This window comes from Lycium barbarum, chromosome 3 (genome assembly GCF_019175385.1).
Source record: "Lycium barbarum isolate Lr01 chromosome 3, ASM1917538v2, whole genome shotgun sequence".
Taxonomy (NCBI): domain Eukaryota; kingdom Viridiplantae; phylum Streptophyta; class Magnoliopsida; order Solanales; family Solanaceae; genus Lycium; species Lycium barbarum.
In genome coordinates this window covers 20,153,101-20,225,189 of record NC_083339.1, presented here as the reverse complement: position 1 = coordinate 20,225,189, position 72,089 = coordinate 20,153,101, and the positions used below count along the sequence as shown (strand labels likewise).

Genomic DNA, 72,089 nt, shown 5'->3' with positions numbered 1-72,089 from the left:
CGGGTGTTTATTGTCTTTTGTACTTCTACTACTTATGTATAGATATATCGTGAGACTTATGTATTTGTTCTATTCCGCTGTTTAAAATTTATTCCTTCGTGTATTTATTCATTGTTGGGTTGAGGGTTCGCTTACCGAGGTGGGAAGTAAGTGCCCGCAAGGCCTAAGCAAAATGGGTCGTGACAATGAAAGTCAAAATTCGTGCTATTTCCTTTTTTTATCTTTAAATTTTATTACTTTTTTATTTATATAAGACAAGAAATGTAGACAACGATGTAGAGAGGAGGAGAAGATTTTTCTTCTTATTTTAAGTGCGTAATCCATGAGCCAAAAGTATTCTATTTATAGTTACAAAGTACATCGTCAGAGGCAAGAATGAAATTACATATTAAATAGATACATATGAATTCAAGTGATTCATTTAAGTGATGTATAAGAATTAAATGGACATCCACTTTAGTTCATTGTTTTCATAACACTCCCCCTTGGATGTCCATAGTAACTGTGCCTCGTTAAAACCTTACTAGGAAAATCCAGTGAGAAAAATCCTTAGTGAAGGAAAAATATTACACACATCTTGTAATACGCATTGAGTGCTAGCTGCCTCATTAAAAACCTTAACAGGAAAACTCAATTGGGACAAAATCTTGGTTAAGGAAAAAAAGTACAACGCGTATTTTGCTCCCCTTAATGGAAACTTCACTTGATACCTCAGAGTATACATATTCTAATCTTGTATCTCAGTTTCTCAAAGGTTGATGTTGTTTTGTATCTTTTGATGTATCCTCCTTTCAATTGAGCTATGCAAACAACATTATCTTCATGCAATATTGTTGGAATCTTTGTTTGCAATGAAAGACGACACAACTGTTAAAATTTATTGAGTCATGATTACAACCATACACACTCTCGGCTTGCTTCATGAATGGCTACTATCTCAGCATGGTTTAAAGATGTAGATGATAGAGTTTGTTTCATTGAACTCCATGATATAGTTGTATCCCCACAAGTAGCTTGTTTGAGACTAGACTTTATATGGCTCAGACAAATAACCTGCACATGCATAACCAATCATCTCTGATTTGGATTCATTAGAATAAAATAATTCCATATCAATGGTTCCTCAGAGGTATCTAAAAATATGCTTAGCACCAATCCAGTGTCTTTTTGTAGGTGAGGAACTGAACCTTGCTAATAAGATTACTGCAAAAGTTATATCTGGTCGAGTATTATTAGAAAGATACATTAGTGCCCCAATCGCACTATTTACGGAGTTTTATTTCCAAGGAGCTCTTCGTCATCTGCTTGAAGTTGGAATGGATCTTTATTTATCAAGTGATTTTACAACCATCGGGGTGCTCAATGGATGTGCTATATCCATGTAAAATCGCTTTAGTATCTTTTCAGTGTAAGTAGACTGATGGACAAATATTCCATTCTTTAAATGCTCAATCTGCAAGCTAAGAATTTTTTTCCCAAGATCTTTTATTTCAAACTCTTTCTTCAAGTAATCTAATGCCTTTGAAATTTCTCCAGGAGTTCCAATTATATTCAAACCATCGACATAGACGGCTATAATAATAAATCCAGTGTAAGCCCTTCTTACAAAAACACAAGGGCAAATAGGATCATTTCTGTACCCTTCCTTTTGCAAATACTTGCTAAGACAATTGTACCACATTATTCCTGATTGTTTCAATCCATATAAGGATTTCTGAAGCTTTATTGAACAAGTTTCTCGAGAGCCTTTATATTCTTTTGGCAACTTGAACCCTTCAGGAATCTTTATAAAAATTTCATTGTCTAGTGAGCCATATAAATAGGCTGTGACAACACCCATTAGGCACATATCAATTTTTTCATGCATTGCCAGGCTTATCAGATATCTCAGAGTGATTGCATCGACCACAAGAGAATATGTTTCCACATAATCAATGCTCGGCCTTTGTGAAAATCCTTGTGCAACAAGTCGTGCTTTATATCTGATGACTTCACCTTTTTCATTTCGTTCTCTCACAAACACCCATTTGTACCCCACTGGCTTGATATCTTTAGATATTCGGACTATTGGTCCGAAACTTCACATTTTTCAAGTGAAGTCAATTCCGCTTGAATTGCATCCTTTCATTTTGGTCAATCACTTCTCTGTCTATATTCCTCAACAGATTATTTCTCAAGATACTTATCTTGTTGCATTATTTCAATAACAATATTATAAGCAAAAATATTATCGACCACGATATCATTTCCGTTCCACTTTTTTCCTGTCGAGACATAACTTATTGAAAATCTCATTATTCTCAATATTTTGAGGTACCTGGACCTCGTCTGTGGTATTATCACATGTTATGTCTCGGGGATCTTTTTGAGCAATTGCCTCCATACTATGATCATTTACTCCTTTTCTTTTTTCAGCATTTTTATCCTTGAAACCGATTGGCCTACCACGTTTAAGACGTGGCCTAGAGTTATTTGCATTAGCAGTTTGTCCTACCGGGATATCAACTCAAACTATAGCATTTACAACTAAAATATGAGAATTAGTAACCCTTGAAAGGTTAGTAAATGCATATGGCAGTTGATTTGCAGCATTTTGCAAATAAATCATCTTTTGGACCTCTTGCTCACATTGATTCATTCGAGCGTCTAAATGAGATAGTGATAATGCATTTCAATCTATCTTTTTTTTTTCAACTGCTTATTTTCTCCCCGTAATGTTGGTTCTATTGATTCATCAAAATGACAATCAGCAAATCTTGCCGTAAATAAATTTCCAGTCATAGGTTCCAAATATTTAATAATAGAAGGAGATTCATACCCAACATATACCCCCAACCTTCTTTGGGGACCCATCTTTATGCGTTGTGGTTGAGCAATTGGAACATATACCACATACCTAAAAATCCTAAGATGGGAAATATTTGGCTCCTGGCTAAAAACAACTGTAACGGGGACAATTCATGATAACTAGTTGGCCTTATGCGCGCGAGTGCTGCTGCATGCAAAATAGCATGCCCCTCATACCGAAACAGGAAGTTTTGTCCTTATTAGCAATGGTCTAGCTATCAATTGGAGGCGTTTAATCAAAGATTCGGCTAGACCATTTTGAGTATGAACATGAGCAACCGGATGTTCAACTATTATTCCAGTGGACATACAATAATCATTAAAGGCCTGGGATGTATGTTCAACTATTATTCCAGTGGACATACAATAATCATTAAAGACCTGAGATGTAAACTCACTAGCATTATCAAGACGTTTATTTTTATTGCATAATCTGGAAAGTGTGCTCTTAACCTTATTATTTGTGCCAACAATCTTGCAAAAGCCATATTGCAAGTTGATAATGAGTACACATGTGACCATCTTGTAGATGCATCTATCAAGACCATATAATATTTGAATGATCCACATGGGGGGTGAATTGGCCTACATATATCACCCTGTATACATTCCAGAGATGCAGGGGATCCAATCCCAACCTTAACTGTTGATGGTCTAATAACCAATTTTCCTTGATAACAAGCGGTGCAAGAGAATTCCTTTGATTGAAGAATCTTTTGGTTCTTCAAATTATGGCCATGTGAATTCTCAATTATTTTACACATCATATTAGAATCGGGTTGGCCCCACGGTCATTCCAAATGATAAATTATTGGAACCATTAAACCTTTTGTTTACCTCAGTGTGTGTTTCAACGAAACTAATACTTGTATGTGCGAGTAATTTTCATGCACAAACTCTCCCCCCCCCCCCCCCCCCCCCCCCCACTTTTATTGTAGTAATATGAATGTATTTCAACCTTACCTTCATTCGCAGTCTCAACGTGATAGCCATTTGGATGAATAACCTTTAAACTTAGTAAGTTTCTTTGATACTTACTACAATACAATGCATTATTAATGACCAATATGGTTCCTCTAGGTAGTAATAAGGTCGTTATTCTAGAGCCCTCAATTAATTTTGTAATACCAGATATTGTATTAACATAAGCCTTTCTCATAACCAAATAAGAGAAATATTTCTTTTTCTCTTAGTATAGTGTGAGTTGTAGCATTATCCACAAGGTATATATCTCTATTACTCATCTTGGATCCAATTGAAGGCTGGGGAATTTTATTTATCTTCATAAAAATAAAAATATATAAGGAATACTGAAACTAGCAATAGAAAACTTAAGTACTTCTTGAAGAAGAACATAATAATTAAAAACAACAACATAACTGATTTCCTCAGTAAAATAATTAAATTTCAATTTTTATCTCCTGCGAAGTCTTCAAATTCCAAATGAGTAATATCTTTTAGGCCATCAAAATCATCATCTTTCAAAGCCAAAATTGCTTCAGCATTATCATCATATTTTTGTGAAGTCCCCGCCTCATCATCATTTTTAAAAGTCAAGTGTGACTCCACCCAGGCGTTAGCATAACAGGTGCCACATCTATTTCCCTTTCTTTTAAAGGAATTTTGATAAAGTCTAACAAATGCTCAACATTTCTTTTTTCAATGACCTTTCATACCACAATGATGATAGTTTCTATCTGAAGGACTACTTTGAGAACCCATGTTGTTCTCCCTTTTATGGTGACCACCACCACGACAATTATTATATCGTCCCTTGCCCTTGCCACACCCACGCACATTATTATGGTCTTTGATTATTACTTTATCCGCTTTTAGATTTTTGATCTTTCGCTACCACATCCGTTTTAGGGAATGAAGCAGATCTAGTGGAACAGGCTTCATGATTTATCATTAAAAGGGCATTATGTTCCTCAGTCACCAAAAGGCATGAGATCAACTCAGAATATTTCTGAAAACATTTCTCATGATATTGTTGCTGTAACACAATATTTGAGGCGTGGAGAGTAGTAAGTGTCTTTCCAACCTATCCTCATCGTTTATATTTTCCCCACATAATTCCAATTGGGAAGTGACCCTGAATACAACAGAATTATAATCAAGTACGGTCTTAAAATCTTGAAACCGTAAGTGTAACTACTCATAACGAGCTCTTCGCAATACTGTGGCCTTTAGATGGTCATACCGTCCCTCCAAACTAGTCCATAATTCAAATGAATTTTTCCAGGTTAAATATTTACATTTTAACCCTTCATCAAGATGATGATGAAGAAAAAGCATAGCTTTTGTTTTATCCTGACTTGATGCTTCATATCCTTCATTATAGTATCACCAAGACCCTTAGTGGCAAGGTATATTCAGCATCAAATACCCATGACAAATATTTTTTTTCAGAGATATCAAGTCACATTCAAATTTTGATAAATTTGACATAATGAAAACTATCATAAAAATATTGAGTTATAAATAATATAATAACATGATCTCAAAACAATAGCTTCTTTTCCACAAAACACTACCTTTTTTTCCACAAAGTGGTACCTTTTCTTCTTTCGCAAGACAGTTTTTTTTTTTTTTTTTTTTCTCTTCACAAAATAGACTGTTATCTCAAAGTCTTAATGCAATTAATAACCCCATTGAATCATGGATTCATGTTAACACAGATCTGAAGTCTTATTAAAAAATAACTTATCCACAACCATAAATCAGTGTAAAATTTAAATCAGTATGGTAATACTAACAGATTAACGTTTGCCTTGTTACTACTATTGCACATAAGTTACTGTCCTGTTTGAAAGTTAAAGTTAAGGCAAATGATGCATACTGATTTAGACACACGGTATTGAAACATTTGCACTAAAGTTAAAATTGACAAACAACTTCAAAGTAACATTCTGTTTAACATTTTGGCATATTGCTATTATAAAGGGAAAAAGTAGTAAACATACCTCACGTAAAACAGATAAAAATATAACTCGGATTTAATGACTAGAGCTTCGTGGAGTAAGCAAAATGACTCTTATTTGAGCAATTCGTGTTGATAACGTGTTGTAAAATAAGAGCAATATAAGACAAGAAATGTAGACAAAGATATAGAGAGGAGGAGAAGACTTTTCTTCTTAATTCAAGTGCATAATCCATGAGCCAAAAATGTTCTATTTATAGTTACAAAGCACATCGTCAGAGGCAAGAATGAAGTTACATACTAAATAGATACATATGAATTCAAGTGACTCATGTATGTGATGTATAAGAATTAAATGGACAACCACTTTAGTTCATTGCATTCATAACATTATGCAATATATAGGAAAATCTTAAATGTCTGACCATTCTCTTACCACTGATTAATTATTTATATGTTCATAACATAGTAATTAGTACATCTAATTGCCGAAATAAAATAAGAAATGAAGTTTCTTTATTACCTTTTCGATTTTACTCTATGAGTTTTACTACAGGCGAGATATTTCAAAATTTATTGAGATTTAGTGCATTTTTTAAAATAAATTTGTATTGAACAATTAAACCAAAACAAATATCGAAGAATAATTAAGGTTTTTGGTTTGATGAGGATAAGTTTTCATTCCGATAAATTACATTAGTTTGGTGTAACCACCTGATACGGTTAAGTGTTTACCGTTGCTGCAATTAGAACATGAGAAAAGGAGAGAAACAAAGATTAGGCAAAGAAAGAAATGTCTAACAGACCGGGATTGATCTTTTATTTTATTTTTTCTATTTCTGTTCTTTTCCTAATTCTTTTTATTTTGTTTCCTTTCCTTTTAAATTTCCATTTGAGACAAATAATAAGCCGTCAACCTTGGGAAACATAAGTTTCAACAATAAGTAGAAAAATGTGGGTGACATCTCAAATTTATATCACTAAGTGTGTTTGTTTTAGATATATAACAAATTATTAATTTTATTAGATGCTATCCACTAAAATATTTCAACAAAGATGCCAATAGGTTTTGAATATGCGATCATATATATGTAGGATTAACTTCAAAATGAAATAAAATTAAGAAACAAATAAGTTTAAAAATAAAAAATCAATTCTTGGTCGCGCATGTGAATCCGGATTAGGCGGCCAATAATTTCAAATAGCGAATGATTATATTAAAAACACCTCAATATATGTAGGATTATAATCCTCTACTAGGAGAATCTTAGTAATTCAATTAGTTGGCTACCAGAATTTTCACCTTGTTAATGAAGGTTTGATTTCACACCTTGTAATCGCCTCCTCCGATTCCCTTTCCCCTAACCCAATAAAGAAAAGTTAAAAAAAGTTGACCCACTACTAAAAAATAAAACTAAGAAGAAAAAAAAAAGACAAAATTAAAGCAAAGAAATTAAATTACTTATACTTTGATTACCATACATCTAAATGATATTTTTCTCTTTTTTTTTTTCAAAAGATATTTTTTAAAATATTTTTAGTTACATATATCAGAATGATTTGTTGGTTAGATTCTGAAGATGATCTTTTGAAATTTGAAAGTTTCAAGTAATATTTTTTTTCCAGTCACAAAATTTTAAAAAAAAAATTCAAGTGAATGCAATGCCCAAAACACAACTTCAACTTTCAAATACTACAATATTTTTCTTTTAACTTCAAGTACTACCTTTTCAAACATTACTCAATCCGTGTCCAAAAGCCTACTAAATTGTACAAAGAAAGTTGCATTAATAGTACAAATCGCAAAATACCTGCTTTATGAATGAACTTACAATAAAACGGGAGAAGAGAAGAAAATAATAAAACCAATATCCATTGTTGGTGTTGTTATGGGCTCTCCTTTGAAATTATACCATTGTTGGGCATTGCATGTTTAAGACTATTCTCGACAGTGGCGTGTAAAACAAAAAAATGAAAATTAATTTGAGATGGAGGGAGTATACAACATTCAATTTTAAGTTTGAATCTACGAATAAAATTTTGAAGCTTATATTGAATGTAAAATACTACTTCCGTACAACAATATTAACCATTTAGCGAGGTACGAAAATGGAAGAGTGTTGTCTATTGGTACAGAAATATTTACTTTTAACGTCTTCCAAAAATCAAATAGAAAATTAAAAAAAAAAAAAAAATTCAAAATAGTTCTTTAAGTATGCATCGAACAATTTTAGTCCTTTAAATTTATCAAAAGTTAATACTTTTATTCTCCAAATAGATGAGGAAAGACCCGTTTACGGCCCAGTTGTATACTTTTAAGTTTGTTGGTAAGTGTTTAATTATGGTTTTGAAACATAAATTAATCATCAATATTTTCAATTAAGTATGATAGAGAATGATAAGGGGAATCATACTTTACAATAAATGATCTTTTTTACTTTATAAAATTATATAATAATTTATTACCTGCTAAAGTTGCCCAAATTACTGTTAAAAGATCAGGCGTTCTAATACTTATTTAAACATCATTTTAAATATATACGTTGAATTAAACAACTAATATTAAAGGTAGTCTTTTCACATGGCATTTGAAAATTCTACAAGAAATTAGACTAAAACTACAAGTGCTAAATATACAAATATTTTTTCTAGAACTAGTATTTGGACACGTGCGTTGCACGTGTGTCTCAATTCAATAAGTAATTTTTTTTAAAAAAATATAAATAATATTAAAACATGTGTATGATGAATAATGGCGAAAAATAAAGTACAAGCTGAATTTGATAAACAATTAGCCTACTCAAATGACTTGATTGTTCAACGCAAAATATTATGGATCATTCAAACCTGCAAAGTTGAATAATTAAATTTAGTTAGATAGGTGCGATGTGAATGAGATCAATTTTGATGTAATTAGATGCTGACATATAAAATGCTTGTATTTAACCTAGTACTTTCTTATAGACAACATTTTTGATGTATGGTCCATCACAGTGTTTTGTGCTCAATCATGGCTATAACTCTTTTAATGAACATTATATTTGATATTTTCAGTTATGACCGCATCTCAAAATCTTCTTGTTGTTTCGTTATGACATAAAAGCTATTAAAGTTTACAAGATTATATAACAAATAGTTTAGCAACAAAAAAGTAGATTTTGGATAGGGCGACGGAGGAATATAGCAGATTCTATCGAAATTAATTCCTTACAATCATACTCAAACCAAAGCACACGTGGAGTCCTTTCTTTAGTGTATTTTTTTTTTTTTAACAAAAATAGTTATTATTGAACAATCCTGCTATATTTGATCTATTAAAAAGATAATAAGTTATACATATATAATGAAGATCATATTGCTAACTGACCAACAACAAATTAAAAATAGGAAGAGTTGTTTGTCTTTTGCACCCCTAATATATATATGTGACGGCAAAATAGGAAACATCCAATTCAAATATTTCTATAATTTTGTTCGGACATGCAATTTTGAATTTCAAAAATTGTATTTTTTTTTTCACAGACATGAAAGCTCCACAATTTGTGAAAACTTTCCCAACTGTTATAGAACCTTATTAAATGAGTAAATCATAGTTCAATACCTTTTGATTTATTTAATTAACATTTTTAATTATTAACCTTAAAAGATGATAAGTTAATCATGAATTGCTTTATGCTACTTTTTATTTTTATTTTTTATAAACAATAAAATCTAGCAGATCATAGTTGAGTCAAGACAAACCTATAGTAGGCAGCAGCAACATCTTTGATTTAGAAAAAATCTCAATACTTGATCTGCAAAGGGTTATTCCAACAGCAAAAGTTCAAAAAAGTTTATCACATTTTCTCGATTATTGAACATTAAAGCAGAAGAACAAAAATATCATTTATCAAATTCCAAAAAGAATTTACAGGAAATTATGAGAACTATTTACTGACAGAAACATACAAAGAAAAGAATGACAAAGAAGCACAACAAAATTTGTTTCTGACACCATATAGGGATAGTGGGCAAAATGGTTTAAGTGATTTAACTTTTATAAAGTAGGAACAAATGCTATGAATAAATACATAACTCGCTAGAAGCTGAGTCCACAACCAAAATGTCCCAAAAAAATCATTTTGAACCAAAATACCTCAACAAAAAAATGTTATAAAAGTACCTTTAGCGCAGTAAAATACTGCGCTATAGCACTTCACGGAGACGGAGCCGTTAAGTACTATAGCGCAGTATTTTGCTGCGCTATACAAATGCTTCTCTCACCTATAGCGCAGTAAAATACTGCGCTATACAAAAGTTTCTCTATCCTATAGCGGAGTAAAATACTGCGCTATATGATTTCCACCACTAGTCCCTCCAGTGGCAAAAAAAATTGAAAAACACCATTGGAGGCAATACCAAGGTGGTCCCCACATCCAAAAACGTCATTTTCTATTAAATTTCGTCCGGAAAGTTTAGATTCTCGGTATATTCAAGTCAAGGAGCAAGATTCTAAGTTCGAATTTTGAGAAAAAGCGGCGTACAACTCGATTAAAATAACTGTACAAAAAATCTTCGATTAAGGTTTTCTACTATGAACTTTTGTTATTATTTTGTTATATACATTATATTCTAAGCATGCTTAACATTTAATCCTTGCTATTTTCCAAAAAAAAAGTTCAATTTTTTTTTGTTCTTGTTCGGACTGGGCAGTGGCTTTTGCCACTGTTCCCTTTTTTTTTTTTTTTTTTTGTTTAATTCATTATTTGTTAAATGTTTATGAATTGTTAATTTGTTAAATGTTTATGAATTGTTAATTTGTTATATGTTTATGAGTTGTTAATTTGTTAATTATTTATGAATTGTTAATGAATTATTATTTTGTTAATTGATTATTTGTTAAATATTGATTATGAATTTATTAGTTGTTAAATATTGTTTATGAATTGAAAGAAGTTAATTGGTAATGAATTATTATGTTGTTAACACTTTGTTTGGATGATTGTTATGTATTGTTTTGACATTTATCGCATTGTGTTGTATTGTATAGGACCAAATCAGTGGTTACATAAAATAGGACCTTTCGTCGTTACATAACAATAAAATTAAAGTAACAATCAAAGCAAACATTTTATTTAAACTAACAACATAATATAATACAATAGGTAACAACCATCAAAACAAGTTGTAAATGATTATGAAATGTTAATCTATATAATTTTAAAAGCGTGAATATATATGTTAAATAAAAAAAGATTATCTTAAAAAGAATAGTTAAAGTTCTTCTTTTCATAAATACATAAGCTAATGAAAAAAATGTAAAGTTTGTAGGAAAATACGTGGTCGACGAATATACTCTTTTAGTTTAATTTTATCGTAGTTGTGTTGGCTATTTGGTCAACTAAAAATATATCACATATTCAAAATAGAGTTCCAAACAAATATTATTGCTGAATTTCGATTCCCAAACTAATTAACTTAACAAGTCTTTGCCATCACATAATTCAAAAGTAATTAACTTAAAAATCTTTGCCATCACATGTGTCCTTACTATCACATATTAAATTTACTGCATATCCCATGTTAATTATTCACAAGATATAATACTAAATAATTCACATATTCCCTACAAATTATTAATTAGTTAATATAATTTATCTTTCATTTCAAGAATAATGACTAATTTAGTTTGTACAGACCGGACTCTTTCATGGATCCGAATGTTCCCCCTGGGGCTGATGTTCCCCCGGCGCCCGATGCTCACCCGGGGCCCGATGATCACCCGGGACCCGCTGTTCACCCGGGGTCCGCTGATAGATCAGTATTGTCTTTGCAAGATAATCATAGGTTAGAGTTATTATGGGCCGGTACTATATGGATATCTACTAGGCTCCGTTCCCGTAGGCTGCAGAGAGCGTGGGCTCTTTTACGTATGCACCCCCCACGCCCTCGCGTATTGGAGATATTTTTTCGGGGCGGCATCTATCGTTGCGTGGCCGTTGGTCGGATACAGCATGATTGGGCGCTCATCACGGCCATGGTTGAACGGTGGAGGCCAGAGACACATACCTTCCATCTTCGCACTGGTGAGGCCACGATTACAATACAGGATGTGAAGGTCCTCTTTGGATTGCGCGTAGATGGAGAGCCACTATGCACTCGGTACGAGCCTCCTCCTGGTCAGACGTGGGTGACAGAGTTGACTAGGCTCACCCACTTCGTGCCTGATGCCGCGGCCCAGATATCGGGACAGAGTCGGGTTCAGCTTAGTGCACTCTGCACTTATTTGGAGGGTCTGGATCCGGTTGTGGACGGCACCCCGCAGGACGATGTTAATCGTCATGCCCGTTTGTACCTGCTTATTATATTCGGGGGCATCTTGTTCCCGAACTCATCTGGTGCCTTTGTCAATTTATGTTATTTGGTTTTCTTGGAGCATCTGGACCGGGTCTTCATCACAGCCGAGCCAGAATGCATACATGGAGGAGCGTGATAACGTTGATTGGGCGGCGTTACGCGCTTCATTAGCTAATGAGCGGCCTGTGAGGAATTTAGAGGGAGCCAGGATTCTTGACTTCGATGAGTTTTTGATCCCGGTTAGTATTTAAAATACTTATTTGTTCCTTTAAAATTATTTATTTTAAATATATATATATGTTACTCATTGTTTAGTAATATTTTATATTTTAGGATTCGGCGCCAGCGGGTCCACCAGAGCCACCCACTCATGCGTTTTCTCATGGGTCTGCCGAGCCAGCGGTGTTTTCCCATATGACTACCGAGCCAGAGATAAGCTTTTTATTAAAATTTGTTTTATTCAATATAAGGTCAATATTTAATATACATATTTGATTATTTAAAGTACTTATTTTAAATATGTGTGTTACTTATTATTTCCTTTTTTACATATTTTAGGATTCGGCGCCAGTGGGTCCACAGGAGCTACCCATTCAGGAGCATTCTCATCAGCCTTCCGAGGCAGAGGTGTCTTCTCATGAGACTACCGAGGTGCATGCAAGTTTTTTACTTAAAACTAATTGCATTCAATATAAGGTAGATATTTATTTAATTTTTATAACTTTTACTTGGACTTCGAACAGCATCTCGTCCAGGAGACTACCTCATATTCACCACCACACCCATCTCAGAAGCCTACAGACCCATCTCAAGAGCCTACTCAGGCGCCCATTGACACACAGGTTTGATTAAATAAATAACGTTAATGTATTCAATATAAATAAGAAATGGTACTAATTATTATATATTTTTGGGAAAATACATTAAACCCCCCCCCCCCCAACGTATGGCCAGATTAATTATGACGCACCCAACCTTTGCGGGCGACCTATTACCCCCCCAGTCTTAATTTTTCAGTATTTTAGTGACCTTTTACCGCTGATTTTTAGTGACCCCCAATTTTTTATCTTACGTGTTGTACACGCGCCTTTTAATTTTCCAAAACAACATTATTTTTAACTCCCTTTTCATTTCACCCGCTTAAACGTAAACAAAATTCATTTCCACTCCCCCCTCTCTCTGTCATCGATTTTCACAGCATTTGCACTGTTTACCTTGATAATTTTCAACCGATCTTCCACCACATACATTAATTCGCATAATACTTAGTGATTTCTAGGGTCGTTTTTGCATTCTCAAGTTTGGTGAAGTTTGTTTTGTTGAAGAAGGCTATCATTCGTGAGGTAAATGTAGGGTTTTGACACATTTAATGATTTGCTTGCATTCTAGGGTTTTGAATCGGGTGTTTGTTAATGTAGGGTTTTTTTTAGTAGAATGAGGTAAATGAACGAGTAACTTTTGCTGCTGATTTTGTTAAAAATCATATGTTTCCCTTTGATGTTGCTTGTTGGTGAGAAGTTTTGTTGTTTTGTAATTTAAGGGTTTTGTTAAGTACTGTTGCTTTGCAACTTTCAGGTCTGGCTGATTTTATTTATGTTACGTTGAGATGGTTTTATGGTGGGGTATTTGATTTAAGTAGTGGTGTGCCAAGATATGAGGGTGGTAATTGTACAGAATTCTTAGATGTTGATGTTGATACGTTGTCATATTTTGAGCTTAGGGACTACATAAAGGAATTAGGATATAGTCCAAGTTGTGGTTTTAAGGTGAAGCCCCCTAATAGTGACATTCTTGTAGATGTACTTACTGACAAGGATATTTTTGACCTTTCCCTAAGTTTGAAAGATGGGGACATTGTGGAGATTTATGTCTGCCACATGGTAGATGAACCAGATGTGCCCCCATTGCCTTTGGAATATATTTTTCCCAACAACCAAACAAAAAGTGATGCTTTTAATAAAGTTGGTAAGGGTATCCAATGTGAACCAAATGTTTCTCAAAGCAACCCTAATGAGAATCCAGCCACTGAAAATACACCACTTGAAACTGCAGCAACTACTACTTCACCCTCTCAATTTCCCACTAATTCTTCAACCCCACAAACAGAAGCTGCTGAAAATTCACCCAAACAAACTGAACCTGAAGATGGTGAAAATGCAAAGAAAGTAAGTAGTGACCATGTTGACTCTCAATCAACAGATTCTGATGTTGAATCAGATGTTGAATGTGATGTAGAATCAGACCATGTGGCAATATTTGATGGTCCAGATGGTGATGATGGATCTGATGTACATGAGGAAGTTAGAACATTTAGGGATGAAAGGAGGGCTTATAAGAGAAGGACTAGAAGAGAGAAAAAGGGGCAACCTAACATTGATGATGTACCTTTAGGTGAAGTTGAACAAGACATAGGATTTGATGAAACAGAACCTAATGAAAGAGGTTTGGAAGGAAGGGTAGGTGGTGATGAACCCTTTTACTTCAGTTATGATGCATATAGTTGTACATCTGATGAGGATGATGCTGAGGAGGGGGTAACCTTCAAATCTAGAAGGGAAAGTAAATACATAAGGTTTGACCCTACATGTAAAAAGGTAGTATGGTAGCTTAGTATGATTTGTCAGAGTGTTAATGAGTTTAGAGATGTTGTGACTAGATATTCACTTCAGAAGCATATTCAGTTAGATAAGTTTGTCAATGAGCCTTCAAGGGTGAGGGTCACATGTAGGGATGGTTGTCCTTGGTTAATTTATGCTAAACTGGACAATTCAACCAAGAATTTTGAAATCAAAACATGCTATCCTAAACATAGATGTGTTTAGACCACAAGGAACTATATGTGCAATTCTAAGTACCTAGCCACCCATTACAAAGATAGAATTACAGAAAAACCAAACATCAGAATTTGCAAACTCAAAGAGGCAATTAGGAAGGAACTTGGTGTACATGTTGGCAGGTCCACTGTTAGGAGAGCTAGATCTAAGATTTTACTAGAGATCATGGGTGATCAAGAAAAAGAGTTTGGAAGAATACTTGATTACAGAGATGAAGTGTTGAAAACAAATCCAGGAAGTACTTGTGTAGTGAAAGTGTCTACTACAAAATTTGCTAAAGATGGTAGGCCTTGCTTCTTAGGTTTCTACATCTGTTTTGATGCCTTGAAAAGGTCATTTTTGAGTGGTTGTAGAAGATGCATTGGGTTAGATGGCTGTTTCTTAAAGGGTTATAGCAAGGGTCAACTGCTAGTTGTTGTGGCTAAGGATGGCAACAACCAGATGTTGCTAATTGCTTGGGCTGTTGTGGAGTGTGAGAACAAAACCACATGGACTTGGTTTTTGAAAATATTGATTGAAGACTTGAACTTAGGCGATGGGACTGGTTACACAGCCATTTCAGATATGCAGAAGGTACTAAACTGTTGATTTTATATTGTTTATGTTGTTACACTTTGCTGATTTTATATACAGAAGGTACTAAACTGTTCCTTTTCAGGGGCTTCTTGCCACTATAAAAGAGCTCCTACCAGAAGTGAAGAAAAGGCAATGTGCTAGACACATCCTTGCAAACTGGTCAAAAAATTGGGGAGGCCTTGAAAGGAGGCTGATTTTTTGGAAATGTGCTAGAAGCACATTTGAGGCAGATTTGAGGAGAAATTTGGACAAATTAGAGCTGCTTGGTGGTGAGAAGATTATTGAGGATTTACTATACTACAAGGAACACACTTTTTGTAAGGTATACTTTAATACTGAAACTAAGTGTGACATCATTGACAATAAGATGACTAAGAGCTTTAATGCTTGGATCTTGCCTGCAAGACACAAGACCATCATAACCATGCTAGAAGAGATTAGGATGAAGGTAATGAATAGGATAAGCGTGATGAGGTCTTTTGCAAATACTTGGGTCACAAGAATATCTCCAATGGCATTAAGGACATTAGAAGAAAACATGGGGAAGTCAATACAACAACAACAAACCCAGTATAATCCCACTATGTGGGGTCTGGGGAGGGTAGAGTGTACGCAGACCTAACCCCCACCTTGAAAGGTAGGGCGGCTGTTTCCGAAAGACTCTCGGCTCAAGAGAGGAGACAAAGAGAGGAAAAGACAAAAGGTTAGATATGATCAAGCGTATCGAAAACAATATGAAAGCAAGGAATAACAAAGCAAGAAAGTCATGGTAAAAGGAGAATTAACTGCTATAGATAATTATGAAAATGAAAACAATGAAAGTAAATAAGTCATTATAAACCAACAGATACTCGCAGAAATCAAGAGACAAGAAACTATAGAACAACATAACTACTCTTAAGGGAGGATAGACGCGACTACCTACTATCCTTCTACCCTAATATGAGTCCTCCATACCCTCCTATCTAAGGTCATGTCCTCTGTAAGCAGGAAATGCGCCATGTCCTGTCTAATCACTTCCCCCCAATACTTCTTCGGCCTACCTCTACCTCTTCTGAAACCGTCGTTGGCCAACCTCTCGCACCTCCGCACCGGGGCATTTTCATCTCTCCGCATCACATGCCCAAACTATCTCAGCCTCGTTTCCCGCATCTTGTCTTCCACTGAGGCTATTCCAACCTTATCTCGGATGACTTCATTCCTAATCCTATCACTCCTAGTGTGCCCACACATCCATCGCAGCATTCTCATTTTCGCCACTTTCATCTTCTGAACATGAGATTTCTTGACTGGCCAACACTCCGCCCCATACAACATAGCTGGTCTAACCACCACTTTGTAGAATTTGCCTTTAAGTTTCAGTGGCATCTTCTTGTCACACAACACTCCGGAGGCAAGCCTCCATTTCATCCATCCTGCACCAATACGATGTGTGACGTCATCACCAATCTCCCCATTTCCTTGTATAATAGACCCAAGATACTTGAAACTATCTTTCTTCTGTATGACTTGGGTGCCAAGCTTCACTTCCACGTCAGCCTCATGTACTATATCACTGAACTTGCACTCCAAGTACTCTGTCTTGGTCCTACTTAACTTGAACCCTTTAGACTCCAGAGTTTGTCTCCAAACCTCCAGCTTAGCGTTAACCCCGCTGCGAGACTCGTCAATCAGGACTATGTCATCCGCAAATAACATACACCATGGCACCTCACCTTGAATTTGCCGCGTCAATCCATCGATCACCAAGGAGAATAAAAATGGGCTAAGAGCTGATCCCTGATGCAGCTCCATCACCACTGGGAAGTGCTCTGAGTCTCCTCCCAAAGTCCTTACCCTAGTCTTGGCCCCATCATACATGTCCTTGATCGCCCTAATGTACGCCACAGGTACACCTCTAGCCTTCAAGCATCTCCATAGAACCTCTCTCGGCACTTTGTCGTATGCCTTTTCTAGGTCGATGAATACCATGTGCAAGTCCCTCTTCCTCTCCATATATTGCTTCACCAGTCTCTGTACAAGATGAATAGCTTCTATAGTTGAGCGCCCCGGCATGAATCCGAACTGGTTCTCTGAGATAGACACGTCTTTCCTCACCCTCATCTCCACCACCCTTTCCCACACTTTCATAGTGTGGCTTAGCAGTTTGATCCCTCTGTAGTTGTTGCAACTTTGAATGTCGCCCTTGTTCTTGTACAATGGAATCATTGTACTGCATCGCCATTCTTCGGGCATCTTAGTCGTCTTAAAGATGACATTAAAGAGTCGCGTCAACCATTCTAAACCTGCCCTGCCTGCAGTCTTCCAAAATTCCCCCGGAATATCATCGAGCCCGGTCGCTCTTCCCCTACTCATCCTACGAACAACACCCTTAACTTCTTCAAACTTTATATTCCTACAATATCCAAAATCACGACACCTTTCGGAGTACTCCAAATCTCCCAACACAATATCTCTGTTCCTTTCATCGTTCAAGAGTTTGTGGAAGTATGACTGTCATATCCGTCTAATGAGGGCGTCCTCCACTAGTACTCTACCATCCTCGTCCTTGATGCACTTCACCTGATCCAAGTCACGCGCCTTCCTCTCCCTCGCCTTGGCTAGTCTGTACAACTTCTTATCCCTGACTTTGTCCTCTAGTTCTGCATACAGGCGTTCAAAAGCTGATGTCTTTGCCGCCGTAACCGCTAACTTTGCCTCCCTCCTCGCCATCTTGTACAATTCCCTATTCGTTCGCCTCTCTTCATCATCCGTGCTGTCTACCAACTTCGCATACGCCACCCTTTTTGCTTCTACCTTCTCTTGAACTCCTCCATTCCACCACCAGTCCCCTCGGTGCCGACCACGGCTACCCTTCGAGACCCCCAACACCTCTCTAGCTACTTCCCTAATGCAACTGGCAGTCCTATCCCACATATTGGTCGCCTCCCCACTAATCTCCCAGGCTCCCATAGATCTCAGCTTCTCCCCCATCTCCAGGGCACCCGTCATGGTCAAACTCCCCCATTTGATCCAAGGCCTGTCGTCCACGACCCTCTTTCTCTTCCTCATCTTGATTTCCAAATCCATCACCAAGAGCTTATGCTGGGTCGTTAAATTCTCACTCGGGATCACCTTGAAGTCTTTACAAAGACCTTTATCATCTTTCCTAAGGAGTAAAAAGTCTATCTATAATATTGTGTTTAATGGTGAGCATGGGTTTGAGATTCTTGATGGTCCATATCAGCACACTGTTGATATTGTCAATGAGAAATGTAGTTGTAGGTCATGGCAGCTCAAAGGAATACCATGTCTACATGCCATTTGTGCCATGTTGTACAAGAAGTATGAACCTATTGAATATGTCCATGAATACTATAGCAACAAAAACTGGTTCAAAACCTATTGTCACTACATTCAACCAATGACAAATATGGCAATGTGACATAGGTCTGCTAATCCTGCTATTGCACCACCAATCATCAGAAAAATGCCAGGCAGGCCCTCAAAAGCAAGAAGGAAAGAGGCCAGTAAAGTAAAGAAATATGAAAAAATGCCAAGAACAGGCATGCTGATGACTTGCAGCCAATGTGGAGGTAAAAACCACAATAAAAAAGGTTGTCAGAGGGTATGTCCTTCCTACAATTTTCTTAACTTTGCACTGCACTGTTGATTTTTTATGACTTTGCATTTTACTTGTAAAGGGGAACATGGGCTGCTTTTGCTGCTTCTCAAGCCAGTACTGCTTCTCAAACATTTGATGCTTCTCAAACATTTGCTGCTTCTCAAGCTAGTACTGCCTCTCAAACTAATGATGCCTCTCAAACCTTTGCTGCTTCTCAGACAAATGCTGCTTCTCAAACAACTGCTGCTTCAAACAATGTCCCAAGGTGTCACGACCCAGCCCCGTAGGCCGCGACTGGTGCCCTATTTGGACACCTAAACATACTTACGTACCAGATCGACATATCAAAGGCTTAGTCAAACTTAACTGTTACACCTCGGAAAATTTTCCGTCGGTACGCAAGAGAATGAACTAGTGATGAATATGAGTGCATGATGTCCATGAGCAAGAAACGACGTTTGATGACCTTAGGCGAGATTTCGAAAGTATCCGATGTGAGACGAGGAAGTTGGCAAAGTTAAAGATGAGATACAAGGTGAGCAATGCATGTGCATGGACGTGGGTGATTCAAATGAGAAGTCTAAGAAATATGGGAAGTTGCAGAATTGCAACTGCCCAGTGGTCGTAAATTGCAAAATACGGACCGTAAAGTGAAATACGGTCCGTAAACTGGCAGTCGTAAACAGCCATGCAAGGCTTCAACTTTCTGCCAGCCGAAGAAATGGTTAAATACGACCTGGTGGACGGACCGTAAAGTGATTTACGGCCCGTAAACCATGGTCGTAAACCACCATGAAGGCAGCCCAGCTTCTGGTTCTGGAAATGGTTAAATACACCCATGGAGGACGAGTCGTATAGTGGAATACGGGCTGTAAACCACGATGGACGACCACTGTTCATCTCAGCACAGATTTCACAAGTCATTAAATAAAGGGACCAACACTTGTTTTATTTCATTACAACATTACACCACTTCTCTCTAAAACTTCTCTCTACATTTATTATATGAGTTTTCATGGATTATAAGCCATCAATAACATTAAGACAAGTGAATCAAGGATAAGGGAATCATCAAGGATCATCCAAGTCAAGAAATCCAAATGGAGAAAAACTAGGGTTTTGCTCAAAGAGGAGTATTATCAACCAAAGCTTGTTCCTACAACTTCTAAGGTAAGATTCATGATTTTTACATGATGTTTAAGGTATTGGAAAATTAAAATACATGGATTGTAGAAAATGTGGTCAACTAGGTCATGAATGGTGAATAGTGACATTTTGAGGAATAGTTTGAATTGAATTATGAATGTTGTTGTGTTACGATATGAATGTATTATAAATGGTACTAAGATCATGAACTCGACACTTTAGACGAATGGACGAAGTTGGAGGTCATGACCATAAATATGGGAGAATTAGAAGCAAATTGAGAAATCTAGATAATGTGGATGATGTGAATGACTAATGGCCATTGTTATGATATTAATGAAGGTATAGACGCTAGCATTGGAAGGGAACGTGCAAGTGTAGAATAGTTCGACGAAAAGGTATGTAAGGCTAACCCTTCTTTCATAAGGCATGGTTCTTGGCCAAATTTCTAATTCCTCTATATGAGTATGTTGTATTCAAGTGATTGACACTCCGAGCTCATAAGCTCACAATCCTTAACATGTACTACGATTGTACTACGCCCCTCATATGACGAGTAAGCCTAACATATGGATGTAGCAATAATGACGAAGATAGTGATGACGATAATAATAATAATGATGCCAAAGGTGCCTACGGGCTATTATACTTATATGTGCCTATGAAGGGCTATAATGATACCCCGAGCTTATAACGCCGGGTAGGATATATGTATATGATTATGTATAAAGTATGTATACGATTACGTAACGCGCGCACACCTCTGCAGATGGTACGGATAACCCTGAAGCCTTGGTAGGGCCAGGTAGAAATAACATTGAGCCTTGGTTGGCTAAGTACGTATGAAACACCGAACCTTATGGTCGGGCACGCTATATATGTATATAAGTGTATGGCTATGTATATAATATGAATATGAATGTGAAAAGACTATGTATACGAATACGAATAAGGACATGTATGCGAATATGAGCCCAAGTAGGGTACGAGTAGTATTACGAAATACACATGAGAAATGGAAAGTTCCTATGAAAGGCAGGTAAATGCCATGATGATGATATTATTGTCTTCCCTCCTGTGCAACTTCATATATTGTCTATGATGCTTCTATATTGATGTTAATCACACTTTACATACTCAGTACATTCTTCGTACTGACGTCCTTTTGTTTGTGGACGCTGCGTCATGCCCGCAGGTGCACAGGGAGACAGACTTGATCCATAGCTGCCTATTTGGAGATTACATAGAGAGCTTCATTTCCTTAGGAGCCATATCTTTTGGGTACTCATTCTTTTGTGTATATAATTATGGGCATAGCGGGGTCCTGTCCCGCTAATGTGATATGTTATACTCTTAGAGGCTCATAGATATGTGTCTGTGTGGGTAGATGTGTTTGGCCTTGTTGGCCTATGTTTTGTATATCATTTTGTCGACCACGTGGGCCCATGTACATTGATGTGGCATAAATTCCTACGATGATATAACTGGGTTGTTGTCCAAATGGGACTAGTTGACGAATGAATGGAAATGCATGTATAATTATGTGGCTCACCTAGATGTAAGTATAAGAGTAAGCTAAGAGGGTGCTCGGGTGGGTTAGCACCGGGTGCTCGTCGCGGCCCCGAGTCGGGTCATGACAAAAGTGGTATAAGAGCGATTCAGTCCTAGGATGTGTCTACGAGTCGTGTCTAGTAGAGTCTTGGTTATGGGTGTGTTGCGCGCCACACTTATAAACAAGAAGCTGCGGACATTTTAGGAATATATGACCTTCTTTCTTCATAAGAATCGTGCGATAGAGCTATGATGTAAGAAATTCTTGTTCCTAAATCGTGTGTTGTGTATTTTAGAGATGCCTAAAAAGAAAAAGGCTACAGCAGCCCAAAAGGGCAAGACGGTGGCAGAAAAGCGGGCTGAAAGAGCACCGCCACCGGTAGTAGAGGAAGATGAGTCCCAGAGTGCGGCTCAATCTCAGTCCTCCCAGACAGTGCCTATTACCAAGGAGCACGTGCGAGCCTCAGCCCCAGCTCCGGCTCCTCCACCAAATGCTTCGGGCCAAGATGTAAAAGAGGCCATTACTTTATTGACTCAATTGGTTGCGGCCCAGGCTCAGAGGCACAGTTCAGGGTATGGTGATAGGGCTGTTAGTGCAAGAGCCCGTGATTTCATTACTTTGAACCCTCCGGAATTCTTTGGGTCAAAACCGGAGGAGGATCCCCAGGACTTTGTTGATGGTATGCTAAGGACGCTCCGGTTGATACACGCTCCGGTTGACTCAATTGGTTGCGGCCCAGGCTCAGAGGCACAGTTCAGGGTATGGTGATAGGGCTGTTAGTGCAAGAGCCCGTGATTTCATTACTTTGAACCCTCCGGAATTCTTTGGGTCAAAACCGGAGGAGGATCCCCAGGACTTTGTTGATGGTATGCTAAGGACGCTCCGGTTGATACACGCTTCAGACACCGAGTCGGTAGAGCTAGCATCCTATAGATTGAGAGATGTCTCGATCCAGTGGTATACAGTACGGATGGCTTCGCGGGGAGCCAATGCACCTCCCCCGGTATGGCAAGAGTTTGTTGATGCTTTTCTCCGTCATTATATGCCCCTAGAAGTTCGGCGAGCTAGGGCCGATAAATGCTTAAATTTGAGGCAAGGCAGTATGAGTGCCCTAGAGTATAGCCTCCGTTTTAACTCTTTGGCCAGGTATGCTTCGGCCATGGTAGCAGATATGGGCGACAGGGTACACCGATTTTGTAAGGGGCCTAGGGCCCCATATGATGGACAAATGCTTGACTGCATCCCTTCAGGACGGTATGGATATTGCACGCATTCAGGCACATGCTCAAAACTTAGAGGAAATCCTACAGCAGCGGAGAAGTGAACGTGAACAGGATAGGGGACATAGCAAGAGGGCCAGATCTTCGGGCCCAATAAGTGAGTCCAGAGGCGGACACAGGCAACAATTCCCTAGATATTCGGGCTATTCTATGACCAGTGCACCTCCACGGTTTCCAGACCAGGGCCTTGATATATCTGTTCGTTCAGGGCCGAGTCAGAGTTATCCGGGGTCCCAGTTTAGAGGTGATTCAGGCCAGTCAAGGCCACCTATACCACGATGTTCCCAGTGTGGGAAGTCGCATTGGGGTCAATGCCGATTGGGTTCATATGTTTGCTATTCATGTGGTGGACCGGGCCATTTATGCGTGATTGCCCCTCAGTGCATGATAGAGGTAGGACCCAGCCATCAGGGTCGGTAGCCGGATCTTCGGCATCTGTACGCCCTACGGGGCCAGGTTCACATGCGCCAGTCGGCCATGGTAGAGGTAGAGGTAGAGCTCCCAGTACTAGCGGTCCTCAGCACCGTATTTATGCTTTGGCTGGACGCCAAGATCTTAAGTCTTCTCCTGATGTGGTCACAGGTATATTATTGGTATTCTCTCATGATGCATATGCTTTGATTGATCCGGGCTCTACATTATCATTTGTTACTCCATATATTCCGGGTCGAGTTATAGTCGAGCCGGAGTCGATCAAACCCTTTGAGGTGTCCACGCCCGTTGGCAAATCGGTGATAGCTAGCCGAGTGTATAGAGGTTGTGTAGTCGTGATTTGTGACCGTCGTACCATGATTGATTTGCATGAGCTAGAAATGGTAGATTTTGACGTTATTATGGGCATGGATTGGTTGGCTTCTTGTTATGCCAATGTTGATTGTAGAATGAAGATGGTTCGTTTCCAATTTCCGGGAGAACCAGTCTTAGAATGGAAAGGAAATACGGCATCACCAAAAGGTAGGTTTATTTCCTATCTAAAGGCAAGGAAGATGATCACGAAAGGGTGTATTTATCACCTAGTGCGAGTTCAAGATGTAGAAGCTGAGTCGCCGACTCTTCAGTCAGTTCAGGTAGTGAACGAATTTCCGGATGTGTTCCCGGAAGAGCTTCCAGGCCTTCCTCCCGAGCGAGAGATCGATTTTGCGATTGATGTGTTGCCAGACACTAAACCCATATCTATTCCTCCCTATAGGATGGCACCCGCAGAGTTGAAAGAGTTGAAGGAGCAATTGAAAGACTTGCTTGAAAAAGGCTTCATTAGGCCTAGTTCATCCCCGTGGGGAGCACCCATATTGTTCGTCCGGAAGAAGGATGGCTCCTTGAGAATGTGCATTGATTATCGACAATTGAATAAAGTGACGATTAAGAACAAGTATCCCCTCCCGAGGATTGATGATTTATTTGAATAATTGCAAGGTGCCAAATGGTTTTCAAAGATTTATTTGAGGTTCGGGTATCACCAAGTAAGAGTTAGGGAGAAAGATATCCCTAAGACAGCTTTCAGAACAAGATATGCCCATTTCGAGTTTCGAGTAATGTCGTTTGGGTTAACTAATGCCCCGGCAGTGTTTATAGACCTAATGAACAATGTATTCAGACCTTTTCTGGATCTATTTGTAATTGTATTCATCGACGACATCTTAGTGTATTCTAGATCCGAGGACGAGCATGCGGATCATTTGCGCATTGTCCTTGGAGTTCTTCGAGCTCGAGAGTTGTTTGCAAAATTCTCCAAGTGTGAGTTTTGGTTGAACTCGGTATCATTTCTGGGCCATATTGTTGCAGCTGATGGTATTCGAGTGGATAGCCAAAAGATCGAGGCCGTGAAGACTTGGCCAAGGCCCACAACTCCTACGGAGGTTCGTAGCTTTTTGGGCTTAGCAGGCTATTACAGAACATTTGTTGAGGGTTTTTCTTCTATTTCTGCGCCACTCACCAAGTTGACTCAGAAGTCAACGAAGTTTCAATGGACAGATGCTTGAGAGCGTAGTTTCCAAGAGTTGAAAGACCGATTGACTTGAACCCCAGTCTTGACACTTCCAGAGGGATTGGAAGGATATGTTATTTATTGTGATGCTTCACGCGTCGGGCTAGGTTGTGTATTGATGCAAAATGGTAAGGTGATTGCGTATGCTTCTAGACAATTACGGAAACATGAACAGAACTATCCAACCCACGATTTAGAATTAGCCGCAGTGGTCCATGCATTAAAGATATGGCGACATTATTTATATGTTGTCCATGTGGATGTTTATACAGATCATAAGAGCCTTCAGTATATCTTCAAGCAGAAAGAGTTGAATTTGCGACAACGACGATGGTTGGAGTTGCTAAAGGATTACGATGTTGATATCTTGTATCACCCCGGAAAGGCTAACGTTGTGGCTGACGCTCCTAGCCGCAGATCCATGGAAAGTATAAGTGATGTACGACCAGAAAAGAAAGAGATGGCCCGTGAGCTTCAACAGTTAGCCAGCCTAGGAGTCCAAGTAGTGGACTCAGGTAGCAGCGGAGCTACTATTCAGAATTCAGCCGTTTCATCGCTAGTAGCGGAAGTAAAAGAGCGACAATATGTGGATCCCATGCTAATGCAGTACAGAGATACACTCCCTCAGAAGGAGGAGTCATCATTTGATATTTCGGAAGACGGAGTTCTCCGATGTCATGGCAGGTTATGTGTTCCCGATGTGGTAGGTCTACGTCACCAAATATTGAGGGAAGCTCATTGTTCCCGTTACTCCGTTCACCCCGGAGCGACGAAAATGTATCATGATCTTAAGTCTATATACTGGTGGAATGGAATGAAGAAAGATATAGCGGAATTCGTAGCTCAGTGTCCTAATTGCCAACAAGTGAAGATTGAACACCAAAAGTCGGGTGGATTATTGCAAGCTATAGAAATCCCAACTTGGAAGTGGGAAGTGATTAATATGGATTTCATTACAGGGTTACCCCGTTCTCGACGTAAGTATGATTCCATATGGGTGATTGTGGATAGACTCACAAAGTCAGCTCATTTCTTACCGGTCAGGACGACCTATGTGGCAGAAGATTATGCGAGGCTTTATCTTAAAGAGATAGTGAGACTCCATGGCGTTCCGGTATCTATTATCTCCGATAGAGGGACTCAGTTCACAGCTAAGTTTGGGAGTCTTTCCAAGAGGGTTTAGGGACCCAAGTGCGCCTTAGCACGGCGTTTCACCCACAGACCGATGGGCATGCCGAACGTACCATTCAGACTCTTGAAGATATGTTGCGAGCATGTATGATAGATTTTGGAGGAAATTGGGATGATCATTTGCCACTCATTGAATTTGCTTACAATAATAGTTACCATTCCAGCATTCAAATGGCACCGTATGAAGCTCTATATGGGCGAAAGTGTAGATCCCCAATTAGGTGGTTTGAAACCGGAGAAACTAAGTTGATAGGGCCAGACTTGGTCCAGCAAGCAATAGAGAAAGTTAAGCTCATACAAGATCGGTTGCTAGCGGCTCAAAGTCGTCAGAAGTCCTATGCGGATAATCGTCGAAGAGAATTAGAGTTCGAAGTGAAAGATTGGGTATTCTTGAAAGTGTCGCCGATGAAGGGCGTGATGAGATTTGGCAAAAAGGGGAAGCTCAGTCCCCGGTATATTGGGCCATACGAAATTGTACGCAAGATAGGCAAAGTGGCATATGAGTTAAATCTACCTCCAGACTTGGAGTCAGTTCATCCAGTATTTCATGTTTCGATGCTTCGGAAATGTGTTGGAGATCCTACTAGGATCGTCCCAGTGAATGATGTGCAAGTAACAGAGAAATTGACTTATGAAGAGATACCCATTGCCATACTAGATAGGCAAGTACAGAGACTTAGAAACAAGGAAGTGGCCTCAGTTAAGGTCTTATGGAGGAACAATAATAGAGAGGAAATGATGTGGGAAGCAGAAGAGAGTATGCAATCCAAATACCCACATCTATTTCAGCCCTTGGAAGAAGTACAAAATGAGACGTCGAGATCATAAGGTATGCATGTTTTCCTTTTATGCTTTTGGGTCGTGTGTGGCATATTTTTATGTTGTTATGTAGTGGCCCTGTGTGGCATCGATATTATGGGTTGTTGTGGCAGGATGGCAGTGCCATAATGTAGGGGAAACTATGGCGAAATTTTTATAGAATCCCCGAAGACTTTAACATTCGAGGACGAATGTTCTTAATGGGGGGAATGTTACACCCCGGAAAATTTTCCGTTGGTACGCAAGAGAATGAACTAATGATGAATATGAGTGCATGATGTCCATGAGCAAGAAACGACGTTTGATGACCTTAGGCGAGATTTCAAAAGTATCCGATGTGAGACGAGGAAGTTGGCTAAGTTAAAGATGAGATACAAGGTGAGCAATGCATGTGCATGGACGTGGGTGATTCAAATGAGAAGTCTAAGAAATATGGGAAGTTGCAGAATTCCAACTGCCCAGTGGTCGTAAATTGCAAAATACGGACCGTAAAGTGAAATACAGTCCGTAAACTGGCAGTCGTAAACTGCCATGCAAGGCTTCAACTTTCTGCCAGCCGAGGAAATGGTTAAATACGACTTGGTGGACGAACCGTAAAGTGATTTACGGCCCGTAAACCATGGTCGTAAACCACCATGAAGGCAGTCCAGCTTCTGGTTCTGGAAATGGTCAAATACGCCCATGGAGGACGAGCCGTATAGTGGAATACGGGCCGTAAACCACGATGGACGACCACTGTTCATCTCAGCACAGATTTCACAAGTCATTAAATAAAGGGACCAACACTTGTTTTATTTCATTACAACATTACACCACTTCTCTCTAAAACTTCTCTCTACATTTATTATATGAGTTTTCAAGGATTATAAGCCATCAATAACATTAAGACAAGTGAATCAAGGATAAGGGAATCATCAAGGATCATCTAAGTCAAGAAATCCAAATGGAGAAAAACTAGGGTTTTGCCCAAAGAGGAGTATTATCAACCAAAGCTTGTTCCTACAACTTCTAAGGTAAGATTCATGATTTTTACATGATGTTTAAGGTATTGGAGAATTAAAATACATGGATTGTATAAAATGTGATCAACTAGGTCATGAATGGTGAATAGTGACATTTTGAGGAATAGTTTGAATTGAATTATGAATGTTGTTGTGTTACGATATGAATGTTTTATAAATGGTACTAAGATCATGAACTCGACACTTTAGACGAATGGACGAAGTTGGAGGTCATGACCATAAATATGGGAGAATTAGAAGCAAATTGAGAAATCTAGATAATGTGGATGATGTGAATGACTAATGGCCATTGTTATGATATTAATGAAGGTATAGGCGCTAGCATTGGAAGGGAACGTGCAAGTGTAGAATAGTCCGACGAAAAGGTATGTAAGGCTAACCCTTCTTTCATAAGGCATGGTTCTTGGCCAAATTTCTAATTCCTCTATATGAGTATGTTGTATTCAAGTGATTGACACTCCGAGCTCATAAGCTCACAATCCTTAACATGTACTACGATTGTACTACGCCCCTCATATGACGAGTAAGCCTAACATATGGATGTAGCAATAATGACGAAGATAGTGATGACGATAATAATAATAATGATGCCAAAGGTGCCTACGGGCTATTATACTTATATGTGCCTATGAAGGGCTATAATGATACCCCGAGCTTATAACGCCGGGTAGGATATATGTATATGATTATGTATAAAGTATGTATACGATTACGTAACGTGCGCACACCTCTGCAGATGGTACGGATAACCCTGAAGCCTTGGTAGGGCCAGGTAGAAATAACATTGAGCCTTGGTTGGCTAAGTACGTATGAAACACCGAACCTTATGGTCGGGCACGCTATGTATGTATATAAGTGTATGGCTATGTATATAATATGAATATGAATGTGAAAAGACTATGTATATGAATACGAATAAGGACATGTATGCGAATATGAGCCCAAGTAGGGTACGAGTACTATTACGAAATACGCATGAGAAATGGAAAGTTCCTATGAAAGGCAGGTAAATGCCATGATGATGATATTATTGTCTTCCCTCCTGTGCCACTTCATATATTGTCTATGATGCTTCTATATTGATGTTAATCATGCTTTACATACTCAGTACATTCTTCGTACTGACGTCCTTTTGTTTGTGGACGCTGCGTCATGCCCGCAGGTGCACAGGGAGACAGACTTGATCCATAGCTGCCTATTTGGAGATTACATAGAGAGCTCCATTTCCTTCGGAGCCATATCTTTTGGGTACTCATTCTTTTGTGTATATAATTATGGGCATAGCGGGGTCCTGTCCCGCTAATGTGATATGTTATACTCTTAGAGGCTCGTAGATATGTGTGTGTGGGGGTAGATGTGTTTGGCCTTGTTGGCCTATGTTTTGTATATCATTTTGTCGACCACGTGGGCCCATGTACATTGATGTGGCATAAATGCCTACGATGATATAACTGGGTTGTTGTCCAAATGGGACTAGTTGACGAATGAATGGAAATGCATGTATAATTATGTGGCTCACCTAGATGTAAGTATAAGAGTAAGCTAAGAGGGTGCTCAGGGGGGTTAGCACCGGGTGCTCAGGTGGGTTAGCACCGGGTGCTCGTCGCGGCACCGGTTGCTCGTCGCGACATTAACATACGTCATTTAAGCAGCTACTGAAAACAAATATCGTCTTAAGCGGTCGCCCGTACAGAACATCATATCAAATCCTGTGGGCTGGCGGAATAGACATCGCCCAGATATACACACATATACAAACAAATGGGCCGTTTTGGCCATAATAGCAAACGGGGCCGCATTAAGACGCAGATCATAATCACAAACGAACAAACATGACCCATGACCCACATATATGACTACAGGCCTCTACAAATCATGACAGAACATATGACGGGACAGGGCCCCGCCGTACCCAAATAGCCATATATAAACAAAATATGTCTAACAGAAGGTATGTACCAAAAATATGAGCTCCGGATCAAAAGGAGTAATCCAGGTGGCAGAATGTGTATCCTATACTGGAGGATCACCAAAACGAGCGTCCGTACCTGCGGGCATGAAACGCAGCCCCCGAAGAAAGTGGGTCAGTACGAAATTTGTACTGAGTATGCAAAGCATGAAATACAGAAATCAGAATCATAACCGAAGTGAGAAGTACCGAATATGGATACAGAATGAGTATATCAAAATCTGTGCAGAAAATATATATATATATCGTGCAAATAAAAATCATACATAAGGCCCAGGAACGTGGCCGCCACTCTGACGCTGGCGCCACAACACATCATACTCCAGAAGGTTTCATATCTCCGTACAATCCCCGAACATATCGTATCATCGTACATATCACAACACCAGAACATATCATATGCCATATCACATCATAACGCCGTATATAAGCGGTACCCGGCCCTATGGGGAGGTCTCGGGAACCGTAACACATCATACTGCCGAATATCACATAGTGCGCACGATCACAAAATCGGCCCGGGATCCGGCGAACGATATCATAGTAGTAGGCACGAGCGGAATAGTGCGGAAACCATATGCATATACATATTTAAATAAATTCCAAGACTCGACGAATAAATACATATACATACTGATATTAGAAGGCTCAAGGTAAGCATCGAGTCCATCGGGATTAGTATACAAAAGTTGCGAACTTTCAAATTACCAAACTTTCGAAAAACACTTCATAGGTCATTTTCTGAAAATTTAGTATCATTCATATTGAGGAGCTTTCAAATAACATTATAGGGTACTTCAAATGGAGCCTTAGAATCATATGCACATATTCGAAATATACATATCCAAACTTAGGCCATATCAAATATTTTTCGAACCACATCCGGAAACGTATTGACTAGTACTTCAAACATCATAGGCATGTGTCAAGTCATATGGAATAGTTTATGAAAATCAAAGACATAGGCCATCCTAGTGGCTCTAGGAGTAGAATTTTCTTTATAGCATACATATATGTCATTCGTTTACTTCATAAAGGTCATGCCAAAAAGGAAGAAAGGTAAGCTTTACATACCTCGATCGCTCGCTAACAAAACTCGATCACTCGCCAACCAAATCCCGACTCAAGTCTCGGGCTCTCCAATATCTACAATAATATTATCAATTACCAAACATTAGCTACAAGTACTTAGAAATTCAGTTTTTAACTAGTACTTGTCTACAGAAATTTCGGCAGCATCTCCCTTGTAAATTGAACATCCCCGAGAATACAACTCGGCCAAATTCATCAACAACCATACCAACAACACCAACAACCATACTAATAACATCAAAACCCAATTTAAAACGCATTCCAACACTAGTAACCTTCTTTTCTACATATTTCATCATTATTTAATTCAACTGCGCATTTTCAAGCAAATCTCAAGGTTCACATATTCATTATTAATTCAAGATCGACCAAATAAAATTCAAAGCATTTCATACAATTCTACAAAATATTTACATAATCCCACTATCACCATATTCCATTCGAAATCTCCACAATTGCGACAAGGTCGCAACGTCGCATTTTCTTCTTCCAATTCCATCAACAACAACAACAATTTGCATCTTACAACTCCATTCCCATAATTACATAAACTATAATAAAATCACACACTTTCCGACAACAACTTAACAACAAATTTTTCATGCTAACTAGAACCATAAATCTTCCATTTACATCACAAGGCCACAACAACATAATTAGCATACTAAACAACTTCAATTCATCTTCCTTCACAAAAGACACCACACGGCCATAACACATACACACACACACGGCTCACACACCACACACAACATCTCCATATTTTTCATTAAATTCTACTCACTATAACAATATAAATTTTCCATAAGAAAAGGGTAGAATTCTTACCTTTTTCCAATTTTTCCACTTGGTAAAAAAAGTATTTTCTTGCCTCAAAATTTATATCCCGTTGAAGAGGGTCTTGAACTTAGTAGGTATACTAGAAAATTACAATTTTTGGACTCAAGATTGATGGGCTAAAATTTTTCTTCTCTTTTCTTGTGTTGGCCAAATGGCCTTCTTTGTGATGCTCTCAATTCTATTTTCTTGAAGCTTCTAATATGTTGAAGAATAATGGCCCCTTTCCCTCTATAACACATGGGTTTTAATTTTTTATGGGCTTGGGCCCTTTTTAATGGGTATGGCCAGCCACTCCTTGTGGATTGGGCCTCTTGTTCTCTTTTTTTTTTTTTTCATTTCATTAACGTCCAATTTGTTACGGGTCTTATTTTGAAATTCCCGAAACTAATTTCTAAAATTTCCCATTTTGCCCTTGGCCTTCCTCCATATTTCCGCATCAATATTTCATGAACCACACCTATATATTAAATAAAATCCAAATATGGCCTTATTTCTTACAAGTCAAAATTATTTCGAATTTTCCGAATATGCAAAAATACGGGATATAACATCCTCCCCCCCTTTAGAACATTCGTCCCCGAATGTTAAATTAGCCCTATAGGTCATACAAGCATTTTGGGGGAGATTCTTTATGTGGACAGCACATATATAAATCATTCATTAATCGATATAACCAATTACGGAATTTAGATTTACCTGTAGGCATAGGAAATAGGTGAGGATACTTCTTCTTCATCTCGTCCTCTGCTTCCCATGTCATTTCTTCTCTGTTATTGTTTCGCCACAAGACCTTAACAGAAGGTACATCTTTGGTGCGCAGTCTCCTCACCTGACGATCCAAAATAGCCACAGGTTGTTCTTCATAAGACAATTCCTCTGTTACCTGAATATCTTCTATAGGGAATACTCTAGAAGGATCACCAATATATTTACGGAGCATTGACACATGAAATACCGGATGTACTGCCTCCAGACCGGATGGTAAGTCTAGCTCGTAGGCGACCTCGCCTATCTTCCGAATAATCTGATAAGGCCCAAAATATCGCGGACTGAGCTTTCCTTTTCTGCCGAATCTCATTACCCCTTTCATAGGCGACACTTTCAGGAATACCCAGTCACCAATCTGGAACTCTAACGGCCGACGTCGTTTATCTGCATATGACTTCTGTCGACTCTGAGCTGCTAATAACCGTTCCCGAATAAGTTTCACCTTATCGACTGCTTGCTGGATCATATCTGGCCCGATCAATTAGTTTCACCCACATCGAACCAACCAATCGGAGATCTGCACTTTCTACCATATAAGGCTTCATACGGTGCCATCTGGATGCTGGAATGATAATTATTATTATAAGCAAATTCAACAAGCGGCAAATGATCATCCCAACTATATCTGAAATCAATAACACAAGCCCGTAGCATATCTTCCAGCGTCTGAATAGTACGTTCGGCCTGTCCGTCAGACTGAGGATGGAATGCTGTGCTAAGACTCACCTGAGTCCCCAATCCCTCCTGAAATGACCTCCAGAAATTTGTTGTAAACTGAGCACCCCTGTAGGTTATAATAGATATAGGAACTCAGTGAAGTCTTACTATCTCTTTAATATACAACTGGGCATAATCCTCAGCCGAATAAGTAGTCCTGACCGGAAGAAAATGGGCTGATTTCGTCAGTTTATCAACAATAACCCAAATAGAATCATACCTGCGTGGAGTGCGCGGTAAACCTGTAATGAAATCCATATTAATTATTTCCCATTTCCAAGCTGGGATTTCCATTTCTTGCAACAATCCGTCGGGCTTTTGATGCTCGATCTTAACTTGCTGGCAATTTAGGCACTGAGCAACGAATTCTGCAATATCTCGTTTCATACCATCCCACAAATATAAACATCTGAGATCATGGTACATTTTAGTGGATCCAGGATAAACAGAATATCGAGCATAATGTGCCTCTCCCATAATCTGCCGCCACACCCCTGCAACGTCAGGCACACATAACCTGCCTCCATATAGTAATACCCCGTCAGGTGAAATTTCAAACTGAGTCTTTTCCTTATCAAGGGTTGTATCTCTGTACTGTACCAGAATAGGATCCTCGAACTGACACTGTTTTACCTCTTCCATAATCGATAATTCAGCAACTTCTAGGACAGAAACCCCAATATTTCCAGAATCGGCCAAACGGACTCCAAGGCTGGCTAACTGATGAATTTCACGAACTAATTCCTTCTTCTCTGGCTGCACGTCGGTCAAACTGCCCATAGATTTGCGGCTAAGTCCATCTGCCACAACATTAACTTTTCCAGGATGATACAAAATATCGACGTCATAATCTTTCAATAATTCGAGCCACCTTCTTTGCCGCAAATTCAGCTCCTTTTGCTTAAAAATATACTGAAGGATTTTGTGATCCGTATAAATATCAACATGGACCCCATATAAGTAATGCCGCCAAATCCTCAAAGCAGGAATCACCGCGGCTAATTCCAGATCATGGGTAGGATAGTTTCTCTCGTGCGGTCTGAGCTGCCGGGAAGCATAGGCTATAACTCGACCATGCTGCATTAATACACAACCTATCCCAATACCAGAAGCATCACAATAAACGACATACCCGTCAGACCCCTCTGGAAGAGCTAGAACTGGAGCTGTAATTAATTTTTCCTTCAGCAACTGGAAGTTGCGTTCACAAGCATCGGTCCACTGAAATTTTGCTGCCTTCTGAGTTAGCTTTGTTAATGGTGCTGCAATAGAAGCAAAATTCTCCACAAACCTCCTGTAATATCCGGCCAATCCCAGAAAACTGCGTACCTCAGTCGGTGTCGTGGGCCTAGGCCAATTCTGTACAGCCTCGATCTTCTGTGTATCGACCCGAATACCATCTGCTCCAACGACATGCCCCAAGAATGCCACTGAAGTTAACCAGAATTCACACTTGGAGAATTTAGCATATAATGTCTCTTGCCGCAGTGTGCCAAGTACGGTCCTCAGATGATCTGAATGCTCCTCTGCTGACCGGGAATAAACCAGAATATCATCAATAAATACAATCACAAACATGTTGAGGAACGGCCTGAATACCCGATTCATCAAATCCATAAACACTGCTGGAGCATTTGTTAGCCCAAAAGACATCACTCTGAACTCATAATGCCCATATCGGGTCCTGAAAGCAGTCTTTGGAATGTCTGCCTCTCGTAATCGCACCTGATGATAGCCCGAACGCAAATCTATCTTCGAAAAATATTTAGCACCCTGCAACTGATCAAATAAATCATCAATCCGGGGGAGGGGATATTTATTCTTTATAGTCACCTTATTCAGTTGTCTGTAATCAATGCACATCCGCAGCGACTCGTCTTTCTTTCTTACAAATAATACCGGCGCTCCCCAGGGAGACGTACTGAGTCTGATGAAGCCTTTCTCTAATAGATCCTTCAGCTGCTCTTTCAATTCTTTCAATTCTGCAGGTGCCATTCTGTAAGGAGGAATAGATATAGGCTGAGTATCTGGCAGCACATCTATCGTGAAGTCTATCTCCCGTTCAGGGGGAAGACCTGGAAGCTCGTCCGGAAACACATCTGGAAATTCATTAACAACCGGAACTGACTAGAGAGTAGGTGTTTCTACTTTAGTATCATGCACTCGAACCAAATGATAGATATACCCTTTCTGGATCATCTTCTTAGCCTTGAGGTATGAAATAAACTTACCTCTCGGCGATGCTGTATTTCCTGTCCATTCTATAACTGGTTCCCCTGGAAACTAGAAGCGAACTACCTTATTCTGGCAGTCAACATTAGCATAACAGGAGGCTAACCAATCCATATCCATAATAACGTCGAATTCCATCATATCTAATTCTACCAAATCGGCCTTAGTACACCGGCCACATATAATCACAGAACAGTCTTTATATACTTGCCTCGCTATGATAAAATCCCCAACCGGCGTAGCTACCTCGAACGGTTCTATAGGTTCAGGTGTTATCCTAATTTTACTCGCAGCGAGGGGAGAAATATATGATAAAGTAGACCCTGGATCAATCAATGCATATACAGCTCTAGAAAAGACCAATAATGTACCTGTGACCACATTTGGCCACGCCTCCTGATCCTGTCGGCTAGTGCATATATGCGGTTCGAAGGACCGCTAGAATCAGAAACCCCGCCACGGCCTCTACCGCGGCCCGCTGGTGCTGGCATACCTCGCCCCGCAGGACGCATAGCTGAAGAAGTAGAAGACGAACTAGCAGATGATGTCGTCGGCTAAGCTGCACCACCAGAACTACCCGCCAACGGACAGTCTCTCATAATATGGCCCTGGCGGCCACAAGAAAAACAGGCACCCGTAGCTCTATAGCACTCTCCCGGGTGCGACCTCCCACAATAAGAACACCGGGGCATGGGTGGCCTAGACTGACTGGGACCCCTGCTCGTCTGCGAACCCGAGGCTCTGGAACTCTGGTCCGCTCCAGAATACCCTGCACTGCCAAATCGTCTACCTGTAGACTGTGTACCCCGGCCTGACGAAGGAGGATATCTACTAGACTGCTGCTGCTGAGGCTGCCCGCCTCGAGACTCTCCAGAATACCCAGCTGACCTAGCCCGCTTTAGCGGCCTCCTATCACTATCTCTACCCGACTGATCCTCTCTGTGCCGGTCCTCCATCCCTTGCGCATAAGCCTGTAACCGGGCAATGTCCATACCAGTCTGCGATGCCATCACCATACAGCTGTCAATCAAATAGCGATCCAACCCTATCACGTACCGGTGCATCCGGTCAGCCATCTCAGCTACTATGGTAGGTGCATATCTGGCCAGAGAATCAAACTCCAAGCTGTACTCTCGGACACTCCTGCCTCTCTGCCGCAGCTGCAAAAATCTGTCAACTCTCGCCCGCCACAACTCTGGGGCCAAAAAGTGGCTGAGAAAGGCAGCTACAAACTCGTCCCACACGGCTGGAGGAGCATCCTCGCCTCTGGACAGCTCCCAAGACTCGTACCAATTAATCGCTACATCCCGCAGTCTGTTTGCAGGTAACTCGACAGACTCAGTCTCAGAAGCCCTGACTAGTCTCAACGCACGCTGCATCTGTCGAATAAAATCCTGGGGATCCTCCTCGGGCTTGGACCCGTAAAACTCTGGAAGACCACAAGTCACGAAATCACGAACCCTCAGACTGTCACGTCTGTCCATATCATCACCCCCTAGCCCGCGTCTGCGAGCCTGTCCTGCTACTAATGTCGTCAACAACTGAACAGCCTCCCTCATCGCCCTATCCTCCGCCCCTGGCTGAGGAGCTGGGGGCGCGGGCGCTGGAGCCTCTGGAGCTACTGGTGGAACCGCTTCAGGCTCCTCTGATGATAATGGCGTAGCAGAGCCCGCTGACTGCGGCGTAATATCGGGCATAGTCTGAACATGATCCCGACTAACCCTCTGTATCTGACTGGTCTCTCCTGCCACTGCTTTGCCCTTCTGGGCAGCCGTCGTCTTCTTCGGAGGCATCACTGTAAACATAACAATCGGTCGGAAGAGATCATCCTAATAGCACAGCTCTATCGCACGATCTAAGATCCAAAGAAAGGTAACACCCTAAATGTCCTGTAGCCTCCTTTTTATAGATGTGGTGCACAACACACCGATAAACAAGACTCTACTAGACACTGCCTGTAGACATTCCGAGGACAAATCGCTCTGATACCACTTTTGTCACGACCCAGCCCCGTGAGCCGCGACTGGTGCCCTATTTGGACACCCAAACATACTTACGTACCAGATCGACATATCAAAGGTTTAGTCAAACTTAACAAACGTCAATTAAGCAGATACTGAAAACAAATATCGTCTTAAGCGGTCGCCCGTACAGAACATCATATCAAATCCCGTAGGCTGGCGGAATAGACATCGCCCAGATATACACACATATACAAACAAATGGGCCGTTTTGGCTATAATAGCAAACGGGGCCGCATTAAGACGCAGATCATAATCACAAACGAACAAACATGACCCATGACCCACATATATGACTACATGCCTCTACAAATCATGACAGAACATATGATGGGACAGGGCCCCGCCGTACCCAAATAGTCATATATAAACAGAATATGTATAACAGAAGGTATGTACCAAAAATATGAGCTCCGGATCAAAAGGAGTAATCCAGGTGGCAGAATGTGTATCCTATACTGGAGGATCACCAAAACGAGCGTCCGTACCTGCGGGCATGAAACGCAGCCCCCGAAGAAAGGGGATCAGTACGAAATATGTACTGAGTATGCAAAGCATGAAATACATAAATCCGAATCATAACCGAAGTGAGGAGTACCGAATATGGATACAGAATGAGTATATCAAAATCTGTGCAGAAAATATATATATATATATATCGTGCAAATAAAACTCATGTATAAGGCTCAGGAACGTGGCCGCCACTCCGACGCTGGCGCCACAACACATCATACTCCAGAAGGTTTCATATCTCCGTACAATCCCCGAACATATCGTATCATCGTACATATCACAACACCAGAACATATCATATGCCATATCACATCATAACGCCGTATATAAGCGGTACCCGGCCCTATGGCGAGGTCTCGGGAACCGTAACACATCATACTGCCGAATATCACATAGTGCGCACGATCACAAAACCAGCCCGGGATCCGGCGAACGATATCATAGTAGTAGGCACGAGCGGAGTAGTGCGGAACCATATGCATATACATATTTAAATAAATTCCAAGAATCGACAAATAAATACATATACATACTGATATTACAAGGCTCAAGGTAATCATCGAGTCCATCGGGATTAGTATACAAAAGTTGTGAACTTTCAAATTACCAAACTTTCGAAAAACACTTCATAGGTCATTTTCTGAAAATTTAGTATCATTCATATTGAGGAGCTTTCAAATAACATTATAGGGTACTTCAAACGGAGCCTTAGAATCATATGCACATATCCAAAATATACATATCCAAACTTAGGCCATATCAAATATTTTTCGAACCACATCCGGAAACGTATCGACTAGTACTTCAAACATCATAGGCATGTATCAAGTCATATGGAATAGTTTATGGAAATCAAAGACATAGGCCATCCTAGTGGCTCTAGGAGTAGAATTTTCTTTAGAGCATACATATATGTCATTCGTTTACTTCATAAAGGTCATGCCAAAAAGGAAGAAAGGTAAGATTTACATACCTCGATCGCTCGCTAACAAAACACGATCACTCGCCAACCAAATCCCGACTCAAGTCTCGGGCTCTCCAATAGCTACAATAATATTATCAATTACCAAACATTAGCTACAAGTACTTAGAAATTCAGATTTTAACTAGTACTTGTCTACAGAAATTTTGGCAGCATCTCCCCTGTAAATTGAACATCCCCGAGAATACAACTCGGCCAAATTCATCAACAACCATACCAACAACACCAACAACCATACTAATAACATAAAAACCCAATTTAAAACGCATTCCAACACTAGTAACCTTCCTTTCTACATATTTCATCATTATTTAATTCAACTGCGCATTTTCAAGCAAATCTCAAGGTTCACATATTCATTATTAATTCAAGATCGACCAAATACAATTCAAAGCATTTCATACAATTCTACAAAATATTTACATAATCCCACTATCACCATATTCCATTCGAAATCTCCACAATTGCGACAAGGTCGCAACGTCGCATTTTCTTCTTCCAATTCCATCAACAACAACAACAATTTGCATCTTACAACTCCATTCCCATAATTACATAAACTATAATAAAATCACACACTTTCCGACAACAACTTAACAACAAATTTTTCATGCTAACTAGAACCATAAATCTTCCATTTACATCACAAGGCCACAACAACATAATTAACATACTAAACAACTTCAATTCATCTTCCTTCACAAAAGACACCACACGGCCATAGCACACACACACACACACACGGCTCACACACCACACACAACATCTCCATATTTTTCATTAAATTCTACTCACTATAACAATATAAATTTTCCATAAGAAAAGGGTAGAATTCTTACCTTTTTCCAATTTTTCCACTTGGTAAAAAAAGTACTTTCTTGCCTCAAAATTTATATCCCGTTGAAGAGGGTCTTGAACTTAGTAGGTGTTATATCCCGTATTTTTGAACGTCAGATTATTTGCTAAGGTGGGGCCCACACATCGAGATTTTTTTTTTGAACATCTGAAAAGTCATATGAATCACGTATGTGAAGTTAAACACAACTCAAGAAGGACCCTTGGGCCAAATCAAAGTGGAAGCCCTCCAAACGAATATTTTTAAGAAAACGTTTTCGGGTGACCTGACTTTGAGGGGCAAAACCGGTATTATAAGTTTGGAATTTGGGAAAATACCAAGAAATATAAGTTGTAGATAATTGAATTATCTTTCCAACAATAGGTCGTGCGTTCCCAGGTGACATCGGAATAAGGAGTTATGGACATTTTAAGGCAGAAAGGTCGGGATGAACAGTGAATTCGGCCCAACCCGATTTCAAATCGGGTCAGGCCCATTTCTATTGTCATTTAATGAAAAGTTTCGGTCTTCTCTCCACATTTCAGTACAAAACACACCCATAAACATTCAGAACATTCTAGAGAGAGAAAGGGAGGAGAAATTTAGAGAGAAATCAATTTTGACCAAAATCTAAGCCCCGAATCGCGAACCTCATGAAGAGAAAAGTGTTGTACGTCGCGTTGCCTTCAATTTGAGCTAAACATCGGCCAAGAAGAAGATTGTTGAAGTGGTTGCTGCATACTTAAGGTAAGAATAAGGTCCCTTTTTCATTGTTAACAAGTTTATTTAGAGTTTTAACGGATTAGAACGGAGAAAATAGCGTTATAAACTTGTTATTGTTTTGTTGGGATTTATGGATTAAGGGGCTATTTTAGGTGGATTAAATGGATGGAATTAGTTTAGTTATGATGTATAATAATTATTGCTATTGTTGTTGTTGGTATTTTTAATGATGTGTGGCTAAGTTGGAATTTCGAGGATTGTTAAGTTTGCAGGGGAGATGCTGCCCAAATTTTTGTAGACAAGTATTGGTTAAGATTGAATTCTTAAAGTTTTATGATTAATATTTGTTAAATGTGACCAATTGTAGATTTTGGAGGAAATGGGATTCGAATTTGGATAAGCGTAAAGGGCAAGTAAGGTATGTAAAGCTCTACCTATTCTTCTCTTGGCATGTCTTAGATGTGATAGGATTGGATTCGAGCCTCGGGGACGACTCTACTCTTCGGAATCTACGTCCGAATTTGCCCCTTTTTCAATCAGTAGAACTGAATTGAATATGTTATGAATAATTGGAAGAATTGCCTAAACATCTGGAACTTGCGCAAATAGGACCCGACTACCCGAAAACTCGTACAAGTGACATCATGAAATGTAATATACGTAAAATTATGTACGCCACCTCATTTGACCCGAGGTGGGCCCACTATTCCCGGAATTTTCTTATTTGTTCCGTTTGACTTATTATGAAGTAGAATCTGAAGGAAACTTTTGGCTACTCTTTTTGCTACTATACGACGGTTGTTTTGAATTATTTTGTAAGTCCCATAACGTATTTTGAAATATGAAAACGATTTCTGAAAGCCTATTTGACATAAACCATTGTGACATCTGAAAGACATATATTATGACTATCGCTATATTTCTTATGTACATGATTTGACATCTGATTTATGCTATCGAGTCCTTGACTACTAACCGATAATTGTTTTAACTATTCTATTGAATTCTACGATATTTTGATATGTACAAATAATCTCAGCATTTTTACCTTGACATCATCCGTCGTAACATCCGAAAGGTACGTACTATGACTATCGTCTGATTTCTTTTTATGACCTATCGTTCGGATTACCTTGTCGAGTCTTTTTGAATGTTTTATGATGCATATAGTTTCTCACTACTCTACTCGTGAATGCCTCAATACTTCCTTCACTGAGCCCGGGCCAGGATTTGTTATCACGCGTATTCCACTGCATTGTTCGTCGTGCCTCGATGTGAGGGGGCAGGTATGTGTGTACATAGGTTGTGGAGTATGATGTGCCATGTACGCTTATTCTGATATGCTATGATATGATATGATATGGCCATCTGATGTGCTATTATATGTGCACACTTTGATATGATATGATATGATATGTTACGGAGCTATTTCCTAATCCGGAGTATGATGTGTTGTGGCGCCAGTGTCGGGGTGGCGACCACGTCTGTTCACCGAGTCCCATAATAGGGACCAGATATGGCATATGTTCTGACATTCATTATCTCTGCTCTATGAGTAAGCATTTTGATATTCCAATTACTGTACTTACTTTCTGTACTTCTGACTCTGATTATGATTCCTTCTGTTGTACGTTTGTACTCCCGATCCCGATCATGATACTGTCTGTTATACTTCGGTACCTCCGAATTTGATATGTTTTCATCTGTTATATTTCTGGATTTCTGGACCTGATTATGATTCTGTTTATTGTACTTTACGCTTTACATACTCAGTACATTTTTCGTACTGACCCCTCTTCTTCGGGGGCTACGTTTCATGCCGCGTAGGTACACCCAGATGAGTTGAAGTTATTACAGAAGATGTTCCAGCGGAGTTGGCAAGCTCCATTTGCTCCCGAAGTGTTGCTGAGTCAGAGTTTGTATATGTATGTTATGAATTCTGGATTTATGTTAGAGACTTTGCAGACAGAGTCGTGGGTATTGGTTATCAGTCTGTAAGCGGCTCCATCAGCCGATATGTCATTCTGTGTTATGTAGTAAATTTTATATAACTACGGATTTTGCCTAAAATTGAGAACGATAAAAGATGGATTTCAAAAGCTTAATATGTATTTTACTTTTATCTGATTTTCAGTGTCTGAAGAAATTATGTGTGTAATAAGAATTTGTGGGTTCGCTCGGCTCCGGATATGGGGTCGGGTGCCCATCACACCCTAGTGGAATTGGGGTGTGACAGTATGTATACTAGAAAATTACAATTTTTGGACTCAAGATTGATGGGCTAAAAATTTTCTTCTCTTTTCTTGTGTTGGCCGAATGGCCTTCTTTGTGATGCTCTCAATTCTATTTTCTTGAAGCTTCTAATATGTTGAAGAATAATGGCCCCTTTCCCTTTATAACACATGGGTTTTAATTGTTTATGGGCTTGGGCCCTTTTTAATGGGTATGGTCGGCCACTCCTTGTGGATTGGGCCTCTTGTTCTCTTTTTTTTTTTCATTTCATTAACGCCCAATTTGTTACGGGTCTTATTTTGAAATTCCCGAAACTAATTTCTAAAATTTTTCATTTTGCCCTTGGCCTTCCTCCATATTTCCGCATCAATATTTCATGAACCACACCTATATATTAAATAAAATCAAAATATGGCCTTATTTCTTACAAGTCAAAATTATTTCGAATTTTCCGAATATACAAAAATACGGGATATAACACAAGGCCAAGGGGAAGACCAAGAAAAGCACCTGTGGTACCTGAAAATCCTCCAAGACCAAGGGGTAGGCCAAGAAAAGATCCTAATGTGCCTAGTGCTCCTCCAAGACCAAGGAGAAGGCCAAGAAAAGAACCTGTAGTTGCTACTCCAAAGCCTAGAGGAAGGCCAAGAAAAGAACCTGCAGTTGCTACTCTAAAGCCTAGAGGAAGGCCAAGAAAGGTAACAGAGGTTGTTGCTAGTCCTGCCCCTGCTGTTCTCAAAAGAGTTGATTCTGAGGGTCCCCCTTCTTACCCAAATAAAAGATCTAAAACAGCTAGTAGCATGGTTTACCTTTGTACCTCATCCCTTGCCATGCCTTGTGACCAAGGTCTTAGAAGGGACAAACTCAACAAGGCCACTAGCAGCAAAGGAAAGAGGCCATGGAAGTGATGACCATTACTTAGATTACTAGAATTAAGTTGTTTTTGGATATTAAACACTTTGTATGAATTCGGCAGTTTGGAAGACTTGAATTAGCAGTTACAATGACTTAATGTTTTCTGCTTAGTTAAGTGTTAGAATGACTTATTAATCATACTTGTTTGTGTCCATTGTTTGTGCTCTGTTAGCTGTGGTACTGTGATTTGGGCAGTGTGTACATTGAGCACTAAAGTTAAATGTGTTGTCTATGTACTGTGCCGTGTGTGTACATATAAATGTGGGCAGGTTTCTATGGCGGCTTGAATTCAGGTACATTGACTGAAATGAATTCAGTCAGTCTGCATTGGACGATTCAATTCAATGTAATTGAATTCATGTACATTGACTGGTAGTTGGGAAGGCTAATGAGAATTGTAACCATTCAATATCATCAGCCTATAAATAGCCTATTAAGTTGTCCATTTCAACTCATCCCTAGACCATTCCTTCTCATTCAAACAACGAATTTCATAGCAAAATGCCTCTAGGTGAAGATGAACTGATTTACTTCGAGAATCTAACCAAATCATGCGTTGACAATGATGACTTTGTAAGTGTTATTTTGCAAACTTATTTCAATTGATGTGTTTACTTATTCATAATGCCTCATGTATTTTGTGCAGATCCTACCTTCTAACATACAAGATTTTCTTCCAAACACAACTACACAAGCTGTTGTTTTCTACGAGCAGCGTGAATACAATATGATGTATAAGGTTGGCGCGCATACCCGCCTCTGCCAAGGGTGGAAGGATTTCATTGATGCAAACCTTCTAAGGGAGGGACACGTCTTATGCTTTAATGGTTGTGAACATAATGAGAAAGTAACATTCTTTGTTAATATCAAAAGGGAAGTTATCGAAATAGATTAGGTTTCTCCCTATTATGTAAAGTTTATGAATTATCATCAATGAAATCTATATCTATGAACTTTATGTTTATCTATGGTTTTTCTTCTCAAGATGAATGAAGACAACTTTTTAATTGAACATCCATGACAAGAAACTTCTTCAACTTACATACATAAAGTGAATAACGATCACTTAAACATCCTTCAACATACAAACATGTAATCCTACCAACATACAAACATGTAATCCTACTATGGCAATCGACATTGGTAATGCTTGTTCAAAAACACCCAATAAACCAAATAACAACACCAGGGAACAACACCAAAGAAACACAAAAACAAAAACTTGTTAATAGTAATGCATCTACCCCTCTTCTCTTGTTCAAGCTTCATCACTTTCATCTCTTCTTCAAGTTTTGACACTTTCATCTCTTCTTCAACCTTTAACACTTTCATCTCTTCATTTGTAGTGATATTCTCATTACCGATGGCCATTTCACTATTGTCATTACCAATATCTCCATCAATGCAAGAAGACTCTCCTTCTTCCATTTCATTTGTCAAACCAACTTCTTTCGCCATTTTCTTCTTCAATTCCACTGTTTGCTCTTCCATTTTCTTCTTCAATTCCACTGCTTGCTCTTCCATTTTCTTAATCAATTTGTGAATAACAAACTTAGACCTTTCATCAATAGGATCATCCCTCCATTCAAAGAACTTACATTTCTTAGCCTATAAAATAAATTCAACTCATGTTAGGCACACTGTAATGTGTGGCAGAAATAAGGCACGCAACATAAAAAAATATATTTATAATCGTACCCCCTAGAATGGGCATGTCCAAAATCTTCTTCCGGGATTATTGGGAGACCAAGAAATTTGCATTTTTAATAATACTCCGTGCTGGCATCGCACTTGACGCTTCATCTTTGGATTGTCATTTTGACTACAAAGATTGTTCAACTCCGATTTGAACTCTTTCATTAAGAACCCTAGAAAAAAAATTAAGTGAAAGATATAACATATAAATAAAATATGAGAATAATAATGAGTTTGGAGAAAATATTACTTACCACTAGAATACATGGCACAGATTTCAATTTTTTTTTCTTTAAGCTTTGGCAAAAATGGAGTCAAGGATTAGAAAATGAAGAAGAATGAAGAGAAAATAAATGGGGAGGGGGTGGGGCGGGTTTTTTCCCGTTATTTTTATCCACGTGGCAAAAAATAACAGGTCAAATGCCCCCCTCACGGGCTGCTTGGTCGTGTAGTCACGCACACTGCCAGATCAATACTAAAAGGTCACTAAAATACTGAAAATTTAAGACTGGGGGGGTGGGGGGGGGGGGTAATAGGTCGCCCGCAAATGTTGGGTGCGTCATAATTAATCTGGCTATACGTTGGGGGGGGTTTTAATGTATTTTCCCTATATTTTTTAGGTTCATCCTTCGGCGCCCGCGGTGACAACTCCTGACGAGGAAGAGGTCAGGTTTCCAAACCTAGCTCAGCCTGAGGTTCTGAGCGTGCCTACGGGACTAGATCCCAAGAAGAAACACGTTCTAGTTAAGGGCACAAGGGCTAGGGGAAGAGGAGATGATCATGACTTGGAGCGCCCGGTTATTAAGAGGAAAAAGGGCGATGGAGACGATGGAGAGGGCGGTGGGGATGGTATGAGCCTTAGGCCTAGGGATAGTCTCCAGCATACTACATGTGGGACCCATCCACGATAGTGTATATACATTAGTGTTGTGCAATTTATCGTAAATATTATCTATTTTTTGCATATTTATAAATATTATCTTAGTCTTTATTATTGTTTATAGTTTCACATCCTAAATTAATAATAAAAAAAACGTGACACATTCGAAATAAAGCTAAGAATTAATTTAAAAATAAGACGAAACCCTAAAAGATAAATAACTTAAAGCTAATGACTACAAGTCTTCAAACAAAAAAGGACTTCGAGCACTTTTCAACCACTAAAACGACAATCCAATGTATTGCGTATTCTTGATGTGTTGAGCCTATTTCATTAATTGTACAAATATAACTATAGTTATATATAAAATATTGAAGTTCCGGAATCTCAAAACATGATTAATATACGGCTAAACTACGTAAAAAGGAGTGAAAATGTAATGTTTTGGAAAATGGCAGTCCTATAGCGCAGTATTTTACTACGCTATAGGTGAGAGAAACATTTGTATAGCGCAGTAAAATACTGCGCTATAGCACTTAACGGCTCCGTCTCCGTGAAGTGCTATAGCGCAGTATTTTACTGCGCTAAAGGTACTTTTGTAACATTTTTTTTTTATTAGGGTATTTTGGTTCAAAATGATTTTTTTGGGGGCATTTTGGTTCCGGACGCCTAGAAGCTTGAAGAATGCGCGACTTAAGTAGTACAAAAAAAGAAAAGTTGAACCAAAGTAGTACAAAAAAAAAAAAACACATAAATAGGATTCACGCACGAATTTCGTGCGTGAAAGGACCAAACTGCAAAAAATAACAGTTTGGCCTTTCACGCACTAAATTAGTGTGTGAATGAGCAAACCAAAAGTCACCCCCTTTTCACCTTTTCAGCCAATGACATTTGTTGTCATTAGCTGCCCACTTGTCTTCTCCTCTTCTTCTTAAGTTCTCATCGCATTGCATCGCATGGAGTCCGGAATCAAAATGTCCCCAAAAAAATCACTTTGAACCAAAATATCCCAACAAAAAAAAAATACAAAACTACCTTTAGCGCAGTAAAATACTGCGTTATAGAAACAGTACCAAAAAGCAAAAAAAATTGGCCAAACTTTATTTTTTGCAACACTTAGTGTTTTTTTCCATATTTTGACCAATGATTAGTCGTGTGTCAAGACGTCAATATTTTATATAGAACCTGATATTTTTTTCTGCGTACAATAATGTAGGCCCAATACATCAAGGATACGTAGACGTTCGGATCGTCTTTTAGGGGTTGAAACAGTACCAAAAAGCAAAAAATAAATTGGAGCCGTTAACTGCTTTAGCGCATTATTTTACTGCGTTATAGAAGCAAAAAAAAATTCTCCCTAAGTTATGACCATCTAAAGTTTGACGACTTTACAACTAGTTTTTCTCCCTATATTTTTTAGAATTATATTTATATTCAAAATAAAGTTATGTCTTGATTAAAAAATAACACGCTTAAATCAAAATCTTAAAAAATAAAACACCCTAAAGTTTTCAAACAAAACTTACTTCTGGTACCTTTTCAACCCCTAAAATGACTATCCGAACGTCTACGTATCCTTGATGTATTGGGCCTACATTATTGTACGCAGAAAAAAATATCAGGCTCTATATAAAATATTGACGTTTCAGAGTCTTGACCCACGACTAATCGTTAGTCAAAGTATGGAAAAAACACTAAATTTTTTCAAACAAAACTTACTTCGGACACCTTTTCAACCCCTAAAATGACGATCTGAACGTCTACGTATCCTTGATGTATTGGGCCTACATTATTGTACGCAGAAATAAATATCAGGTTCTATATAAAATATTGACGTTTCGGAGTCTTGACCCACGACTAATCGTTGGTCAAAGTATGGAAAAAACACTAAGTTTTTTCAAACAAAACTTACTTCGAGCACCTTTTCAACCCCTAAAATGACGATCCGAACGTCTACGTATCCTTGATGTATTGGGCCTACATTATTGTACGCAGAAAAAAATATTAGGTTCTATATAAAATATTGACGTTTCGGAGTCTTGACACACGACTAATCGTTGGTCAAAGTATGGAAAAAAATACTAAGTGTTGCAAAAAATAAAGTTTGGCCAATTTTTTTTGCTTTTTGGTACTGTTTTTATAGCGCAGTATTTTACTGCGCTAAAGGTAGTTTTGTAATTATTTATTTTTTTGTTGGGATATTTTGGTTCAAAGTGATTTTTTTTGGGACATTTTGATTCCGGACTCCATGCGATGCAGTGCAATGAGAACTTAAGAAGAAGAGGAGAAGACAAGTGGGCAGCTAATGACAACAAATGTCATTGGCTGAAAAGGTGAAAAGGGGGTGACTTTTGGTTTGCTCATTCACGCACTAAATTAGTGCGTGAAAGGCCAAACTGTTATTTTTTGCAGTTTGGTCCTTTCACGCACGAAATTCGTGCGTGAATCCTATTTATATGCTTTTTTTTTCTGTACTATTTTGGTTTAATTTTTCTTTTTTTGTACTACTTAAGTCGCGGAGTCAAGCTTGAAGGACCACCAAACTACTGTAATGAAAGTTGGAATCTGAAAAGATTATACTATTAAGTAGTACGCTTAAGAATTATGCACATGTAGAGCCTATTAATTACTGGCAGATGAGCCAATACACTATTTACCTGCTCAATGCATTTGATTTTATTATTTAGTTTATTAATTATTAATAAAAGGTTTTTTCCCTTCAAGAATAAAATTATACCTGCATATGAATCTGGTCCATATTACATAACCATTCAACGTAACATTTCAAATTCTTAACCTTATGAGAGTAACTAAGAAAATTAATGCGTTGATTTTTGAAAGAATAAATATTATAAATAGTGTTTAAGTGAAGGGTAAAATGGTCATATTTTAACCTTTGAAGGGTATTACCTTAATCCAACTTTCAACTATGGAGATTCCCACTTTTAATAATATATATATATATATAATTAGACGATACAAAAAACATACGAATCTATCTATAAACTAATTATGAATGTGTACAAAGTCGTTTTATAAGTGTTTAATCAGTGAAAATAACCACATGCTTGATGAAAGTTAAAATGAAGCATATTTTTCTTTACAACATGCTAAAAAGTGGACTTTACTTCATTTTTATATACAACAAAATCAAGAGAACAATTTAGTCCTATAAGCAAAGAGAAATTTTGAATACTTGATATGAGACAATATACTACTTCAAACAAAGAGAACCAGAAGCCAAACTTGGTGCCACGGCCGGGCCTCCTTGCGATGATCTCACCCAATATCGTAAGTTGGCCGGCGCGTTGCAGTACCTTACATTCACAAGACCAGACATCTCCTACGTGGTTCAACAAGTATGCCTTCACATGCATGATCCAAAGTTTGCACATATGCATGCTCTTAAACGCATAGTCCGATACATTCAAGGTACTATTGAGTTTGGTCTCCATCTGTACAAATCTTCCATTGTCTCTCTTGTTTCTTATACAGATGCAGATTGGGGTGGTTGTCCAGACACTCGCCGATCCACATCCGATTACTGTGTTTTCCTTGGCGATAATCTCCTCTCATGGTCATCCAAACGGCAACCTACTATGTCTAAGTCGAGTGCCGAGGCCGAATACCGTGGCGTCGCTAATGTCGTCTCTGAGTCCTGTTGGCTTCGCAACCTTCTTTTGGAGCTCCATTGTCCCATCCGGACAGCTAAATTGGTTTATTGTGATAATGTTAGTGCCATATACCTATCAAATCCAGTTCAGCACCAACGCACTAAACATATTGAGATGGAAATACATTTCGTACGTGAGAAAGTTGCCCGTGGAGAAGTTCGGGTTCTTCACGTCCCGTCCCGTTACCAGATCGCAGACATCTTCACTAAAGGTCTTCCGCGCGTGCTCTTTGATGATTTCAGGGACAGTCTAAGCGTACGACAACCTCCCGCTTCGACTGCGGTGGTGTGATAGACTATGTAATAAGTCTACGTAAATATTGTAAATATTCTCTTCCTTATGTATAGTAATTAGGTCCTATAATTTAGCCTAGTATCATTCTAATAGTGAGATACCTACTTTGTATATAATGACTTTCATACATCAATACAGATCACGGATTGATTTCCTACATGCATGATTTGTTGAATAATATTGATGATCCCCCAATTGACATCCACACTTACAATATTCTTGTGGCTGGTGAATTAATTGATAAACTAAAAAGAGACTGAAAAATAAACCCACGTCAAATATTCAAACCAGAACAATTAATTAGCATCACCAACCCTCACTCCACCTAGGAAAACAACCAGGAAAAGGAATCAAAGTTAGTTGAAGCTCAGAAAAGATCATATCTTAGTAGTTTAGGTTGTGTAAATAATTAGACGATTACATAAGGCAATAATATAAAATACCAGAAGAGCATAAAAACGACAACAATATGTCTTTACAGATTAAGGGTTGAAATTTGGGCTAGTGTTGCTTTCATTAGAGGCCAAATAAAATAATTTTTTTAAACCATTTCACTCTAAGCTTTCTACGGGGGAAATGAAAGTACGAACTTTTTTACAATAATTTTATAAGGCAGCTGGTCCTGTATATCAAACAAGGCTTAATGTACAGCGGCCTTAAACTTGTCCCTTTTTTCTATTTTAGCAGCTTAACTAAGTGTTGTTTCTATTGAACTCCTGAACTCGTCCTCAAGTGTATCTATCAAACACAATCCGACTTACATAGTATTTCATCTTCAATGTAGTAACATGTTAATAAGTCTAATTTAATTATGCTATCTTTTAATTAAGATCAGCAGCAATTAAGATGGAAAAAGGAGTAGCTATTAATTAAGCTGGCGGTGGAAGAGCAGAATCCACACATCCATGACCTGAAGAATAGCTTAACACATGTCTAAAATATTACTGCACCTTCATTTTCCCAATTTAATTTCCGCTTCTAATAAAAACCAAATTTAAGGAGTTTGATAGACACACTTGAGGACGGGTTCAGGAGTTCAATAGGAACAACACTTGGTTGAAGTGTCAAATGAAAAAAAAAAAAAAAAAAAAAACAAGCTTAGGGGGCCGCATATGCATGAAGCCTTCAAACAATAAAGACTTGGCCTTTTATGAAAGCAGGTCCTGCCTCAAACTTATTTTAGGAACTGGGGACAACTTTATAATCCCAACATGGCCTATTAATTTATATGAAGATTGTACGTTTTTGTTTTCGTGCCCTTAAGAACATTAATGAGACCCCTTAGAAGTTAAAAGAATATATTAGGTAGGAACCAAAACCTTACAGAGTAGACAACTCATTTCTCCTGTTCGAGTATAGTATTATCTTTTTAAGTGGTACCAACTAGCTAGTTTAAAAGAAGATATTTGTAACTTTTTCTTATAAATAAGCACTAGTACTTTTCTCTGCAGCACAACCTTTTTATTATATCTCTCAAATTAAACTATGGAGAAAGTTATAGTGCTAGTGTTGTTGTTTGCAGCAACCATAGCTTTGGCAAATGGACAAGAACAGAAAGAATCATGGGCCAAGAGAGTTGAAGCAGGCAATGAAGTTATAACCACTCTTGAGTTCTACTTTCATGACATACTTAGTGGTTCAAACCCAAGTGCTGTTAGGGTAGCCCAAAGTGCTGCTACCAACAATTCAGGCACCCTTTTTGGAGCTTTGATGATGGTAATTGTGTTAGTGTTTTCCCTGAATATTCTACCTTATTTTCACACCATAATTGTATTTTACTTCAAAAAAAAAAAAAATTGTGACAAAAGTTTTCTTGGTAGAAAATGACTCTTCTATGTCTATCGTTTTCTTTGAGGAGAAGTTCTGGACTTCTATAAATAGACGATTTTTTCTTTTCGTACAATAACACAATAGTATCAACAATGTAGTCGTTTAAAATGTCTTGTTTAGGGAGAGATTATTCTCTCTATAGTTTTGTGCTTTGTTTTATATACTATAAGTTTTATCATATGTGGGTCAACTAACCAAATTACGTTATAATCTATTCTCTTTTGATATATTTTCCTTTTATTCACGATTCATCGTTTAAGGTTTGCAATTATTAACTTCCCCGTAACGCTCTAATTATTTCGATCCCAACAGGTTGATGATCCTCTCACTATTGGACCTGACCCCAAATCCAAGATTGTGGGACGTGCCCGTGGCATGTATGGTTCTGCTGGTCAAACTGATCTAGGACTTATCATGGTTTTTAACTATGGTTTCACTGATGGTATTTATCAAGGAAGTTCTTTTAGCCTTTTAAGTATAAATCCAGCATTGAATCCTGTTCGTGAGATGGCTGTAGTTGGTGGAACTGGTCTTTTTCGATTGGCTCGTGGCTATGCCATTGCACAAACTTATTCATTTGATGCTCCTACTGGTGATGCTATTGTTGGTTACAATGTTACCCTTGTTACCTATATTTGATACATAGTTGTCAAAACATTTAACTTTTTTGGTGTTGTTCTCTCAATCTTTATTGTTGATTTTTATTTTCTCTAATACTACTATCATTAGTTTCCGAGTCGTGAATATTGTCGTATATATTATGAATTTAACTTGTATACATCGAAAATATAAGTAACTTTCACACTATCATGTCATGTTTATTATTTGTTAGCCACTAACTGGCCTAATATTCAAGATTTGTTTTAGGACCCACTTGGCCATGAAAATTTTGACTTTTTTTCGGAAAATTATTTCACTTTATTTGGAAATCAGTGTTTGGCAATAAAAATTTCAAATACAACTTGTATTTGGAATTTGGAAAAAACAACTAAAATCTTGTTTTCACTTTCAATACATTTAAACAACCAAATATTATTTGCAAAAACTATAACCAAACACAACTCTATCTTCAACTCCAACTCAAAATTCCAAATAAAGTGAAAAATATTTGGTTCTCATGGTCAAACGCCTACTTGAGACTTTTTTTTTTTTTTTGCGCGGATTATCCTTCTTTTGGGGTGGTCTTTAATTTTTACCCTTACCTTAAAAAGGTGCCCGAAAATATCCCGAGGTTCTAGATTTGAATCCATGCTCATTCAAAAAAAAAAAAATGCAAGGCATGGCTTTACAAAAAGTCTGTCTTATGCAGCAGACTTTTGGTTAAGGCATAACTAAAAATCTGTCCCATAAGGCAAACTTTTCCTTAAGGCATAACTAAAAGTTTATCTTATAAGGCAAAGTCTGTCGTATCTAGCAGAATTTTAGCTATGCTTTAAGGCAAAGTCTGCCACATAAGGCAAACTTTTGCAAAGCCTTGCCTTGCGATTTTTTTTTCTTATGATTAAGCCGGGGTTCGAACCCAGAATCTCGGGGTATTTTAGGCGAAGGGCAAAAATTAAAGACCAATAATTTATGGGACAAAAATTAAAGACCACCCCCAACAAAGGACAATCCTGCAAAGTGATTACCCAATATGAGCATGGACAAAAGGACACTACGTGGCCATTATAAATTTTAATGACCCACATTTGACCCAAATGCCCCGAAATGCACATTCGCTCCAAATTAATGACACAAGTAGCCCGGCGGGCAGCGATCCACATGATCCAAAAACCCAATCCCTTTTAATTCATTTCCGCCGCTTACGCTTCCTATATAATGATGATGTACTTTGCTTATTTCCCTTTTTTATAGTGAAAAAATGAGAGTATCTAATGATGATCATACCCTTTGCCTATTTCCCCTTTTTATAGTGAAAAAATGAGAGTCTCTCTCTTATTCGCTCAATGAACTCTCTTCCTTGCTTCGCACCTACCCAGAAGTACTACTTCGGTCAAATTTTGGAAGACCGTCTTTTAATGGTAACCAGTTGGTGAGCTCTAATAAGTTAAATCAAGTTTTTAGCAAGAAAGACAACATGCTTATGGTTCCTTTATGAGTTGCTAAGTTTGTTGTATGTCATTTAAAGCAGGAAGTCTGAATCTGAAAGTTCTACAACTTTATGCACGCCGATTGGATTTACACCAGGCCGGAACGCGTTAACAGAATATTTTATATTTTGTCGGTTCTTCCCAAAACATGTCTAATATGTGTATAATTAGTACGTATACGTTGATTGACACTTTAAGAAATGTCTCAAAACATGTATAATATGTGTATACAGATTAGTAAGCATACGTTGGTTATACATTTATTAAACACAAATTATACCACAACGATACATGTTCTAATTACTGATACAATTTTTATATGTATGATACATTTTCAATACAATAATGATACAGTTTCTATACGAATAATACATTTTCTATACAACAATAATACAGTTTCTATACATATACTGGAATTAGTTGAAAAAAGGCTACCAAATGTGATTATACATGTTCTACACTTATGCATTAGTGATACATATTCTATACAACAATGATACATTTTCTGTACGTATGATATATATTCTATACAACAGTGCTACAATTTTTATACGTATGATACATTTTCTATACATACACTGTAGGGATACATATTCTATACAACAATGATATAATTTTTATACGTATGATACATTTTCAATACATTTTCTATACATACATTGTAGTGATACAAATTCTATACAACAATGATACAATTTCTATACGTATGATACATTTTCTATACATATACAGTAGTGACACATATACAACGATGATACAATTTATATACATATGCTGAAATTAGCTTTTATATATATATATATATATATATATATATATATAAATATATATATATATAGAGAGAGAGAGAGAGAGAAGAAGAGTAATATTCTCTTTTCTCTCTCTAGATTTTCTAGGCTGCAACTAATTAGTTCCGAACAAATTTGTTAATGGAGAAGAGGAGCGAATTGGGGTTTTGGGGGGAGGGGGGGGAGTGAGAGGGTGGGTGGCTTAAGAGGGGCTGGTGGGTGCGATATAAGCTGTAAAAAATGACTAGGAGGAAGAATTAGATTAACAAAACCAAAGTTCTCAAGTCGAAGAGTTGTGGGACCATTTTTCTAGTCTTGTGTTCTAAAACTATGTCACTGTTCTAGATCAATTATGCCACAATTAATTGCATATTACCTACGGACGTTAGCTAAAGGACGTTAGCTAAAAGAAGTAATTGGGGTTTATTTGTTATTTAATTTTATGGCTAACAACTGGGATTATTTTAGTGGCTACATACAGAGGCGGACCTACATGAAATGGTGGGAGTGCACGTGCACTCCCACTCTTCGAAAAAAATTATGTATATATATGTGTATATACCTTGAGAAATTAGGATATATTTAATTGTGCACTCTAACAAACGAAAGTGTCTTTGGGACATGTTGGTTGCAACTGCTGCTTTCCTTATATGTCATCCCGGATCGAACCCGAATGTCACTTTTAATTATTTTTTTGAGCCTATTTTTAGGAAAACAATAAGCGTTAAATGAGCTCGCCCAGATTCAAACCTGCGCTGTCACTACATGTTGCACAGCCTTAGCCACTGAGCTATCTCTTTCATTTGCTTCACTGCATTAAATTTTATTTTTTACATATATTTGACCTATATACTTGTATTTTCACCACTGCTGCGCTATTAGTGACCGGTCCGACGCAGTATTATCCCTCAGTCGTCATTAAAGTTTTTGTTCGCGTTTATGTTAAGATAATAGTGCCCCCGGCGTCTTAAAATCCTGAATCCGTCTCTGGCTACATTGAGTTTTGAGCAACTTGGGCCATCCGCTTGGGATTAGTTGGGGGCGGATGGCCATTTATGTCCTTTTCCCTGAGCATGGGTGGGCTTTTCTCCGTCAATATATTCAAGATTACATATTTCAATTTTCATCTATCAAATGATTTGTACCGACCATGCAAGTTGATTTGGGGAAGCACGTAAGTTAAGAAATAATTCATACAGAAACTTGTGGTTTTAAACCTATTCAGGTGGCCTTATAATATTTTTTCTACTTCATATTTAATTGCAAGTGTTTTCCAACAATTTAGAATGTCCCTATGTTTGAAAATCATCGGCCCTTGATGCAGCTAGAAGAGCTTGTTTTTTCCCATCTAAAATAAACTGGAAATATCTCCAGTTACCTTAATTACGTTTTTACTTTGTAATAAGGTATAAAAATCACACAAAATTCTCTCAACCAAACGACATGATACGGATATTGCAGCCCTATTAAAGAAAAAGACGAGTAGTTTACTCCTAACTGCCAAATATAATGTTTTTACTTATGTTCCCATTCCATTTGCTTTTGGCTTGATCGACTAGCTTATTATCTTCTAACAGATCTCATCACGCGTGATTAACTTATTATAGCTAACTGAATGTAATCATGTCTTGAGATTGAATTATAGTAATATTTTGTATTCTTGGTGAATATTATTAAAAAAAAGGGAATGCAGATTTTTAAAAGGGATCTGAATCAATCATTGGATTCATTTTTATTTCTAAACACAATTTTGACTCTCAGCATGTCTCCTAACTGTTTGTTATCTAGTTGTTAAAAGCATTGTCATATGCATAAACTGCTCCCAACTAATCCATTTCCTCGTCGTGCTTTAATTACGTCGCACACCTACTGAGTTCCAACGTGTTTTGGCCAATTCGCACGAATGTCCCTATCTTGGGATGTTCTTTAATTTTTACCTCTCAAACCATTGATTTTTAATTTTTGTCCTTCACTACTTTAGCAATAAAAAAGTGGGGAAAATAGCCCTGACATAAAAAATAAAAAAAAAAACATAGAAAGAAATTATTCTGATCTATGACCTAATTTCGCAAGGCAAAGTTACATAGAAATTATGTCTTGTCCAGCACAGTTATGTGGAAATTAAGTTATCCAGCATAACTTCATTTCTACATAACTTATGCCAGACAAGGCAAAGTTTCTATAAACTTATGCCCAGCGAATTAGTTACTACACAACTTATGTCGGATAACTTCTTTTCTACAGAATTATGCCGGAAAAGGCATAGTTTCTATGAAACTCTGGCTTGCGATATTTTTTTTACTCTGCTGGGGATCGAACCCAAAATCTCTGATTTCGTAGACCAGCGAATAACGTACTTTGGCCCACAAATTTTTATTAAATAAGAAGCAGGGATAAAAATTAAAAATTAACGATTTGAGGGGAACAAAAATTAAAGACTAGTACGAATGAAGGTCAATCCGCGCAAAACAATGACTTCTTTTTCCTTTTCAAATTCTCTTAGGGGTAGATGGCCCATCGCACGGGCCCAATAAGGACTTCTTTTTTGCTTATGAATATAGTCGGATGAAACAATCACATGATCTTTCATCAATTCCAAGAATATGGGACAACAATCAGCATAGGACAATTCGCAGTAATGCTCTTATTTTGGGTAAGTATTTAATTTTTGCCCACCAAAATAAAAGTATTTAACTTTTGTCCTTCGCTTAAAACCTCAAGGTTCTGGGTTCGAACTCCTACTCAAGAGAAAATTTAAAAAAAAAATCGCTAGGTAGAGGTTGTCTACAAACTCTACCCTATCGGGCATAGTTTGCTTGCAAAACTCTGCCTTAAGGCAGAATTTTACCTTCAGGCCAAAATTCTGCTTTAAGGCAGAGTTCTCAAAACTCTGCATTGCAAATGCAAACACATGTTTTGCGAATTTTTTTTTTTTTTACTGAACTGGGGTTTGAATCCAGAAGGCGAAGGGCAAAAATTAAAGACCAATTTGAAGGAAAAAAATTAAAGACCACCCCAAATGAAGTGCAATCCGCGCAAAAAAAAAAAAAAAAAATCAGCATATACTACTGTCAATGTCCGACTGGGACAGTGAAATTTAGCATAAGATCCTTAAGTTTTCTCAGTATCGGATCCGAATGAAATTTTTCGGGCTCCTTATATGGCTTGGACATTTCTATTGTCTTTGACCTAGCTTTTGGGCTTTTTTTTGGTACAGATTGTCCTTTTGGGGTGGTCTTTAATTTTTGTCCCTCAAATTATTGGTCTTTAATTTTTTCCCTTCACTTAAAAAGGTGAACAAAAACACTCCGAGGTTCTGGGTTCGAAACCCCTCTCAGTAAAAAAAAAAATCAAGGCAAGCCTTTTGCAAAAAGTCTGCCTTATACGGCAGACTTTGCCTTAAGGCATAACTAGAAGTTTTCCTTACAAGGCAAAGTTTATCGTATCCAGCATAGGTTCTATGTAACTTCACCCGAATAGGCATAGGTTCATAGAAACCTATGCCTTGCGAAATTATTATTATTATTTCAACTCTGTTGGGTTTCGAACCCAGAACCTCGGGGTATTTTCAGCCATCTTTTTAAGCGAAGGGCAAAAATTAAAGACGAGCGAATTGAGGGGCAAAAATTAAAGACCAGCGAATTGAGGGGCAAAAATTAAAGACTAGTCCGTATGAAAGCCAATCGTGCAAATTGCCCTTTGGGGTTTGACTAGGCCCAAAACCTTACAAGACGGTTTAAGTTCACAAATGGCCTATATAAGGGGTGTTTTGTTGCCCATAAGACATAAGTTCTAGCTTTTGCCTATAAGGTTGAAGTTCAGAATATTTCAAGACAATGAATCTGCTTAATGGACCATAAGTTCTGCCTTATAGACAAAAGTTAGAACTTATGCCTGATGGGCAACATAGGTTCTTCCCAACGAATTTTTTCAATTTAAGGTCATCTTTTAAAATTTTTGCTAAGCGGAGATAAAAATTCAAGACCATAGACTTTTAGGGACAATACGCGTCATTTCCTGAAAATAAAAGGGACAAAGACATAAATGGTCATCCAGTAAAACTATTGAAAAACGGATGGCCCAAGAAGTTTAAAAGACATTTTTTTAGGCTTTTCAAAATAATTCCATGTCGTAGCCCTTTTCAACTAATTCCAACATATGTATAGAAATCGTATCATCGTTATATAGAAAATGTATCACTATTGTATATGTATAGAAAATGTATCCTACATATAGAAACTGTATTATTGTTGTATAGAATATTTATCCGTACAATATATATATATATAAAATGTATCACTGTTGAATAATTTGTGCATATTAAATTTATAATAAATGTATGATCAACGTATATTCACTAATTATACACATATTATACAACAAAATTGAGCTGTCATCTTCACTTTATCTTGTAGAAATCAAAACTTTGTAACTATTAGTTAACATTATTGTAAATGAAAAGGGGGAATTCATTCACTAAGCCAACCCTAGCCGTCGAACACAACGAGAAAAACTTCTTCCCTTTCCTCTTCTTCCTTCGGCTTCACCAATCACATCTTCCTCACCTCACATCTTATCCTTCTGCCTCACCTCTCCACTATTAAACTGTGATAGAACCCATTAAAACTGAGCATTCACATCATTCGCCCCCACTACATCAGATGTCGTTAACCACTGTCTCCACTACATCAGGAGACAAAACTAGATTCGGTGGAGAGAAGATGTGCAGGGTTCTGCTTTGGGTTGGTACTAGCTAGATTTGACATTAATTTGATCCTAAAGTTCAATTCGAATACTTTGTACAAAGTAGTGGTAAAAGTTTGTCTTATCTATTCCCTAAAAGGTCATGTGGTGTCCTTTTCCCAAATAAAAACCAGAAGAGGGGAAAAAACCAAAAATTTATCCATGTCATTAGTTTCTTTAACATTTCGTAAACAATAGTAAGAACATCTTTTCAAAAAAAAATAAAAAAATAGTAAGAACATATATATTCTCTATTCAATCATCAACCACTTTCAATGGTTTGTTTTGAAAATTAACAAAATCTCGATAACTAAAATGAATCGCCTAAATTGCATTCTTATTAGCTAGGGATGACCAAAGGATAATGTTAGTTATTATATAATATATAATTTGTATGCAGTTATTACCTCAATTCCTAATCCTTCTAAGGAAACTGAAAAGGGAAAGCAAAAAAAGAGCTCAAACTATATACACTAGCGGTGCAAAAATATTTTAAATCTAGCTGAGTATGTATAATAAGTGCAAAGAATATAAAATTATAGAGCTAAATAAATAGACTTATTCATCTATTATATAAGAAAGATATGTATGATAATAAAATATAATTGTAGAGCTAAATAATTAGACTTATTCATCTATTAAGAAAGACATGTATGATAATAAAACTTCAATATGTTTCTGCATTTCATTGTCTTTTGTTCTTGTCTTTTAATTTTTTTAAAATAGATAAAGAGTTTCTTACAGATTATCGAAAGATTCATTCGAATCTGACCCAACATGAACTCTTAGCTCAAATGGTTTTGGGGGAAATTTTTATACTATAATAGACTATTATTTTATTTCTTAGATTATTGTATCATACTCGATCAAGAATTGTGTTGCTAGAGGTTAATTTTGTTAAAGTGTGTGACTATCTCAAGTCCTCAACTAAAAGTAAAAGTTGTTAGAGAGATCACCTTTTTGTTTACTTGGTTATATCTTTAGACACACCCCTACACGTGCAAGCCTGATTATTTTTGTTGAAATCTAAGCTAACTAGATTGAATTATCACTTTGATTGAGAATGCAATAATGGAGATTCAAGTTGAATCCCTAGAAATTATCTTCAAATTTGCAGAGGGAGATAGATAAGGAACAAAGAGCTTAAGTTGAGCAAATGAAATCCAAATTCATTTCTGTGTAAAGTGTCGTATATATACAATTATACAAGAGGAAAGAAAAAAATATCTAAACTAATTATAACTGACCTTGATGACATGAGGTGTCAAGCTCCTCTTAACTATCTAATCAACTCTAGCATAACTAACTAACAACTAATTAATCTAAACATAATTATGTAATCTAAAACTAAAACTAAATCCCAACACCCCCCCCCCCCCCCCTAATTTGGAGGTGTTGAAAACACACCCAACTTACTGAGGATGGCAGAGTATTTTATTCCTGACAAAGCCTTGGTCACAACATCGGCTTGCTGATGATCTGTAGCAATATGATGCAAACAAATGAGTCCACATGCAGCTGGTTTCTCAAAAAATGATAGTCCACTTCAATATGCTTAGTCCTCTCATGGAGCACCAGATTTCTAGCTCTGTGTAGTGCAGACTGGCTGTCACAAAATACTTTCAATGGTAATGGAGAGGGCACTGTAAGTTCATCAAACAATCTGCACAACCACACAAGTTGCCCCACCACTTTTCTGAGGGCTCTATACTCTGCTTCTGTAGATGATAAGGAAATGGTCTCTTGCTTCTTTGACTTCTTATTGATAAGACTATTACCCATTAGAACAAGGTAGCCACTGACTGATTTTCTAGAATCTGGGCATGTAGCCCAATCTGAGTCACAGTAGGCTTTGACATCAAAGTTTGATTCTTTGGATAAGAATAGTCCCAAAGTTGGGTTTCCTTTAAGATATTGGAGCAGATGATATGCAGCTTTCATGTGAGGCTCTCTAGGATCTTGCATAAACTAACTTAGATGTGAACATTGTAGGAGATGTCCATTCTTGTATTAGTTAAGAAATTTAACTTTCAAACCAATTCCCTGTAAGTAGTGGGATCCTGAAGTGCAGCACCTTCCTTTGCTCTCAACTTGACTGTAGGATCAATGGGAGATGAAAAACTATTTTTATCAAGGTAGTTGTATTCTTTCAGCAAGTTATGTAGAAATTTTCTCTGTGATGTGATAATGACATCTTCCTTGTAGATTTCTAGGCCATAGAAGTAATGCAGTCTCCCCAAGTCCTTGATTCTGAAAGTTGCATGTAAAAAATGTCTTATTTCCTCAATCTTTTGTAGATCTGTGTCAGTGAGTGTGACATCATCTACGTAGACAACAATATAGACTGCAAAGTGATTTGCTTTCTTACGGAGAAGTGAATAGTTATGCATGGAGTGTCTGTATCCTCTTTAACAAGGGGCTTGGGTCAACTTGGTATACCATTGCCTACTAGCTTACTTCAAACCATACAAGATTATTCAATTTACACACTAGCCAAGGATTTTCCACTTCCAAACCTAGAGACAATGCCATATAGACTTCCTTACGCAAATCACCATGGAGAAAACATTGTTCACATCCAACTGAAATATACCCCAACCTTTCTTGACAGTTGTAGCTAACAAGGCTCTAACTGTTGTCATTTTCACAACTGGTTAAAAGGTTTATGTGTAGTGAACTCTTGCTTTCTGAGTATAACCTTTAACCACTGGCCTGGCCTTGAATGTTTCAATGTTTCCATCAGTTTTGTGTTTAAATTCTTACCATTAGGCCTTGCCCCTATACATTCTGGGAAATGTAGGGTAGCAAAGACAACCAAAACTTCTCATGTGAGAATATGAAGGTTTTTTCTGGTAAAGTAATTCATATGGACTTTTTCCTTTAATGTGGGATGAAAGTAGTCTATTTATGATGTAGGTGGCACACAAACTACACTCTCCCCAATACCTTATGAGCAGCTTTGATTGAAACAAGAGTACTCTAGCTATTTCTAATAGATATTTGTGTTTTCTTTCCACCACACCATTTTGTTATGGTGTGTATAGACAAGATCTTTGGTGCATAATCCATTTGGATCGGAAAAAAAATATGTGGCTTCTGTACTAGTAAATTCCATCCCATTATCAGATCTGATGGATTGGATGGTGGCGTTGAATTAATTTTCAATCAAGGAAACAAAGATTTTAATGGTTTCTAGTGCATTGCTTTTGCAGGACAAGAGGTAAGTCCAAGTAGCTCTACTGTAATCATCCACCATTTTATGAAGTACTTGAAATTGTCATAGGTAGTGTATGGTAAGGACCCCATAGATCAATGTGTAACAATTGGAATATTTTGTTAAAGGTGTTGGTTCTTTGTGGGAAAGGTAATATTTCTTGTCTTGCCATAAGACATATGGAACAAAGGAAAGGTTGTTTGGAAGAAAAACATTCTGGTATAGATAGAATTTCTTTCATTTTCCTAAAGGGTACATGCCCAAGTTTGTTGTGCCACAAAACATTCACATCACTTTCACAAGACACACAAGAAATGGGAACACAAGTTTGCATTCTATTATGACCAACAGAATTATTTACATTGTGAGAAAAACGCTTATTTACAGTAGGATCAACAAGCCTATCTACAACCTGGTCTATGAGTGCAGCAAGCAGAAAAAAATAGAATCAGCATGTAGATAGTTGTTCTTCAAACACTTTGGACATAAGAAGTATATGCCATTTCTAGCTTTACCAATCTCCAAAGGCCTCTTCATTGAAGGAGCCTTCAGAAGACAGAAAGAGTTAGTAAATGCAACAATACTTTCAGGATAATAAGAGGTTAAAGAGTGAATAGAAATCAAATTATACTTGAACGAAGGTACAAAAAACACCCTATGCAGAACAATATTAGGTGCAAGAACAACACTACCAATTTGACTCACTTTCACTTTATATCCATTTGAGAGAATGATCAGTATGGGTTAGAGTAAGGTTATAGCGTTGGTCAATAAGGATTTGTTGAAGGTCATATTGTTTGATGCACTAGAGTCAAGGATCTAAGAGTCAGGTCTATTTGTAAAAATTTTTGCAAGACAGCTAACTGAAATCAATAAAGGAAGTGTATACTATTATGACTGTAAAGTTCACCATTCCATTTGTAGAAGTATGAGCATGATCATGAGCATTGTTGTCTCCTCCATTTCCGAGTTGAAAATAATGTAGTAGATTTGATATCTGTCCAAAATGTTCCTTGGTGAGGTTTAATCCTTGACTATCATAGTGATCCATATGCCATGATCTTTTTTCCGTTGTCAAATCTGGAATTATGGCTTGAGTTATGCTGAGAGTTTCCAAATCTGGAATTTTAGTTGTGGTTTGAGGCATATGAGGCATTGTTTTGATTATAAATCGAATTATGTGGGTATCCATGCAATTTGTAACATTTGTCCTTTAGGAGACCTACTCTTTTATAATGTTCACAAGCTAGACGATTTTTATTGTTTCCACCATAATTGTGTCACGCCACAAAACTGGAGAGGCATGGCCGACACCCGGTGCAATACTCGGCCCGAGCAAATCGCTATGTACTTGTAACTCTGGAGGTTTAACCCTCAACTTAGACTAACAAGGCCTACCTGCAAGCAGACAATACCAACAAGGTTGACAAGGTCGCATTCTGAAACATATGTAAATGCTAGCTATCATATCTGAGAGGCCACGCACACCCAAAACATATATATACATAACTGTGCAGGCCGATGAAGCCACTATGGACGTCTACAACCAATAGTACCAAAATGGATATACAAAGGGCCGGCAAAGCCAGAATACTGACATACTATATACAGGACTCATTTACAAGCCTCTAAAGAGTAAAACAATTGTATCATGGTCAGGATAGGGCCCCGACCTACCGATCATATATGCATACACAAAAGAGAGACTCCCATAACTAGACCTGGAAACTCCGGATGAGTGGAGCTTACCAATCTGTTGATGTCTAGTCCAGCCTACTGGGGGAAGTCTATCTGTCTATCTGTCAGCACCTGTAGGCATGAATGCAGCGCCCTAGGCAAAAGATACGTTAGCACGAAATAATGTACCGACCATGTAAGGCAATAGAATAACTGAAACTGAATTGAAAAGCATAATAATCTGGAGGCCAAGAGTGCCCTGAAATACCTTACCTATCTGACTCATAACAGCACAATATAATATTATGATATCTCTCACTAACCAAGTGGTCACGCAACTGTAAAATCTCACTGATCGTAAGGCCAGGAAATAATGTCTCACTGACCCATCAGCCAGGCAATAATGTCTCACTAATCAAGCGGTCAGGCAATGATACCTCACTGACCAAGTGGCCAGGCTAAAGAAAATATATGTATATCATGTTGTATATCGAGTGTATGCTGACATATATAATAAGCAACAACGGGTCTCTCTATCTCTAGTGACATCAAAGGATAAGGTGTGGATAGGAATCCCTCGGAAGGTACGACACATTCACCCGAAAGTCTATACAAAGCTAAAATAAGAGCTAGTCAATGAGTTCTCCTTATGTGACTCGTAAGCTCTTACTAGCTATGGAATCATGCCAAAGAAAGAAGATATAGCCATTACATACCTTGAATCGTAAATACAATCCAACAATGAACTCGTTGCAACTAGTACACCAATCCTATAATAAAGGGATACATGCATAAATATAGGCGACACTAGTGTATCATGTTGGAGTGAAATATGACATAACAAATAAGGCTACGAATTAAACACATCAAGAACAAAAATTAGCTAACCTGGATCTACGTCCAAATCTGCATCGCAGATGGCATCTCTGAATCCAGATCCCAGCACATTTCCAAGCAAAAATTCAAAAAAAAATTAGGCCTCAAATGCCGCCCCATATGCCTCGACTGGCTTCTGCATCGCAGTAGCCTCTCTCAGCTGCCCCATATGCCTCGACGAAATGTATTATCTTCAATTCATTTGACCTCTAATCCTTCTGATACTTACCAAACATGATTTTAAACTCTTATATACTTAAGATGGGCATGTCTAAACTCATATAACCTCAAAGATAGTCCCGCCATCCAAGTCTACGATGACTAACTCACAGTAAAAACTCAACATACGAAAGTATGAGATGCAACATCCTCCCCCCCCCCAAGAAACATTCTTCCTCGAATGTTAAACTCTCAGAGATCTATAGAAATTTTGGCAGAGTCTCCTCTATAATCGTACTATTACCAAGTTGCCACATGGCCCAACAACACAACATAATGCCAAACAGGGCTACAACAATCAACAATAACAATGCCTCGCATGACCAACGAAAGTAACTAACAACATATTACTCACCTGAATGTGATGGTGTCTCAGACTGAATCTCCTTTATGATAAATAAATTGGGGGTATCTGGACTTTATATCTTCCTCCGCTCCCCAAGTTATTACCTCAACGTTCTTATTCCTCCAGAGTACTTTTACTAAGGCTACATCCTTGGTTCGTAATTTATGAACCTAGCGGTCTAGGATAGCAATAGGAACCTCCTCGTATGGTAATACCTCTGTGACCTGAACGCCATCAACTGGTATGACTCGGGAAGGATCTCCACTACACTTATAAAGCATGGATACATGGAGGATCGAATTCACTAACTCCAAGTTTGAAGTTAGGTCTAACTCGCAGGCCACCTGGCCTATTCTACGAACAATCTTGTAAAGGTCCGATGTATCTAGGGCTAAGCTTGCCCTTCTTTCCGAATCTCATCATGCCTTTCATCGGTGATACCTTCAAGAGTACCCAATCATCTACCTGAAACTCTAAGTCTCGCTATAGATTATATGCATATGGCTTTTGACGACTCTGAGCTGCTAGTAACCTTTCCTGAATGAGCTTGATCTTCTCCTCAGCCTGTTGGACTAATTCAGGCCCTAACAACTTTGATTTACCAACCTCAAACCAATTGATAAGAGATCTACACTTCAGCGCATATAAGGCCTCATACGGAGCCATCTGAATGCTAGAATGGTAACTGTTATTATACGCAAATTCAATAAGTGGCAAATGATCATCCCAGTTACCTATGAAGTCTAAAACACATGCTCATAGCATATCCTCGAGTGTCTGAATAGTGCGCTCAACCTGTCTGTCTGTCTAGGGATGGGAAGTTATACTAAGGTTCATTTGTGTCCCCAATCCCTTCTGGAAGGATCTCCAGAATTTAGTTATGAATTGGGCGCCTCTGTCTGAAATAATAGACACGAGAACACCATGGATTCATACTATCTCCTTGATATATAACCTCGCATAATCCTAAGCAATATACGTAGTTTTGAGTAGCATAAAATGTGTTGACTTCGTAAGCCTATGAACAATCACCCATATAGAATCAAACTTACGCTGAGATCGGGGTAAACCTGTAATGAAATCCATATTAATCGCTTCCCATTTCCAAGTCGGAATCTCAATATCCTGTAATAACCCACCAGGCTTCTGGTGATCCATTTTTACCTGCTGATAATTGGGGTACTGAGCGACAAACTCGGCTATATCTTCTTCATTCCATTCCACCAGTAAACCACTCTGATGTCATGATACATCTTCATCGACCCTGAATGAATAGAATAGCTGGAATAGTAAGCCTTCGCCATAATATGCTGACATAACCCTGCAACATCAGGAACACACAATCTGTCTCGATACCTCAAACCTCCATCTCCTGTGACCTCAAAGGGTGACTTCTCCTTCTGTGGGGTTGTATCTCTATAGTGAATCAATAAAGGGTCATCATACTGGCGCTCTTTCATTTTAGCTACTAAGGATGATGTCATTGTGTCCTGAACAGTAACTCCTGTATCACCTGAGTCTAGTAGTCGGACTCCTAGACTAGCCAACTGATGCAGCTTATGAGTTAACTCTCTCTTCTCGGCCCGCAAGTAAGATAAGCTACCCATAGATCTATGGCTAAGGGCATCAACTACTATATTCGCCTTCCCTGGATGGTATAGAATATCAACATCATAGTATTTCAATAGTTCTAACCACCGTCATTATAGCAAATTCAACTCTTTTTGCTTGAAAATATACTGGAGACTCTTATGATCTGTGTAGATATCAATATGAACACCGTATAAATAATGCCTCCAGATCTTAAGTGCATGAATCACTGCTGCCAACTCTAAGTCATGGGTCGGATAATACCTCTCGTACTTCCTCAGCTGCCACGAAGCATGGGCAAATACTTTATCGTGTTGCATCAATACACAACCCAACCTGATGCCCGAAGCGTCACAATAAACAGCATAGCCCTCGGATCCCTCTGGAAGTGTCAGAACTGATGTTGAAGTCAATCTATCCTAGACTCTTGAAAACTCCACTGGCAAGCATCTGACCACTGGAACTTAGCTGCTTTCTGAGTCAGATTTATCAGTGGTGCTGAAGAGAAGAGAAGCCCTTTACGAATCTCCTACAGTAGCCTGCCAAACCCAAAAAACAACAAACCTCTGTCGGTGGAGTAGGTCTAAGCCAAGTCTTCATGGCCTCTATCTTCTGAGTATCAACCCTGATACCCTCATCTGATACAATATGCCCCAGGAATGCCACGGAGTTTACCAAAACTCACATTTAAAAAACTTCGCAGACAACTTCTGATGTTGCAGAACTTTGAGTATTGCACGCAAAGGATCTGCATGCTCTGCTTTAGATTGAGAATAGACCAGAATGCCATCGATAAACTCAATCACAAACAGATCTAGGAAGGGTCTAAATACGATGTTCATCAAATCCATGAATATTGCTAGCGCATTAGTAAACCCGAAAAACATTACAAGGAACTCAAAATGATTGTATCTATTTTGGAAGGCTGTCTTTGGAATATCTTTCTCCTTGACCCTAACCTGATGATAACCCGAACTCTAATCAATTTTCGAGAAACATTTGGTGCCTTGTAACTGATCAAATAAGTCATCAATCCTCGAGAGTGGGTACCTGTTCTTTGTCATCACTTTATTCAGCTGCCTATAGTCAATACACATCCCCAACGATCCATTTTTCTTTCTTACAAATAGTATTGGTGCTCCCCACCGTGATTTCTCGAGGAAGTCTTTCAGCTGCTCCTTCAATTCCTTCAACTCAGCAGGAGCCATCCTGTATGGAGGAATAGATATCGGTTGAGTATCCGATAACACATCTACAGAAAAGTCAATCTCCCGCTCTGGTGGTATGCCTGGTAGCTTGTCTAGAATACATTTAGGAATTCATTAACCACTGGTACAGACTGAAGAGTCGGAATTCTGCTTCAGCATTTTGGCCTCAAACGATATGATAGATATAACCTTTTGTAATCATCTTCCTCGCCTTAAGATAGGAAATAAACCTACCTCTCGGTGAAGTTGTATTCCCCTTCCACTCCAGAACTGGTTCCCCTGGAAAGTGGAATGTAACAATCTTTGTCTAGCATCCAACGTTAGCACAAACCGATGCAAGTGATTTCATACCCATAGTAACATCAAACTCAACCATCTCTAACTCTATAAGATCTGCCAGGTCTGACGGTTACAAACCACTACTGAACAACCTCGATAAATCTTTCTAGAAATAACAAGCTCACCCACCGGTGTACATACAGAAAATGGCTCACTTAACAACTCTGGTACTATACCAAACTTCCCCGCAATAAACGGAGTAACATAAGACAATTGGACCCCGAATCTACTAATGCATACACGGTATAAGAGCAGACTGTCAATATGCCTGTCACAACATCTGGTGAGGACTCTAAGTCCTGATGACCTGCCGAGGCATAAACACAGTTTTGAGCACTGCCTGCACCAGACGCTCCGCCTCTACCTCTGCCTCTACCAGCTGATAATTAAGACCCACGCCCAGAAAGATGCACTGATGTAGACGACCCTGCTACAGAACCAGTAACTTGTGCCATGCCACTCTGTTCTCTCTATGGACACTCTCTCATGAAATGATCTGGGCTGCAACAAGTATAACAAGCATGTGACCCATACTGATATCGTCCATAATGTGCCCTACCATAGTTACCACACTGCAGCGGTAGTATCCTGGTCTACCCGTAACCCCTCTTTTGCTAAGACCCTAATGCACAAGAGCTCTCACCTGGCCCAGATGGCACATAACGGTCAGATCTGTACCCCTGGAACTAAGGTGGTGGTGGCTTGGGTGGCCTACCCTGATACTAGATTATGGAACTCCCCCGAGCGTCACCCTACTAACCCGTGGCTCTCGCCCTCTTATGATGCTCCCTCTCGATCCTCTCAGTAACCCGCTGCTGACATCTATGATCCTCGCAATTCTGTGTGAATGCATGAATCCGAGCAATATCCATATTATCATTTAGTGCAGCAGTAGTACAAGTCTCGACATAATCCAGGTGTAACCCCGATATAAACTTGTGGATCCTGGCCATAATTGAATCGATCAGGGATAGAGCATATCGGACCAAAGAATCAAATCGGAGGCATTAATCACGAACACTGGAATTACCCTACTGAACTGCTAGAAACTAATCAACCCGAGCCTCTCGTATCTCCAACGGTAGATAGTGATCTAAGAAGGCCTCAGAAAACTCAGGCCAAACTATTGAAGGTACGTCGGATCTTCTGGACTTCTCCTACCCCTCATACCATAAGACAACTATGTTACGAAGTCTGAAGGCTGCTACCTCTGCTGCCTGGGTCTCCGAAGCATGTATCACTCTAGAAACACGGTGGTGAAGCTAAGAAATAAACTTTTGTATGTCCTCATCCTACCTAGTCCCCTATACTCTGGAGGCTTTAATGCCAAAAACTCTCAAACTCTCGAGCTACCGAGGCCTTCAGAAGACCCTGCACCAGCCGATACTCTCAGCTAGGGATGGGCATGGTACAGTATTTAAAACTTTAGTTCGGTAATTTCAGCTTTCGGTATTTAAAGATACTATACCATTACCATACCAAATTAATTCAATATGGTTCAGTATTCTTAAGCTCGATTTCGGTATTTTACGGTACGGTAATTTGGTAACCATAGTTTATTCGACTCGGACTTACATATATAGATATAATAGAGAATTATGACTTCGGCTATTCAAGAAACGTCTCAATTATATAATACTAACACCTTTACACATGTAAAAATATTCAAAAGAAAGTACAAGCAATGCCCTTCATTATTCAATTATACATTAAAGACATTTCAATCAAGATATATATACTTCGGTGCACAAAAAGGGCATTTCAATCAATTATATCATACTAACACCTTACACATATAAAAATATTCAAAAGAAAATACAAGTAATTCTAATGTCTAATCAATTAGTTGTAAATAGTAATAATTATGTATTTGTTAGTATTGTAATAATATATATAAGTTTTATATGTAACTATATGGAGTACTTCGGTATGGTATTCGGTATTTCGGTATTTTCTTTATAAATACCGAATACCGTACCAAATATCAAACTTTTTAAAAATGTATACCAAATACCATAATACCAAAATCGGGGTATCAAAAATTTTAATTTTGATATGGTAATCGATATATACCGTACCGTGCCCACCCCTCCTCTCGGTTGTCTCTGAGTAGCCACTACCTGGGTCAATAACTGCACCACACTCTTGATATCCTGATCAGTCAGTGCAGGGTGGGTACTGGAGGTGCTGCCTCCTTCGAAAGCTCCTAGGGTGGTGGAGGAGTCAACGATGGCTGAGAAGGGGTCTCACCCTGGGCATCAAACTGGGGCTCATATGCCGGATGTGCCTTACTGGTCCCCTCAATAGCTGTTGCATTATCTCTCTGGCTAGCCCTGGTCTTCCTAGTTAGTGGCCTCTTTGTACACAAACACAAAATTAAGTTTAACTTAAAGTTCCTATGACTCAGCACTACAGCACGATTTAAATCTAAAAGAAAGGTAACCAACTCCTAAATGCCCTTTAGCTTCCTATTTATATAATGTGGTGTACAACATATCTATAAACAAGACTCTACAAGACACATCTTGCAGACTCCCTAGGACATACCTCCTCTGATACAAAGTTTGTCACGCCCCAAATATGGAGAGGCGTTGCTAGCACCTGGTGTATACTCCATCCAATGGAACCACTCTGTACTCATAACTCTAGATGGGTAACCCTCAACTTAGGCTG

General features: G+C 38.4%; 1 protein-coding gene across 1 annotated transcript; it reads left to right on the top strand.

The window, feature by feature from the left end:
• The first annotated feature begins 51,895 nt into the window (after positions 1–51,895).
• LOC132633797 (dirigent protein 23-like) lies at positions 51,896–53,070 on the top strand. The gene is made up of 2 exons (XM_060350255.1): positions 51,896–52,212; positions 52,639–53,070. The coding sequence occupies exons 1-2, from the start codon at positions 51,982–51,984 to the stop codon at positions 52,963–52,965; spliced, it is 558 nt and encodes a 185-aa protein (XP_060206238.1). The 5' UTR covers positions 51,896–51,981; the 3' UTR covers positions 52,966–53,070.
• The last annotated feature ends 19,019 nt before the right edge of the window (positions 53,071–72,089 follow it).

Excerpts from the sequence above, each read along its gene's own strand:
- LOC132633797 (XM_060350255.1), top strand. The coding sequence starts at position 51,982 with ATGGAGAAAGTTATAGTGCTAGTGTTGTTGTTTGCAGCAACCATAGCT. Across the intron at positions 52,213-52,638 it reads TTTTTGGAGCTTTGATGATG|GTTGATGATCCTCTCACTAT; the intron begins GTAATTGTGTTA and ends CGATCCCAACAG.